Source organism: Microchirus variegatus, assembly GCF_963457635.1.
Source record: "Microchirus variegatus genome assembly, chromosome: 1".
In the NCBI taxonomy this organism is placed as follows: Eukaryota; Metazoa; Chordata; class Actinopteri; order Pleuronectiformes; family Soleidae; genus Microchirus; species Microchirus variegatus.
The window spans coordinates 4,508,611-4,580,699 of NC_139802.1; the positions used below are offsets into that span (position 1 = coordinate 4,508,611).

At 39.1% G+C, this 72,089-nt stretch overlaps 2 protein-coding genes across 2 annotated transcripts; both read left to right on the forward strand.

Annotated features, from left to right (window-relative positions):
- Positions 1–296: 296 nt before the first annotated feature.
- On the forward strand, positions 297–30,225 carry atp8b2 (ATPase phospholipid transporting 8B2; the record flags this gene model as incomplete). Its single annotated transcript, XM_083895248.1, has 29 exons — positions 297–321; positions 7,512–7,570; positions 7,688–7,801; positions 9,074–9,172; positions 9,289–9,350; positions 9,494–9,566; positions 10,602–10,672; positions 10,762–10,841; positions 12,339–12,497; positions 12,582–12,670; positions 12,844–13,040; positions 13,784–13,904; positions 14,815–14,902; positions 15,127–15,161; positions 15,261–15,420; positions 15,518–15,706; positions 17,168–17,283; positions 18,486–18,650; positions 18,905–19,016; positions 19,355–19,460; positions 20,831–21,128; positions 21,367–21,550; positions 23,665–23,888; positions 23,991–24,074; positions 25,009–25,254; positions 25,364–25,506; positions 26,614–26,740; positions 29,422–30,030; positions 30,127–30,225. The coding sequence occupies 29 exons, from the start codon at positions 297–299 to the stop codon at positions 30,223–30,225; spliced, it is 4,134 nt and encodes a 1,377-aa protein (XP_083751374.1).
- Positions 30,226–33,288: 3,063 nt separating this feature from the next.
- Positions 33,289–43,273, forward strand: il6r (interleukin 6 receptor; the record flags this gene model as incomplete). Its single annotated transcript, XM_083895259.1, has 10 exons — positions 33,289–33,373; positions 34,330–34,923; positions 35,803–35,926; positions 36,740–36,918; positions 38,821–38,990; positions 39,082–39,229; positions 41,609–41,643; positions 41,733–41,784; positions 42,811–42,913; positions 43,019–43,273. The coding sequence occupies 10 exons, from the start codon at positions 33,289–33,291 to the stop codon at positions 43,263–43,265; spliced, it is 1,737 nt and encodes a 578-aa protein (XP_083751385.1). The 3' UTR covers positions 43,266–43,273.
- Between the last annotated feature and the right edge of the window lie 28,816 nt (positions 43,274–72,089).

Genomic DNA, 72,089 nt, shown 5'->3' on the forward strand with positions numbered 1-72,089 from the left:
AAGTACACGGAAAGCTTAATATGCTGTTTTATTTTCATTTCATTTGTCAAATGGCTTTAGTGGCTCCAGATGGAGTTTATGTGGTGAGTTAAACACACAGTTGTGTTCATGGTTTAGTTTTAAACAAAATGAAATGCTTGTTGTGTATAAAACCCTGTGTGTCCGCTGATTAAGCGACTTTCACGGGGTTGTTCTCACCTCAGCACGTGTGTCCTCCTCGCCGCTCAATGGCTTCTCTTCTTTCCCTGTGTAGACAGTCTAATGGGCCAGAGCCGAAGCAAGCCGGCAGAGCGGAGATGTTCAGAAAGAGGCTTCCTCCAGGTCAGTGTACGACATTAAAACGCATTCATTACCTTTTAAACTATAGTGTCACGGTGGCTTCATGGAATATATATGAGGATATCTTTTTATATACGATTCCACACCTAAAGTGTCAAGTTGCATTAACTCAGTGCTGGCTGAAATGCTTTTACACATTTCACATCACAGTTGTTGTGGAGCAGCCTCTCATGTCGGTTGTATTGTGTTAATGTCTACAGCACATTCAGTCCTCACACATCACCCATTAATAATGTAAACACTGAACTGGTTCAACTTAACACGGAAAGGTCAAATCAGAGCACAGTGTGGACAGTAGACAAACACCAATGTCAGGTGTATGTCAGTGACGTTTGTTCCTCTAAAACAGGGCTCTCAAACTGGCGGCCCCCCCCCCCAATCGATTACATGTGCCCCCCCCCCCCCCCCCCCCCACTTAATATCATGTGATAATGAAAACGTGGCCCACGACCTCACCGGCTTTTAAACACAGTGTGTAGCTGAGCTGCCAGCGAGGTGATAGAATATAATATATTTCGTTTGCTAGCAATCTTTTTTATAACAGTAATAATAAGACATTTGGTCATAATTATCCCATTATTAAATGTATCATATACAACATTCAGTTACATATATAAATACGCTTGTACGCTCCTCTCTATGGGACGACCATGGACGTAAACATATTTAAAGGTGCCATATGTAAGAATGTGGCCAAAAACGGTTACTACATTCAAATTCAAAACACCGAGGTCTTTTAGGTTTCGTTTTCTGACGTAACTGGCAACCCGTGGTTGCTCGGCAGCTGAGACTCTACTGACGGCAATGATTGGTAGACGGCGGTAGGTGGCGCCACATGCCAAAACATGATTTCAAAACATAAACATGATTTGCAGTCTGCAAAATATTTTTTTTAATGCAAATATTTTGACTGTACTGTTATTGTTGGTGTTCATCGCAATAATATCGTAAATCGCAATTTTGGTAAGGATAATCAAGCCTTAAATTGTTTTAAATCGTCCCATGCCTTTGCACAAGTGACTTAATCATGTGGTGCTTGATTGAGGATTTTATTTCTGATCTTTGAAATGTGTAACTAGCCTGACTTTTGACTGATAACTGTGTGAAGGTTGTTGGTGTAGTGGCTAGCACTCTTGCCTTTGCAGCAAGACGATGACTCGGCTCATGACCAGGTTGGAACGTGAAGTGTCTTTCTGCATGGAGTTTGCATGTTCTCCATGTGTGTGTGTGTGTTCTCCAGTTTCCTCCCACAGTCCAAAAACATGCAGATTTGGGGAATTAGGCAAATTGGACACTACATTGGCTGTAAGTGTGAGGCTGAGTGATTGATTTGGTGATGATTTGTCTCTCTATGTGACCCTGTGATGGACTGGTGACCTGTGCAGGGGTGTACCCGCCCTTTCGTCCTATGTCAGCTGGGATTTGCACCAGCACCCCATCATGTGACCATCATGTGGACGATAAAGCAGTTGAAGGTGAATGAATGAGAGTGAAGGATTTTTTTTTGTTCAGTCATCCACCATCTTCTCTTCAATTCATACGTCAGGGAGTTTCATCATGTGAACTACCTTAAAATATAGCTGAATATTGATATGATATTACAGTACAGTGACATGTCTGTTTCTGGTTAATTATATACAGTAAATAATCCTAAATGTGTGGGAAATCTAAACTAAAATCACCTGAAAGTTTGCTAGTGGTCATTTTCTTCACCATATAAGATGAGGTAAGTGAACGAGTTGGTGTCCAGTCATTATTGGCACGAGGCTTTTGCGAGAGCTGCACGTGCACAAGCCCAAGCCCCTCCCATTGCAGTGCATCTCAGGGGAAAACGGATGAAACTCGAGTACTGCTCGGGCCATTTTGGCTCCGGCCGCTACCATCGCCTCATATGTGTGTGTTAGATCCAAAATGGCGCGCGGTTTCCTCATCACTCAGCGACGCGCTTAGCCGCGGGAGCTCTGCAGATGCGGTCGCCATGGTAACGTCCATCAAATGCAGAACCTATAATGGGGGTTACGTCATGTGTTTATGTTGTGGTGGAGACTTACGTAGCTTGCGCAGATTCGGCACGTGGGTGCGTCAGTTAATTCAAGTAGCTGCTGGAAAAACTGGGCTGTGTGTGCGTGCGTGCGTGCGCGTGCGTGTACGTGTGTGTGTGTGTGTGTGAAAGAGAGAGAGAGGCAGAGATGGGATAGCGCTGTTAGTCCAACTCCAGCAGAAGTTGGGAGCGGAGCTTCATCACCGGCCGCGTCCTTGCAGAGACTATGTTGCGGTCACTCTGTCTTTGCAACATCGCATATTTAGCGCACAATTCTCGCAGTGACTGTTTAAAGTAAAATTACAAAAAAAAAAGATGACAGTAATCCCGGAGAAATGGTTTCCCATCGTTCTCCCCCTGCACAGACAGAAACAGAAAGGACTTGATGGAGGCAAATCGAGAAAGGGGAGGAGGACAGGTACAGTATAGGGATGTGGAAGGATGCGGTTGGACATTGATGTTATTCATTTGATTCGTTCGTCTCTGTTGTGTTCTCTCATACGTTTGCATCATCAGGTGTTGCCGCCCGTGCAACACGCACCTGACATCTCATTGTTAAAATCATCATAATAATATGAATTAATTCCCTCATTCTCATCCCAAAATAAGCCCACGTCTCATCCCCACTCACTCATCTCCACACAAGCCATGAGAAAACGTCATCTCACGTCAGTGATGCAACACTTCATGTCTCACTGCCCTTCAGTCACTGTCCTCTACGTCATCACTGGTAAACATCAACTAAGATGTGTGTGTGTGTGTGTGGGCTGCAACGATTATTTGATTCATCAGTAAATTAATGATCAACTATTCTCTATTATTATTATTATTATTATTATTATTTTAATAATTAAAACAAGCTTTCTGATTTTTTTTTTTTAAATTTTGAATATTTTCTGGTTTCATTGCTCCATTTGACAAAGAAATCCTGAAAACTGAAAAACTTTGATTTGGGACAAAACGAGAAGTCTGAGAACATCATTGTCGAGGTTTATATACGTATACGTGTGTGTGTGTGTGTGTGTGTGTGTGTGTGTGTGTGTGTGTGTGTGTGTGTGTGTGTGTGTGTGTGTGTGTATAGGCAAACTTGCCTGAATACATTTCACCTCTCATCCGTGAGGCTTCTTCTGTTCATGTAACTAAACTCATGCATGTCCAGTTGCCTACACTGCTGAAGCTTCCTGTCATTTCAGACTTTGCTGCTTAGTTTTTCTCTTGCATTTTTTGTTTTGTTTTCAATGCTTCACCCTATAATTGATAACCTGTTAGTGATTGGATTCAAATTTTAGCTTCAAGCCTGAGTTTTAATGCTTGGAGGAAAAAAAAAATCAATCTGAATCTGAATTTATTGTCCTTATGCGAACGACGTCCTGTGTTTCTGCTGCCCTGAGACTCTGATCAATCCTCCGGGCGCCGTGCAGCCTGTGCTGTCGGCCGCTACACTGCCTCAGCTGTATCCCCTGTTCCTTAACCATCACAAATCATGATGATGATGATGATGATGATGATGATGATGATGATGATGTGCACGTTCATTTGACCTCCAGCTCATCAGTCTGCCACTGGGCCACTTGCATCGTTTCCCAGCAAATTAGATCAGTGTGTGCGTGTGTGTGTGTGTGTGCGTGTGTGTGTGCGTGTGATGGGAGACAGCTCTCCTATTCTGTGTATACGTTATTAAATCATCCACAGTGAGTGATAATCACTTCCCCTCCGAGTCTGATGCCGACTTACAGTAGCTTTTATCATGATGGGGACAATAACATCTTTCCCTCGGCTCAGACTGATGATGCCGTTTTGGTCATTGTTGTTATGACTTCAGTCTGCTTTCACCGCGAGTGCAGGTGAGAGTGCGACGTCCCACCATGAAGAGAAGAGCATTAAAGAGGCAGGAGGTGGATGAAAGAATATGATGCTGCAGTTATTCATTCTGTGTAAGATAGTGCGACATTAAGTATTTTACGTTGAATCGATATTCGTTTACTCTTTTGCGTCTCAGTTGTTTGTGTATAGACCGGATGTTTGCTGCGCGCAACTCAAAGTTCCCCAGTAATGGATCTTTATAGATCTATACAGACCTGCTGCGCAGCAGTTAGTCTGTCAGCGTCAGGGCCTTCTAATGCCCTTGAAGCTGTCGGAGACATTAAACACTTAATGTGCAGTTTGCTAAAAGATGCTCGTCCGTTCAGGTTTGGTTGGTCAGCTTGAACTCAGGAATGACAGGCAGACGAGGCCTGCTCCTGACGTCAGCTGCTGGGAATCTTTGGCTGTGCTTACCTGGCTCACTCATGGAGACTCAGTGATGCAGCCGTTGCAGTTGGCAGAGCCGTCTACTCCAGAGAGTGACATCATGACCTTCAGATAGACTGGAGAAGTGCCAGAGGGAGAAGAGAAGAGCAGTCAGTGGACGGGAAGTGTTCGAATAGATTTTGGACCGAGTGCATTGATGTGAGCAGATAGTGTGATATTGTTATGCTAATCCAAGTTGAAAGACACAACGTAAACATTAGCTTTCAAGGTGCATTATGTAATAAATCTAAAGCAACTGGTCGTAAAATCCTCCTAATATGTCACAGAGACTCAGGAATAATGTTCATATAATAAACTGAACTCACCAACAACAACAGTACAGACAAAAATTTGCATTAAAAAAAAATATTTTGCAGACTGCAAATCATGTTTATGTTTTGAAATCATGTTTTGGCATGTGGCGCCACCTACCGCCGTCTACCAATCATTGCAGTGAGTAGAGTCTCAGCTGCCGAGCAACCACGGGTTGCCAGTTACGTCAGAAAACGAGACCTAAAAGATCTCGGTAATTAGAATTTGAGTTAATTAAAAGTATTAAAAGTAACCGTTTTTGGCCACATTCTTACATTCTTTAACTCAACAATTGTCCAGAAAACATGCTGAATTACAATATTAACATTAGCATAATAACACAATCTGTTATCATCATTTGCTGCAAACATAACGAAGTTGGACATTTGAGAGTAGTTTGTATTTTTAAATTAACTCATTAAACAAATCTATCTGTAACGACAAAGGGAAGCTCGTCGAGTGACCCTTGTGTATTTGGTGAAGCTGAACACAACAGTGACAGAGATCTAAGATATAAACTGTGAGATGAGAGAAGGTGTCAAGCTGCTGCAGAAGCACAGGAAACCACAGTGTCATTGTTTGTTTGTGCGAGTTTTATTCCGAGGTGATGTCTTCTGTTGTCCCTTCCTGTGGCACCAATAGTTTCAGGTCCTCCGTGCCTCTGTGCACAAAACAAAACTGATTTTTAACCTGTGCATGCATGTGTGCATATACACTGAGCTGTGCACGGCCTTGTGCAAAAACAGGTCTGTCATTTCATTTAAAAAGCAGTCTCATTAATATTAGAGGAGAGCGGCCGGGTGGAGGAGGAAGAGGAGGAGGAGGAGGAGGAGGAGGGGATCTCCCAAATTACTGTGCATCAGCATAAACAGAAACTGAAAAACAGCTTCAAGGTAAAGAGCAGGGTCAGGAGTGAAGAGCTAGACATGCCACTGTTTAACTTCACAGTATCTCTGACACAACTGGGGTCTGAATAACACATTGTGTGCTGATGCATTTACCGATTAGCCACAAGTTCAAAAGTGTTACTACTTTACATTTAGCATACAAATCCAAAAAAAAAGTATGCAGTGACTACTGCACTGCACTGAAGAGTACAAGTACTGAGTTTCTCCGGATTTATTTTTGAAATATTCAGAGCAACACGATGATTGTGACTGTGTGTTGTAGGCGTTGGTGGCAGATTCTGAGGCCTTCAGGACGGGGGTTAGGGGGCTGACATCTTCGAAAAAGACAAATGCAACGATAAATGTTTGCATGGCCCGAATATAAAATCTAAAAATTCAATACTACAACTAAAAGTAGCCTCCTCACTAAAATGGACTATGCAGCGATGAAACTGTATTTACTGCAACTGCACTGCAAACTGTTATTTCAAAAAGAAAAGAAACACCATCAAACACAGATGATGGAAATATAACTACACTAGTGTAAGGACAAGAAATTATAACATAATAAGCCACGCCCCTTCCTGTATGTTTTTCAAGTTATTTAATTTCAAATGTTAAGAGGTTATAATGTCCAAAAATAATAGTGTCTGTGCTCCAGTTTCTGTGATGAGAAGTAGCTCATACACAGAGGTGTGGTTTCTCCTTTTGGCCACAAGGTGGAGAATCCAATCCAAAGCACATGTGTATGAGAACAGTTTCCTCACGGTTCTATAGCGATAGCTGCGCTAAAGAAATGTATATTATAATTTTCTTTCAGCGCGAGAAACACAATGTGTGGCAGGAGTGCGTGGCAAAAGCCTGAAACGCGTCACAGAATTGAGCAAAGGTGGAAAAAGTACTAAAATATTGTACTCAAGTAAAAGTACCAATACTTTGATGAAATGTTACTCAAGTAGAAGTAAAAGTAGTCATCTGAAAATGTACTCAAGTAAAAGTAGTTCATTTGAAATGTACTTTAAGTAAAAGTTACTTAGTTACTTTGCGTGGGGTGTGAGGGTAGTAGAAATATGACAAGGGGTCAGAAATCTATTTTGGAGCTCACACGTCCGGCGCGACACAGGATATTACGTCACTTTGCGTAATAGTGCTGGTTCTGGTGTATATTTTCCCCCTGTAGGTCTTCATTGTGCTGAATTTTTATTTTTACTCGGTAACGGATAGGATTTATAAAGTAACATAGTACAATACTTGAGTCAATATGTACTCAAGTAAAATACAAAATCCTGATTTTAAATTGTACTTAAAAAATACAAAATACTCAAAAAAAGTATTCAATACAGTAACTTGAGTAAATGTATTTAGTTACTTACCACCTTATATAAATATTTTATATGTAAAAATAGGAATAAACCTGCAGATGGACAGCACAACTGGGTAGCAACGTTTTTTTTTGGCATCCAGCAACAACCAGAAAATATCTCCCCTGGTGCTCAAAGAATATTAAAATATACAGATTTGTATGTGTTTATTTATTTATCTATTTCCAAGTTTGCAGTAACACACAGACTCAGCGGTTTTGGGCGCTTGTTTCCGTACTGTATCGTCCTTTATGACTCATTTAATGTCTTGTGTTTCTGCAGAGGAGGAGAGACGGGTCAGAGCCAACAACAGAGAGTACAACGAGAAGTTCCAGTATGCGGTGAGCCTATCTGGTTTTCTCTTTTTCTAAATTTAGGTCACCAAAATATATCCTCTGAGGCAGGATCTTTAAAAGAATTCACTTTCAATGTTCTTTTTGTCCCGTCCTGTCATCTAGAGAAACTACATCATGACATCCAAGTACAACATCATCACCTTTCTGCCCGTCAACTTGTTTGAGCAGTTCCAGGAAGTAGCCAACACCTACTTCCTGTTCCTGCTCATACTGCAGGTGAGGACACGGGGAGAAGGAGGGATGGAAAAAGAGTCTGGTAATGAAAGATGGAGAGAGGAACATCTGTGAGTCTGTGTGATGGCGCAGTTGGAGTGTACACAGGTTACATCATTAGTTATATTTAGAAGGGTTGATCATAGATGATTTTATTGATTTATTTGTACTTGTGTTATAAGATAAGATAAGATAAGATAGTACTTTATTAGTCCCAAAGTGGGGGAATTTCCAGTGTTACAGCAGCAAGACAATAAAGAGAAGGATAATAAATAATAAACATGCATTACCAAAAAGAAATACAATTTATAAAGTACAATATATAAAGATATTAACACTGACTATAAAAATAGGTTTAAAAATAGAATGTAGAACCGGTCTGCAGAATATACACAGTATTCACATGGTATTTACAGTATAAGGAAACAAGGTTGAGCTATTAAATAAGGATATTAAATAAGGATATGGATATTGCACTGATGAGAAAAACTACAGTATAAAAAAATTGACATTATGAAAAATATACACTGAATAATAATACACTATTTCACTGATATGAAAGTGCACAACCATGCAATATGAAATTGAAACATGAATTCATAATACATATTTCAATTAGACACTTTTCATGATTGGAAAGGAGCAGTGAGAAGAATACAATTCTTAAGGAGGATGGAGGTATTCAAGATTCAAATAAGTGCTCACTTCAAGAGGAATTTATGTATTCATTTCTATATCAGTGCTTATGGCGGTGGAAGTCTTTTCTTACATGAAAAGTTTTATATTTGTTCATTATTTTGAACTATGAACTTCAGTGCAGACACACCACCAGCAGGACAACATTTAATTGTTTGTTCTGCCAATTAGATATTGTTACTATACCATTACACTGGCATTGAGTGTAAATGGTTGAATGAAATAGTGTACTGTAAAGCCCTTTCAGTGTTTGGCAGTGCTACCTAAATACAGACCATTTACTTAATTATGATCAAAATAAATGAAAATATTGCCATTGTAAGCCGGTTAGCCTGCAGAAGTACAGCCTCAAATATCCACCAATGGCTTCTTAATTAATGATTAGCATCTACTCCTCAAAAGACTGTGGGTATTGTACTTTACAGCTGTCTGTGATTCTTGTGTCCACATAGAATTTACGTGGTAGTCAGAGTAAAAATGAGCTCAGGTTCAGATGCATCTGTCTCTGTGTCACACACACAGACTCTGCGTCACTGTTCAAACGATTCTGAAGATCACACCCTCTCTGTCTCTGTTCAGTTGATACCTCAGATCTCCTCCCTCTCCTGCTTCACCACCATCGTGCCTTTAGCTCTGGTGCTGAGCATTACTGCAGTAAAAGATGCCATGGACGACTATGTGAGCATCACCGCACTCATGGACTTACACACTGAATATGTGCACAAATAAGCTTCTGTTTAACATGGTGACCTCCAGGTCCTGAGAAGCTCACCGTAAACTTTGTCTCCCTGCAGTTTCGTCACAAGAGCGACAACCATGTAAACAACAGACAGTCTCAGGTCCTAATCCGTGGCCTGTGAGTCTGTCTTTATAAGTAATAACTTTAATGTGTGTCTTAAAATTGATCTTATAACGTAGTATTATTCTGGTTCTAATGACATTTTTCAAAGTTTCCTTGAAGAGTTCATGTTACTGTTTCTCTGGTTTTTGCTGGCACAGTCTTCAGAGTGAAAAGTGGATGAATGTTCGAGTGGGTGACATCATTAAACTGGAGAACAACCAGTTTGTGGCAGTAAGTGACACAAACATACATCGTCATCATTTAACCCTATGTGAGTTCTTGAGCCCTCCACATGACCAGTGTGACAATGTTTAAAATAAAATGATGGGAATCCCAACAGGGAAACCAGACAGAGATGCAAGTGCTGCGTTGGCCACTTTGCCCATGTGTACTGTGAGACATGCAGAGTGCATCTTTGTCTGAACAACTGTTTTCAGGCATACCATCACTAAAAAATATAAAGGTTGTGAACCGCAAAATGAAAAATAACTGAAATGTTACGTCTTCCAGACTTTCACCCTGCCAGTTCCATTGCTGCATTGTTTTTGTTGGGTTTGTTTGTGTATTTTTTGCTCAAGAAAAAAAAGAATCTTTGAGCATTGTGACCCGATGTATCAAATATGATACAAATTAAAACTCCTTTAGGTGCATTATGTAATAAATCTAAAGCAACTGGTCATAAAATCCTCCTAATATGTCACAGAGACTCAGGAATAATGTTCATATAACAAACTGAACTCACCAACAACAACAGTACAGACAAAATATTTGCATTAAAAAAAAATTATATTTTGCGGACTGCAAATAATGTTTATGTTTTGAAATCATGTTTTGGCATGTGGCGCCACCTACCGCCGTTTACCAATCATTGCAGTCAGTAGAGTCTCAGCTGCCGGGCAACCACGGGTTGCCAGTTACGTCAGAAAACGAAAACCTAAAAGACCTCGCTATTTTGAATTTGAATGTAGTAACCGTTTTTGGCCACATTCTTACATATGGCACCTTTAATGGTTTGGGCTTTACATGGTTAAAGGACAGCCTTAACAAAACTAACCCATAACCAGTTGGTGCCTAACCCTAACCCTAGCCACAATTCAAAACTTGGCCCTAAACTTAACCAGTTGCTCAAAAATTCTGCTTTGCCTCGTCAGGAGCAGGTTTTGGTCTCCATGAGGACGACAGTACACATTTGCTTCCTTAGAACTGATTTGCTGTCACCTGTGCTGTGCAGCGGATGCTAACCTCAGCTGTCGTATCTATTTCCAGGCTGACCTGCTCCTGTTGTCCAGCAGCGAACCTCACGGACTCTGTTACATTGAGACAGCCGAGCTGGACGGGTCAGAAAACACACCACACCTCGTCATCGCTGACTCACAATCTGCCGCAAATCTGCATCTAAATCGCTGCATGTCGTGTTATCTTGCAGAGAGACCAACATGAAGGTGCGTCAGTCTGTATCGGTGACATCCGAACTTGGAGACCCAAACAACCTTTCCTCATTCGACGGTGAGATTTGAAAAAAAAACAAAAAAACAATGCGCCGTCATCTTCTTGTCTCGATTTGATTCAACTTTCTGTTTTGCTAATGTGAAGGTCAGTGGTTTACCGTCTGCCACCTTGTGTGTTTAACACAGATCTTATCCACCCTCACACAGAAATCACACTCACACTTTGAGCATTTCCCTGCCTGCGTTAAACGACAGCTTCATCGCCCGTCCGCCCACCAGCTCACAAACCAGAGACTTTCATGTCAGCACATCCCACACACACACACACACACACACACACACACACACACACACTCTTGTTTTTGCTGCATACTGAGGACTGGGTTGCTGACAAAGTGAGGACCAGCATTTCCACTTTATAAATCAACACAATTACAAATATCTACTTCATGAATGACATCTACAAAGAACTACTGGTTGCAGTACCTTAAAATGTCTGCAGGTGATGCCCCAGAGCAAAAAGGGCTGGAAAACTTTTTCGATGTTTTTTTTTGTTTTGTTATTTTTGGTCCAAAATTTGACAAAAACGTCATACTATACTATGTCGTCCAAAATTTTGAAAAAAAAATTTGACCCAAAATTTTTGGCTCAAAATTTGAGTCCAAAATTTGAAAAAAAAATTTCACCCAAAATCTTTGGTCCAAAATTTGACAAAAACGTCATACTATACTATGTCGTTCAAAATGTGAAAAAAAAAATTTGGTCCAAAATTAAAAAAAAAAAATTTGGTCCAAAATTTGACATAAAAGTCATACTATACTATGTCGTCCAAAATTTGAAAAAAAAATTTCACCCAAAATTTTTGGTCCAAACTTGACAAAAACGCCATACTATACTGTCGTCGAAAAAAAAAAAAAAAAAATTTCACCCAAAATTTTTGGTTCAAAATTTGACAAAAACGTTGTCCAAAATGTGAAAAAAAAAATTTGGTCCAAAAAAAAAAAAAAAAAATTTGGTCCAAAATTTGACAAAAAAGTCATACTATACTATGTCGTCCAGAATTAGATTTTTTGTTTTGGACAAATTGAGTATAGCATGTTATAGCAACCTAAGGAAGTGATTTCAATGAAAACAAAGTGAGGACCGGCCAAAATGTCCTCACTCCGTAAAAATGACCTCACTTTGTTGGTTAAAAACCCTCACTGGTCCTCAGTATGTTGCAAGTACAAGAACACACACACACACACACACACACACACACACACACACACACACACACACACACACACACACCTGAGCAAATCCATTACTGCAGCAAGACAAATGCAAACTCACACTTTGCCTCATATTAGCTTACAAAAGGTGGGTGTTTCAGCATTTTGTGTGTGTGTGACACTATGATGACAGGAGGGTTGATAAATTCAACAATGCATCATGGAACCTGAACAGTATGCCTAGCGCTGTAATTACATTTGGTGTATATCTATGATATAGTGTTCAATATGCTGTTTGTGTGTATTTTGTTGTGTTGTATTGTGTTGTGTTGTGTGTGTAGGTGAAGTGGTGTGTGAGCCCCCCAACAACAAGCTGGATCGTTTCTGTGGAACTCTGTACTGGAGGGACAAGAAGTACACTCTCAACAACCAGAACATGCTGCTACGAGGATGCGTCCTCCGCAATACCGAAGCCTGCTATGGCCTCGTCATCTTCGCAGGTTGTTGTGTCTGTTGTGTCGTATTAGGGAGTGACGCGCGACACGCGACGTCCGACTCTAAAGGAATGTGTTTTCCGCCCTCAGGCCCGGACACCAAGCTCATGCAGAACAGCGGTCGCACTAAGTTTAAGCGGACGAGCATCGATCGTCTGATGAACACTCTGGTCCTCTGGGTAGGACATCCCAAACTTCTCACTTTCATCGCTCATAACTATTTCAGGACACGATCCCAGAGACTTCAGTCGAGTTTCATGTAATGTAGGAAGTCCTAATGTGAGCTCCACCGATCCAAAGGACCTCCCTGAGCTTCCCCCTCAATGTTTCTATATCTGTGTGTCCCTGACAGATCTTTGGCTTCCTCGTGTGCATGTGTGTGATCTTGGCCGTTGGTAATGCAGTGTGGGAGCGAGAGGTGGGCTCCCTGTTTCAGAGCTACCTGCCCTGGGACCCGCCGGTGGACAACTTCCTGTTTAATGCTTTCCTCTCCTTCTGGTCCTACGTCATCATCCTCAACACCGTGGTGCCTATTTCTCTGTATGTCAGGTGAGGAGACGTCCACGATCGAGATGTTTATCTGGCATCGGATGGAATTATATTGTGACCGACTACATACAAATGTGCCAAAAAATGCAGAGAAGATTATGTCTTAACTCATTATTATTATTATTGTGCATATTGGAGAGGCAATTTGTTTCTACGGGGCATAAAACATTGACAATTCCTGTGTTTCATCACACGTTTAAAGGTGACATATGTAAGAATGTGGCCAAAAACGGTTACTACATTCACATTCAAAATACCGAGGTCTTTTTGGTTTCATTTTCTGACATAACTGGCAACCCGTGGTTGCTCAGCAGCTGAGACTCTACTGACTGCAATGATTGGTAGACGGCGGTAGGTGGCGCCACATGCCAAAACATGATTTGCAGTCTGCAAAAGATTTTTTTTAATGTAAACATTTTGTCTGTACTGTTGTTGTTGGTGAGTTCAGTTTGTTATATGAACATTATTCCTATTCTCTGTGACATATTAGGAGGATTTTATCATTTATTACATAATGCACCTTTAAGTTGTGCTATTTAGCAATTAAAAGCAGTTCATTTTGTTCATGTAGTTGTTATCAGACATAAACATCAGAGGATTCTGGGTTATATGCAGATAATGAATGATAATATTTTGAAAACAAAATATAGTATATGCTTATAAATATATAAATATATAAATATACATAATGCACCTTTAACTTCTGTGACCTTGTCTCCTTTCCTCGTCTGTTTGTGTATCAGTGTGGAGGTGATCCGGCTCGGTCACAGCTACTTCATTAACTGGGACCAGCAGATGTTCTGCTCTCAGTGTAACACAGCAGCCGAGGCCAGGACCACCACTCTAAACGAGGAGCTGGGTCAGGTGAGCAAATACAGTCTGTGTGTGTATTATGTGACCTGCATGTTCCTCCTCTCTTGTCTGGCCTCTGTTGATTTCAGTGCTTTCTTAATCAGTTTACTATTTGCATAAATAATAATTTTAAAAAAAAGCCTTTTACCTGCATTTCTTCCAAGGAAGAAGATACATTTCGGTTCAGAGATGATGAGATTAAGCTAAGAAATGTATCTCTTATCCAGACTAAAATTAATACAACTCAGAAATAATCCATGATCCTCCACATGAAGCCAAACCCAGTTGACATAGGGTGAAAGGTGGAGTTCACCCTGGACAGACCAACAATCATTCACTCTTACACCAACAGAACATTTAGAGTGCTCATCATACTTCCTTTGTAAGGATTTTTAAAAACTCCTTTTTAACTTTTAAATTAGCCTTTTATAATCTAGTTTGAAACTTGTTTTTACATATATATATATATAATATATGTTATGGCTCAGATTGTTTTACTTAAAGGTGCATTATGTAATAAATCTGAAGCAACTGGTCATAAAATCCTCCTAATATGTCACAGAGACTCAGGAATAATGTTCATATAACAAACTGAACTCACCAACAACAACAGTACAGACAAAATATTTGCATTAAAAAAAAATATTTTGCAGACTGCAAATCATGTTTACGTTTTGAAATCATGTTTTGGCATGTGGCGCCACCTACCGCCGTCTACCAATCATTGCAGTCAGTAGAGTCTCAGCTGCCGAGCAACCACGGGTTGCCAGTTACGTCATAAAAAAACGAAACCTAAAAGATTTTGAATTTGAATGTAGTAACCGTTTTTGGCCACATTCTTACATATGGCACCTTTAAGATTTTCTTTAGTTGTAATAGTCATGTTGCAGTTGCTGTTGTTATTGTTTTTTTTTTTTTTTAGGTTGAATACATCTTCAGTGACAAGACAGGAACTCTTACTCAGAACATCATGACCTTCAACAAGTGCTCCATCGATGGAAGAACTTACGGTTAGTGCACAAATAAACACACACATACACTTGTGAACATACATGTAATATTTAAGTTGCCCAAACAGGGCACAGGGAATTAGTTGTAGCAACTTCATTTATCCTCACAATTAGTATCAAACTGTGTGGAGTTGTCATCAGGTGATTTTAATGAGTGTTAGCTGAGGGATATGAGACCTGTGGATTATGAAGAATAATGAAAAATGCATATGTGTTGCTCTCAGGTGAAGTTACAGACCCACTTGGACCTCAGCCAAAGGTACGTGGCCTTAAATATCCTTTAAAACAGAACTGCATAGGGAGATACCATTAATTTATGGCATTTCTTTTGAGGTCATGACACTGTGTTTATCTTTAGAGACTGGACTTTACTCACTTCAACCCTCTGGCAGACCTGGACTTCTGTTTCTATGATGACACGCTACTGGAATCAGTGAAAGTGGGAGACCCACACGCTCAGGAGTTTTTCCGCCTGCTCTCCCTCTGCCACACTGTCATGAGCGAAGAGAAGAGTGAGGGTGAGAGCGATGAAGACCGACTAAAAGACGGTGAATAACCACACAGACGTGATGTGTCCATTGTTAATCTTGCAGTATTTGTTATCCGTCTGCCCAGGAGAGCTGCTTTATAAGGCTCAGTCTCCAGATGAGGGCGCTTTAGTGACGGCAGCGCGAAACTTTGGCTTCGTGTTCCGCTCCCGAACGCCCGACACCATCACTACCACGGAGATGGGACGACCCGTCACCTACTCTCTGCTTGGCATTCTGGACTTCAACAACATACGCAAAAGGATGTCTGTCATAGGTGTGTCCCTCCGCTCTTGCTTTAGCTTGTTTTTATTTTCACACATCTCTAAGTGCAGGCCCTCATTTTCCTCACCACCGGTCTGGACATTGTTGAGAGGGGTAATGAGTCTGTTTTTAGATTTCAATGCTAGCAGCTCTCTGCTCCCTCTGCTTGCATCACATGTGCTGAAGTGCGATTAGCCGCATTGTTGGGTGAACAGATAAATAAGAGTTTGCACCCTGCAAATTGTGCATAATCTCTTAAAGCTCACATAGAGTGCTCCTGTTGCACATATATGTTAGTTATGGAGGTCTACTTACATACAATAACTCGTTTTTATGGTCAAAAACCTCCTAGTTGCTGCGATAGAAATATATCTTTTCTGACACTGTGCTGAGCCGCGATATTTCAGACATAAATCTCACCCCCAGAAGACAGAGTGTGTTGTGATTGGCCAGCCAGCGTAGAGCCTTCCCAACTCTCTTGTGATTGGCCGGAAGTGACATATTCAGCACACACCCTCTCAGAAGCGCAGCTCCCCCCTCTGGAACGGTGGATGCACTGCTGCTCATTATCAAAACATTGTTTTAACAGTGTTTAAAAATAGCTTCGTCACGACTCCCCGCCGCAGTCCCTTTTATGACTTTGACCCAGAGTCAGAAGACACTGTCGCTCGTGAAACACCTCCACAACGGACGTTATTCTTCTTCTGCGGTTCAATGTACGCAACCGGATGTGCCCGGACTAGTGCCCGGAGCAGGAGGTGAAATGCTGTTTACGTAACCGGACCGGGTTTTTTCAGAGATCTCGCTGAGCCCGAGATTACAATAAAACACAGCGTTCTCAGCAGTGGCTGAACTGTTTGTTTTCGAAACTTCAGTGCTTCATAAACAAGGTAATGACGCAGATACACACTAAAAAAAACAGCGTTAATTGGAACTTCCGGTCTAGGTCCGCTTTAATATAATGGATTTTTCACATATTGCACCTTTATATACTATCTGCAGCATTTGTACTCTGCAATTTCAACAGTTTTCCTCTGCATTCCTCTCACTTATTGTCATCGAGGTGCTCCGTGAATCTGCATTAGCTGATGAAGAGTTACTCATGTTTAAATTAACATTAATATGTATTTAAATGATGATGCACACATGCTGACATGAGTCGTGTTTGCGTGCTATCTCTGCACGAGACATTACTCTCTGTTCCTGTGATTTGTCTCCTTGCCCAGAAAAAGCTCCGGTCATAAATTACTTCTCCCTTGGCAACAAGTTTTGGTGTAGCAACAGAACTGTGAGACCGGCAGGGTGTGAGCACACGCTCATATATCAACAATATTCAGACTGACAGACCATGGGACCCACTGTATATAGGAATGCCATTAATTTAAGCAGCTGGAAAATGAAATGGAGTTTGGTAATTTTTTAAAAAATGACAACCACATGTTCTTGATCACTATCACCTGTTATTTGTTTACAGTGCGAAACCCAGAGGGCAGGATCCGCCTGTACTGTAAAGGAGCTGACACTGTGCTTCTGGAGAGACTCCACCCCTGTAACCAGGAACTGATGAATATCACCTCAGAACATCTCAATGTAAGCGGACAGAGGAGTTCTTCAATTTGTAAACACAGCTGTACTGCCATCTAGTGTCTGCTCGCTCCACAAGCAGCTGGGACGTTTCAGTCTTTTGTATTGTCTTGTCAATGCCAGTTATAATGTTATAGAATATCATGGCGGGTCTTTTTTGCTCCGCATTTGTATCTCCATCCATCCATAGTCCACTCCACTCACAGATCACTGGAGCTGCAGGTTCAACAGACAACCATTCACTCTCACATTCACATGTATGAGAGTGTTCAGTTAGCCTCTGCATATGTGAACCCGGAAAAAACCCATACACACACACACACAGGGAGAAAAACGTTTTTTTGCTGCAAGGCAATAGCACTAACCACTACCCCGCCGTGTGGTGGTATTGTATCATTTGTATCTTTGGGCCAATTCCAATTCCTATCTTAAACCTCAAGCTCAACCCTTAATCTTAACTGGCCCTCAAAACCACGTGTTGAGGGTTATTTTGTCACTTAGAAATGGGACACCCCTTAAATGCAGATACGTCTTCAGACTGCAGGGGGCAGAATAACGCAAAAGCTGCGTCCAGTCTGTCAACTCCAAAAAAGAAGAAGAAGAAGAACACATTTACGTCACGATTATTTATTACGATCCGTTTGTCAGTCAAGTTATTAGGTTGTCAGTTAGTTATAAGATGATACTCGTACAAATACCACAACCACGGACATATTCAGCTGACAGTTACCACACACCACGACTTATTGAAAAGTAAACCATAGCAAACAATCGCTTGTCCGCACCGGCCGGATATTGACAAAATATCGTAAAATAAAAATAAATGTTACGTAACAATGACGTCAGTAATCCATAATATGGGCCTAAACTAAGATAATACAATGGTTTTCATCATTTTTATATCTCTATTCACAAAGAAAATACTTAATTTGTAGCGTGCTCGTTTCGCTGCTTTCGGCGCCATCATTGTTTTGTCAAAACACGCAATGCATTCTGGGTAGCCCTTGCTCCCCAAGGGTGGTCTCGGAAAATCTCAATATTGAGGGCGATACAGCCCTTAAACTTGCCCCTCAACTTAATTTTTCTGAGAATCAGGACAGCACTTGCACTAGAGGGAGCGCACATTTTTGAGACTGAGGGTTAAGCAAGGAATTGGAATTCACCCTTAGAGTAGGTTGTTCATGTCCCTGTTTGTACATGCATGTCAGGAATATGCGGCTGATGGTCTGCGGACATTGGCACTGGCCTACAGAGACCTGTCGGAGGACGAGTGGGAGGCTTGGTCAGAGAGCCACCGCTGTGCTGGCAAGGCCGCCGACTGCAGAGAAGACCACCTGGCAGTTACTTATGAGCAGATAGAGCAAGACATGATGGTCAGTCACACTCTTTTTTACTTTTACATTCTCTGTATGAAGCATTAAACCATTGCCTTTCAGAAAACATGTAACAAAATCAAGTTGAGAGAGTTTCAAGAATTTCTGCAATCCCTATCTCAAAACATTGCATGAGTGTGGTTCAAGTATAGCCACATTTGACAAATTACTTCAATCAGATGCTGCACTTATACCCGGCGTATATGCACAAACACATCCAATGTTCATAACTGTCCGTCTGTGTCTGTGTCCAGCTCCTGGGTGCAACAGCCATCGAGGACAAGCTGCAGGAAGGTGTACCAGAGACCATCGCTGTTCTTTCTCTGGCCAACATTAAAATCTGGGTTCTCACTGGAGACAAGCAGGGTGAGAGGGAGGCACGTTTACAACACATTTCAGGGGCAGTTTGTGTGCTGTTGTTTTAAGTAACGTTTATAAAAGTTTGAGTTTCCTTGTACTCGGAGAGAGCTCAGTTTTCAAGAACAAACAATATTGTTGGTTAAAGCTCGATAAAACGGACGATCGCACAGAGCAATTATCACCAAAGAACTGCAGTGCCAGTGGAAGTGAAACTGAAGAGACTCTAATTATAGAAGTTTGTGGTTTCAAGAACATTTAATGGACCTGAACTATAAACCACCATGTTCAACTGTAAAAAAAAAGCCACCGACAGTGAAGTAACCTGCTCTCACTCCTTTACACAGAGACAGCCGTCAACATAGGCTACTCGTGCAAGATGCTGACAGATGATATGACTGAGGTGTTCATCATCAGTGGTCATACTGTCCAGAGCGTGCGGCAGGAGCTGAGGTCAGTGTTTTCATAGTAGTTTTCACACTGGGAGTTCAAATAACATAAACATATCCTCCAACGTAACATAACGTAACATCCATGTTTTATTTAAAGGGGACATATTATGCAAAAGCAACTTTTTAATCATTTAAATCCTTATATTTGGAACTCTGGAGGCCCTATCAGTCGACAAAGTGTGAAAAAAAGATGACTCGCTCATGTTTTTGTGGTCCTCCTCAGTCTAAGTACAGGAGATCAAACACACGATGTTGACTTCCGCACTCACTGGGACGTCACAATGTGCCAAATTCCTGGAATTGTTGTCTCGCTGGAGCTCCGCTTTGTCCGCAAAACACGCGAGAGTGCTGGCGAGGGCAACAGTATCCAAAAACCGAAAGTCCGCGAAAAAGTTCTATTGTTGGCTCCACAGTGCAGCACAGAGTTCTACACAAACGTCCAGCCTCAGAGGATTTATCTGTCCAGCGGATACATGTTATATATGACGGCAATGTGCCTGCTAGAGCCTGTAAATGATCACTTTTCCAAATGCTAGCTGCTGTTAGCTCCCAGTAGCCTCTGTGGCTGATGTCATTTCCTGTCCCTTAAGTTTTGTTGTACTTTTTTTTTAAGGTGGACCTTTAAGGTGGACCTAAAGAGATACTACTAAACCAAGCGTTCTGAACAGGGCTGTTTTGCCAGGGTGATTGAACTGCTGTGGTGCTTCTTTCTTGATGTGGTAATGGTATTTTGACCAAAGCATGTCACAGACAGGACACCAGGGAACTGGGTTAACTTGGAGAAATAGGGCATAATATGTCCCCTTTAAGAATTTCAGATTTTATGACTGAAATTTAACAAATACAATTTTTCTTTGCTAAAAATCTTTATGAAAATATTCTTTTTGACTGATGGTGTCATTGGTTTCATTAGCGTTGTGTTGCTGGGACATGCCTCGTGTTTTGAGCTCACACTGCATTGCCCTAATGTGTGGTTCTCCAAAGTTTGCATGGTTTAAAGATCGCACGCAACCGTTTTCATAACTCAAATTGCAAAATGAGCAGCTCAAATAGTTGACAGTGTCACTCATGTTGTTAGGGACGTGCTGTGAGTGAGCCCATAGGAAGCATAATACAAAAAAAAAAACACAGTGTGTTGATACAACCTTAAAACAAAATAGGGAAGGTATAAACATAGTCTCTTTGCTGACCTGCTCTTTTTTAATTTTGACCCTTCCTGTTTTTATTTCTACTTGCTCGCCTGCATCTGCTTTTCTTCTCTTCCATCCTCATTCCATCTGTTCTGTTGAGCTCTTCATTTGGTCAGCTGTGTTGTTTTTGTCACACAGACGAGCCCCCGTTAACGTGGAGTGTGTTTATCTTCTTTCTCAGGAGGGCGAAGGAAAGGATGATAGAGCTGTCTCGATCCACAGATGGAGGGAAGGAGACAGGGATGGAGGGATGGGGAGAGGCACGCTTCACTGGTAATGGAGTCAGTGAAGGACAAGAGGAAGGAGGAGGAGGAGGAGGAGGAGGAGAAAAGCAGCTGCAGTGCTCCTCTCCCCCTCCCCCTCCTCCTCCTCCTCCTCCTCCTCCACCACCTCTTCCTCTACCTCCTCCTCCACCTTCCTCCAATGTCATGGACAACATCTCTGGAGAGTTTGCCCTCATAATCAACGGTCACAGTCTGGTATGAATAACACTACACTTATGTACAATACCATACTACACACACACACACACACACACACACACACAAAACCAGCACAGGCCGTGAAGAAATAAACTGCCAACTGTCAGGAAATGAGAACTCGCCAGAAAGGTGTTATCTTTAAAGCAAACATTTAAAAAAAAAAATGTCACGGCAGGAACTCTGACCCCTTTGCTTTACAGTTAACCTTAAACATTTGACTGTATTTCTTTCACAGGCCCACGCTCTCGAAGCAGACATGGAGACTGAGTTTGTGTCGACAGCGTGCGCGTGCAAAGCAGTGATCTGCTGCAGAGTCACACCGCTGCAGAAAGCTCAGGTGGTGGAGCTCATCAAGAAACACAAGAGGGCCGTCACTCTGGCCATAGGAGACGGCGCCAACGACGTTAGCATGATTAAAAGTGAGTTACGCAGACTGGATCAATGCACGAAGTGTTTTGCGCGAGAAGAAAGGAGGAAATGTAAGTGGATTATTTTTCAGACTGGAGAGAGAGAGAAGTCGGGCCTTTGCAATGTCGTTAAAGCTCGGCCAACGGAAGTTCTTTCACAGACGCTTGTTTGTCTAGTTTATCAGAAGTGGCGGATGCTCTGTGGAAATGTGTGTTGCAGTGGTTGTGATGTGCTGAGAGTCGATTACTGGTCTCTAAGCATTTTCAGTAATCTTTAACCTCACTGTCATGCAGTGGCCATCCCAAGGTTTCCAAGTATAAATATAGCCAAATATTGGCTTAAGAGATATAATGTGATACACTAAGACAGGCAGAGTAAAGTGAGACAGCAGAAGAATTCTACTAGGATGTGAATCTTTGGTTGGCTCAAGATTCGATTCGATTTTGATTCTTAGGGTCACGATTCGGTTCAAATTTTATTCTCGATTCAACAGATTCGATTCATACGATTCTCGATTCAAACGATTCTCGATTAAAACTTGTATACAATTTGTGTTTATGCAAATTATGGCATCAAAACAAGAGAGTTTGTATAAGATAATGTGATAATGTGATCACACAAAGGCAAACTTAAGACAAAAGTAAAAATTTATTCATTCAAAACAAATAAAAACTTACTTACTGTACAAAACAATTACTTGAATAAATAAAAGCTTAGGCTAGCTGTCTTTTTCTCCCAGAAGTTACAAAAATAAACTGTACACACATTTCTGTGTGGTTTTTCAAAATGGAAACTTAAAAAAAAAATATATATATATATATATATTTTTATTTAATTTTTTTCAGAAATCGATTTTTGAAGTTTATGAATTGATTCAGAATCATGGATGATTAGAACAGCGATTCCTATGTGAATCGGGTTTTTTCCCCCACCCCTAAATTCTACTGCTCAAAAAAACCTACTAGTTTGGGTTGTTTAATGCTTCTTGTCCCCACCGGCCCCTACACTGTCGCTGCATACACACAAATGCTCCCCCGGGCAGGTCTGATAGTATTTCTTATCAGAGCCCGTTCAATTTAATGGCAGCATACAAATAATATACATTCTTTCTGTTCACAGACTCATAATAACAGCAAAAACGAAATCCTCAAAAGTTACGCACTGCAGCTTTATGTTTGATTTAGGGGAAACAAAAATGAAGTCACCAAATGTTACGATAACCACTTGTTTTCTTTGTCTCAGTGCGTTTGCAATGTTGTGTCTTTTGTAAGCGTTGCATCATTTAATGACTGCACACGTACATCACGAAATGCACTGTGGTTTGCCTTGTTTTTACGTCCTGTGACGTGTGATCTGAAAATGTGTGATCTGGATTAATAGATATATTAATATTGGGGCAGCTGTGGCTTAATGGTTAGGGCTTCGAGCTCGAGACCGGAAGGTAGCTGGTTCAATCCCCGACCAGTCCGCAGCTGAAGTGCTGTTGAGCAAGGCACCTAACCCCCTCACTGCTCCCCGAGCGCCGCTCACTGACATGTTCTACACCTCACTGTGTGCTGTGTGTGTTCACTAACTCACTGCAGAATTGAATTTCCCCTTGCGGGACTTAAAGGGTTCTTAATCTTAATCTTAATCTTAATCTTAAAGGTGCCATATGTAAGAATGTGGCCAAAAACGGTTACTACATTCAAATTCAAAATACCGAGATCTTTTATGTTTCGTTTTCTGACGTAACTGGCAACCCGTGGTTGCTCGGCAGCTGAGACTCTACTGGTTGCAATGATTGGTAGACGGCGGTAGGTGGCGCCACATGCCAAAACATGATTTCAAAACATAAACATGATTTGCAGTCTGCAAAATATTTTTTTTAATGTAAATATTTTGTCTATACTGTTGTTGTTGGTGAGTTCAGTTTGTTATATGAACATTATTCATGAGTCTCTGTGACATATTAGGAGGATTTTATGGCCAGTTGCTTTAGATTTATTACATAATATAGCCTTAAATAAGAACATCAGAAAAAAATCGGTCAGAATCCATGAAACACTATGAACTCTTCACTAATGACTTCAATAAAGACAAAAAGTATTATTTCCTATATGACCTTATTTCTTTTTCACTCCAGGCGCTCATATTGGAGTTGGCATCTCAGGTCAGGAGGGGATTCAGGCCGTGCTGTCCAGTGACTACTCTTTCTCCCAGTTCCGCTTCCTGCAGCGCCTCCTGCTGGTCCACGGCCGCTGGTCCTACCTGCGCATGTGCCGCTTCCTCTGCTACTTCTTCTACAAGAACTTTGCCTTCACCATGGTGCACTTCTGGTTCGGCTTCTTTTGCGGCTTCTCCGCTCAGGTCAGAGGTCGTGACAACGACATAGAACGTAGAAAGTCACAGCCGTGATGTTAACAGTGTGTGTTTATGTGCATCTCCTCTCTCTCTCTCTCTCTCTCATAGACGGTTTATGATCAATACTTCATCACCCTCTTCAACATCGTCTACACCTCCCTCCCTGTGCTGGCCATGGGGATATTTGACCAGGTCTGTTCTATTTATGAATCTCCCTGCATCAGTAATTCTCTGTATCAGGGATTGCTGCATCATTTTCTAGGGGTCTATTTTGTCTTTCCTGTACACAGAGGCGATTCTAGAGCCTGTAGGGGCCCTAAGCAAACATTCCCAGGGGGCTCTTCCAACCAGTGTTCATCACTATTATGTTATAAATAATCTGACACCAACGAAAAATGTATGAGTTCAAAATAAAAATTTTTTCGAAATGAATGAAATAACATGGAAAAACCTTGTAATTAAAAAGTATGTGCAAATATAAATGTAAAGAACAATAAAATACTGTAAATAGCTTTTAAAAAACGAAATAAACTTAGTAAAAAAAATTACATTACACTGTAAAGAACCCACATTATAAAACAATATAAATATATAGAACAATAAAATACTGTAAATAACTGAAAAAATATATAAATTAAGTTTAAAAAAAGATGCATTACACTGTAAATAATCCTCTTCATTTTCCAACTTGCAGAACAATAACTTCACACAGGTTAAAGTGAGGTGGGGCCCCTTTAGGGAGGTTTCCTACTGAGATGTCATTGCAAATCGCCCATTGTTTTTTAAGGGGGACGGGGAGGCGGCTGCTCACTGCACATTTCAGTAAAAACAGCCCTCAGGCTCCGAGTGTCGGGGGCCCCCTATCAGCTCGGGGCCCCAAGCAGTTGCCTGCCTTGCCTGTTCACAAGCTGCGCCTCTGCCTGTACATGAACGTTACACTTCTGATGTTTATCAGCCATGACAAAAGAAGAGTAAATTTATATTATAAGTGATGCAGGTTCATGTGGAGCATCAGTCAGTCCACAGTATATGTTCCAGCTACTTGAAGTGTGTGTTTAGTGTTAGTATGTCTTGTAGCATTTTGTGCATTAACATTAGCTCAAAGCTAAATTCTGTCTTATCACAGGACGTTCCTGACCACAGGAGCCTGGAGTATCCTAAGCTGTACGAGCCCGGGCAGCTCAACCTCCTTTTCAACAAAAAAGAGTTCTTCATCTGCATCACCCAGGGTATTTACACATCAGTGGTGCTGTTTTTTGTCACCTACGCTGTCCTGTCCGATGCCACCCAGAGCAACGGAGTGCCCCTCGCCGACTACCAGACCTTCGCTGTCACCACGGCAACAGCTCTGGTCATTGTGGTCAGCGTGCAGGTGCTTGTGCCCACAGTGGTTTTAGCTTTCAGTCGTTCCGTCATGTTGTTCTCTAGGTTTTTTTTTTTTTTTTTTTTTTTTTTTTTAAACACATGCTTTTGTGTTACAGATCACTCTCGACACCGGCTTCTGGACAGTCATCAACCATGTGTTTGTGTGGGGCTCGCTCGGCTCTTTCTTCACCATCATGTTTGCGCTCCACAGTCAGGCCCTCTTTAGGATCTTTCCCAGTCAGTTCCACTTTGTAGGTCAGTTCTCTTCTTTACACACACACACACACACACACACACACACACTGTATCTCACTCCTGGATTTTTGTGGCTGATGAAATCATGCATATTCTAGAGATAACGATAAAAAAAAAAAAAAAAAAACAAGCCAACAATTTCACATTTTCTGTCTTTTAGTAGCATATCTCAAAAAGTAGAAGTCTGTTGTGGATATATGAGGTTATGACTCATCCAATCCAATCCAACTTTATTTATAAAGCACTTTAAAAACAACAACAGCTGAAACAAAGTGCTGTACATTCATCAGAGATGAATAAATAAAACAAATAAAACATATAATAAAGCAATTAAAATACTGTAGAAAATATAAAAACAACACAAATAAGCAGGTCATACAATAAAACTCTAAACTCATGGAAGAAATGATGAGATCTTGGCAGATATGGATGCAGAATATGGGAATCAGAGTGACCTTGGTGGATGTTTGGGCTTTTTCAGTTATATTTTAATGCATTTTTAAAAGTAAGCCTTAAATTATGTTAGATTATTACTGTGTAAAACAAAAAGGAATGAATAAGAAGGTCAGATATACGTGCAGAGTCCAGTATTATACGTGTAATAAGCCCATGTCTGTAGCATTTTCGCTCCCTCCTCCCCACGTCACCACATATGTTTTGGAGGTGGACAAACATTTGGATTAGTATTGTCACATACTGGAAATGTTTCTCCACGACTTAGAGCAAACACTCACAGATCAGTGATAATACAGAGCTGATGAAAACATATTTTAACAAAGAAAATAGAGTATAATAGAACTTTATTATCCACCAAGGTGTAAATTTGGCTTTGGCTCACTGACATAAAATCATAAAAAGAAACATCACTTGTAACATCCAGTGAAATTTACACAGACGGAGTTAAATTACATCAAAAACAGCTGTCAGCTCAATGTGTTCATGATATTAGATACCCAATATATCGGTCATACTATATAGCTTTCTAAATATATAAGAATATGATAATCACTGTAGTCATTTCACTCCACCAGTAATTGTCTAATTTTGAACGTTGTGTCCTATGACTTTGTTATGCTTTGTTATTGATGTTTGTCTCTTTGAGTCCAGGTAGCGCACAGAGCACATTATTGCAGCCAGTCGTGTGGTTAACTATTGCAATGGCCACAGCGATATGCATAGTTCCAGTTTTGGCATTCCGCTTCCTCAAGCTGGACCTGAAACCTCAGCTCTCCGACACGGTGAGAAAAAAAAAAAAAAAACGCTCGCTGATGTCTCCATCGTTTTCGTCTCTCGCTACGCATGTCGGTGTCTTATCTTTCAACATGTCAGGAAACTCTGGGCCTCTGCCAATGATTAACTGCACATGTACAAACTGTTCATCTGTGTGTGTGTGTGTGTGTGTGTGTGTGTGTGTGTGTGTGTGTGTGTGTGTGTGTGCGTGTGTGTGTAATTGTCACCTCCTTGGGACCTTTTCTGGCACAAACACTGACCTCATCAGGACCAGCAGTTCTCATGGAGACCAAAAACGGTTCAGTTAATAATACTTTGTCCAAATTAATGGAAGTCAACACAGTGTGTGTGTTTGCGTGTGTGTGTGTATGAATGTGATGACTGGTTACCATCAGTGTCCTCATGCACTTTAAATGCAGTGCAAATATTGACTTGAACAGTGGACCCTAATGGCACAAGCTGCTGATTTTAGTACATGCGGACTATTAGAGTCTTGAGCTACCCCCGGGGCATGCCAACCAAAGCAGCTGTAAGCATGTTATGGCAAAGTTATTTTAGTGTTGCTTTCCTGGAGTCACAACCAGAGGTTTGTGTGCAGAACACACAGTCAGTGGCAAGAAGTGTCAGGTAAAGGCCTGAGACACCACAGTGCTAGGCCTGTCGCGATATTCAATAAATCAATTAATCGCACGATAATTAAAATGATCGCGATAATTTTTCTGGCCGCGATAAATGCCATTTGCATGCTTTTTTGTTTTCCCCGTCTCTCTCGGGTCCTAAAGTGTGTGAAATTTGATGTAGTATGCATGCCAGGTGGCTAGGTGGTGCTGTGAAGCACTGCCAAAGAATAAAACGAGGAGCGCGCGCATGCGCTGAAACTTCCTTCTACTTCTCTCTAGTAGCGCTGAGTCGCCCACAGTCGAAAACCAAAACATTGACTCGGTGTAATTGCTGAAATGACTCCTGGATAGGTATCAGAGCAGCTAAGGCGACTTGAATGTGCGACTGATGGATTCTAATCCACATGTTTGTTGTTGTTTGTCTGTACTGCACATGGATCTGACGTCAGCGTACAGGAGGATAGCCAGCGTCGTGCCAACGTGAGCAGCTCAGAAAACACTTTAGCGTTTTCAACCCTTTAGACGGGAACGCGACAGCGGAGCGTTTTTAAGATTTCCACTCTGGAGGGTGGGTTCATTTTTTTGCGTTTTTAAGCCCCCAAAAACGCCGTCGCTGTCTAAAAGAAAAGGCACATCTGATAAAATATTTTGTCGGTTTCACCCTGGAGCGTTGCCGTGTAAAGCCAGAGTAACGATGAGTGAACCCTCATGTCAGTCACTTGTCAGTCGCATGGTGTGTGGGGAGGCGGGACTCCTGGCGTAGCCTAACCACAGCAGAGTGCAGCTAACCCATTTTATTTATTGCTTTTGCAATAATTTAATTTATTGTGTTCTAGTGTTAAGTATTCTTTAAAAAATAAAAGTTTATTTCTCTTTGAAAAGGTGTACCTGCATTATTATACCATTATCATTGTATTAGATGAAAATTATCTCAGAGCAAAAATATTATCGATTATCGCAATCATTTCTGAGACAATTTATCGTCCAGCAAAATTTGTTATCGTGACAGGCCTACACAGCGCTGCCTCAGATCGACACGTGCCAGGGAGAAAATGACTTTCTTACCAACGGATAGATGGAGGTCGTCTGACACAAAGGCTCCCAAAGTGTTTTGCGGTGTTATGCTAAACACTTTGGCACAGGTGTGCCTAATGGTTTCATCCAAGGCTAAACTAAGCTAAGCAGAGACAGATCAGATGGTTCTGGAGTTTTTTATCAGGGTTCCCGTTGGTCCTTGCAATCCTTGAAAGTTCACCCTAAAGTTCACCCTAATTAGACATGGGTCATTGAAGTTGATATTTAGGTAAATGTCTCCTGTCACTAACGTGCCCTTGTTTGTTATGACGCCATCTGCTGTGTCATGTTCCGTGCATTGCTTGATGTACAGTTCGTAGACCAGGCCTACGCAGAACGAACGTCGAGTTGTTATTACTAGCGGTGTTGTGTCTCACCAGTCCTTGAATTTGAGGGACTTGGTCCTCGAAAGGTTTTTGAATCACATTTTTTTTACCAACTGTTTACCATATGTAAATAATTATTAATGTTTATTTAAATACACTTATTACTATACGGAACCTTCCCCATTATTACTATATATACTGAATGTATTTGAGTTTAATCTTATACATCTGCAGCGGTCTGCAGACGTGACCTTGTTGACTTCCCGTCCATCCAGCCTAGATCCTTTGCACGCCACCATGCAGAGCATACCGTACTGGTGTATATTGTGGGCTGCCCTTAAACCTCTATGGCTCCTTGTTGGAGGGTCATCTTCTCAAAGTGACATCTTTTTGTAGGGTGCAGCACGCTACAAAAAGATGTCGCTTCTCGTGTTTCGATTGGCTCGAGCTTAACATCCAATCGCGCACGGACAACGGCGCAGTTTCGACTTGCTGAAAATGAGCTGATGCCTACAAGGGTCACACACCCTCATGTGTAACCTAGCAATTCCAAGGGGCCACTGCTGGTTTTGAAAGACCAATTGCCAACATGTCTCCCAGGCCTAAGAAATAACAACCAAGGAAGACAGTACTGATGCTCCCCATCCTTTTCATTTGTCCGTACTCCAGGTACGCTACACTCAGTTGGTGCGGCAGAAGAAGCGAAAGCCAATTGGTCGCAGTGTGGGAGATGCCTGGCGCGGCGCGGGCAGCGTGTCAGAGGGTCGTCTGGGTGCTCGGGGTGGTTCCAGGAGGTCGGGCTATGCCTTCGCCCACCAGGAGGGCTTCGGAGAGCTGATCACCTCAGGAAAGAACATGAGGCTCTCGTCTATGGCACTGGCCACCTTTGCCTCCAGACACAGCTCCAGCTGGATCGACACACTCCGCAGGAAGAAGCCCGCTCATGCGCACACTCCGCCCAGCACCTCAGGGGAGTGCAGTCCAGCGCCCAGTTGTGTCTCTGGGTCAGCTCCTCCACTTTCAAACTCCTCTTCCGTTCTGGGCGGCTCACAGGATACGCCCATCGAGGAGGAAACAGGCACGGCAGCAACCCAGCACACTCAGTCCGTTCCTACTTCATCCACTCATTCATCAGAATTTTTAACACCTGACTCAGAACCAGCAGCGCCTCAGGGTCAGGGTCAGGCCGTGAGCTCTGGCGTCTTAAGCTCCTCACCATTGAGATGCCATGGAGGAGACTCACCTGGAGGCTGGATGCTCACTCTCAGTGCAGTGCAGGTGAGCTGCTCCGGTTCATGTTGCAATCCACAGTTGAAATAATAATAAAAAAAAAAAACAATCATACTTACTTACAATAAAATATCTCTTTTGCAGGAAGCTCTGTTTGGTTGGAAGAGTATTTCAGCTCGCACCACTGCATCAAGTAGCCAGGGCCTACCCTCTGTCGCCAAGGAAACCAGCCACGTTGACTAAAGCGTTCCTAATAAATGGAGGAGCGACTTGTTTTCTAATGTCCATCAGAGTTTTTGCACAAACGTACAGGATAATGCTCTCTGCTGAGCACACGGACGCAGCATTGTCCAAGGTTTCCCAGCTGATATGCCTCAAAATAAATCATTTGAATGGACTATTGGGATTTAATGGCGATATTTTGTCCACGTTCCCACGATGTGCAGGTACTGATAGAACACCCTGTGATACCTTATAAGGTAACGTATTATGGTGTTTCCTTTTTTAGACAAGTATTTGTCTCCTTCACAGTAAAAAAAATTCTAATTCAGCAGTGACTTGAATAAGTCCTTTAACGTTCAGCCAGTGAAGTGCAGACGTTGCTACCGTGTGTTTTGTGTCTCTGCCTTCACTATAGTTCTCAGTGAGAACGGTGCCTTCATTTGCACGACTTTGCAAGACTCTTGCGAGACTTTTGTTTTTGCGTTTCTCTCATTGATTTACCTTCCTATTTATTTGCCCTCTCCGCCTCGTGGTTTTCTTTGTTGCATCATATTGATGTGTTTTAGTTGTAAGTGCTTAGTTTTTTTTTCCAGCTAGTTGCAAGCTAGGCCTTTTTTGGTGTGGCCCAGATCATGTTTTTGTACATCTAATGTAATGGTCCGAGTTGAGTCTGACTTGGGTCTGACCACAGTGCAAAGAGCTCAATCATACATTTGTATATACATTCGTACTTTTAGTGAACAGTAACGCAGACACATACTGTATACATAATCCTCAGAAAAGTCTTATTTTTTAAAATGTATATTTGATTTCAACGCAGAAAAAATGTTAAGGAATTTTCAAAATTGTAGGCTTTTTATGCTCTCATCAAATACAGAGGCCTGACTGAGAGTGGGGGTGACATCAGATATATGTGGGGGGAATTATGCAAATCTGCTCTCATCAGAAACAGAATCAGAATGAGCACATGGGTCTGAAAAACAAGTGTGGAAATGAATGTACTGTAACGTCTTTGGCCCCCATGAGCTGTCAAAACGTGGGAAAGGTGATCAATAAAAGCTCTTCTTTTCACACCAGAGAAGCAAAACTGTGTCCATGCAAATGTCAATAAATATAGCAAGTGGAGTGTGGCGAAATGTGTGGTGAGGTAACGCGAAGAGGAACTCGACAGCATGAGAATGTTTTTTGGCGTTTAACCACAACAAGTGTTCCGTGATGCTCTTTGTGGTCGGAGCAGAAACGACTTTTAAATCCACTGCTTTATCTTGGGGACGCAGCCGCCACTTTCTATAGGCTGAGGTGAAAATGTAAACAGAGAGTCGAGTTATTATGTCACGCAGGAGGGAGTCATTTGCAAATCAAGAGGGAAGCTTTGACGAGGTGTGACTCACATGAAGTTGGTAAGAGGTGCTCCCCTGGTAAAGGAAAACTTAAAGCACGCTCTTTTAAACACTTAAAGTGTCTTAAAGAGGAAACAAATGAAACAAATGTTTCTTTAAAAAAAGACTACAAAGATATAACAGCAATAAAAAGTTACATAAAAGGTGTAGAGGTCTCATCTCAGTAAAAGGACAACATACACTGGTTACATCCTTTAGAAAGAGGAAATCATTTGTATTCAAACATGACATAAAGCATGACTTTTCTAATGCAGACTTTTGAAAAGCGGGTGAAAGCTTGATGTTAGTTTAGCTTTAAAACAAAGCGAGAAGGAGAATAAAACAATTCCGAAAGTGTAGCTTCCTGCGTGTCACAAACTGAGTGGACCTTGCACAGAGGAAAGGATGTGTGTAAATATTGTGTCTCTGTGCATATGGTGAAAGAAGAATATCAAGCGTTCATTAGGTAGGATAATTATTATTATTTTTTTTTAATCACCGTAATAGGAAGTGACATCAGATTTTTTTTTTGAAATCTCGAGTTTCAAAGTCGAGATCTTGCGTTTCCCAAAAAAATATGAAAAAAAAGAAATAGAGAAAAAAAAAAATTTCTCAAAAATTGAGAAAAATTTTTTTTTTGCAGACTCGAGATCTCGACTTTGAAAGTGTTTTGATTAAAACCACAAATTTTTTTTCATCATTTTTTGGAAACTCGACTTTGAAAAAAAAAAAATGTAGAAAAAAAAATTTTCTCAAGAATTTAGAAAAAAAATTTTTTTTGAGACTCGAGATCTCGACTTTGAAAGTGTTTTGAAAAAAACAACATTTTTTTCATAATTTTTTGGAAACTCGACTTTGAAAAAAAAAAAATGTAGAAAAAAAAATTTTCTCAAGAATTTAGAAAAAAAAATTTTTTCTCAAGAATTTAGAAAAAAATTTTTTTTGAGACTCGAGATCTCGACTTTGAAAGTGTTTTGAAAAAAACAACAACATTTTTTTCATCATTTTTTGGAAACTCCACTTTGAAACTCGAGATTTCAATGTTTTCCTCATGTCACGTCGGGGGATCAGTACAGATACAATAATGAATCAGTGGATTATAAAATGTCTGCTTCACCATTATGACAATTTTAAAAAGTATATATATATAAGAAAGGGCACCATTGCATTATTTTTAATGGTTTATGTGACTATAACTTAGGAAATAATTGAATAAAATTGAATTGAATTGAACATTTTTACTATTTTTACAACAATGTTTAATAGCTTTTCTTATTCCAATTGATAGGCTACACATCCTATATATAATTGGTCCAGTTTATTTAATGATCAACAGTAAAACAAAGCACAGTGTTTTAAAATGACTCGCGCACTTGCTGACTGTGGCATATTAAAAATAATATTCTAATTGCAGGACTACATTACAGCAGCTCTGTGGGGCTTGTTTTGAACCCTGAAGAGGATTTCCTCTGCGTAACGGCGCTGCGCTGCGCAAAGGGAGAGTTGGGATTTCACAATAACAGCAAAGTTCACTGAGCAGAGGAACCAGCTGTCCGTGTGTGGCGGGTGGAGGACAGACTGTGCCATGACTGTGAGTTAAGCTGTAGGTTTGGCTGAAGTTTGAAGTCTGTGTCACTGTGTCACTCCATCAACACAGTGTCCGTGCGGTGGAGCGCGCGCGTATGTGACGGATTGGTGCGCAAAAATGCTGATGCTTCTTCTTCCTTTACTGACAGTCGTGTGCGCCGCACAGGTTCACAACTTTTTCGACGCAACCTGCCCCAAAAAAGGTAAGAACATCCACTCTATTTGTTTGTTTGTTTGTTTGTTTGTTTGTTCGACTGAATTTTGAATACGATAAATTAGTATTAAAACAAGGATTCAACAGAACCGTTTTCATTTCTTTTCACATCATGGTTTTTTGAGACGTCGAATTTTAATGTTTTCTGTCTTTGAATAATCAAAATTGTATCATATAATAATAATAATAATAATAATTATGATATTGTATTTTCAACATCTATTGTGTGTTTTCAATGTGCCATGTAATGATAAGAAGAATTGGAATAAGAAAGAATGTTTGTTGGGATAAAACTGTAGGAGTGGATATTATGCTTTGAAGTCAAATCCTTTGCTTTAGATATAAAAATGTGAACTTAAATGAATCTTTTCTTTGACCAGGATCAGGCAATAAATACATTTTTTATTAAAATACATTTTTTAAAGCATGAAAATAGATTCCAGTTGGAAACGACAAGTAGAAAGCAAACATTGGGAAGGGGGAAAAGTGTGTTTGAACCATATGAAGACTTCACTTTAAGCTCAAGATACAAAAATCCATGAGTTTTCGGGTATGTTCAGGCCTTTAAATAAGCGATTTACTTTTGGGAAAAATAATAATAAGAAGAATAATAAGAATAACTCCTTCAGTTTCAATAGGTTTCTTGCACAGTCGTGCTCGAACCCTAACTAGCCGAGCACATAGATAATCAGTGGAACATCTGAACATTTTAAGCAATACAGGGACATTAAAATACAGAACAGAAAAAGAAAGAGTACAAACTTGATAAAAGAGGAAGTTCAGAAGCAGCGTGTCATTTTGGTTATGCAATGTTGCATCTTTCCTGTCCTGTGTCCTGTCAACCGAGACTCGCACTCAAAGAAAAAAAAAAAAAAAAGAGCATAAAATCATGAAACAAGGATTGTGTTACTTCAGAATGATGGGTTTTTTTGTGTGTTTTTACAGACCCCCCGGCTGGTGTGCTGGTGTTATCACCGGGCAGTAACCTGGTTCTCACTTGCAAAGGTCATGTCATGGTGGACGGAGTAAAGGTCAATGTTGAAAACGACTCAATCGCCACCGGGAAAGAGAGCTCGTCAGTTACATCCACGGCCTCTGGAAACGCGATAAACAAACGACAGGTCGCGTACGGTTCTGAAAAAGAAAGATTTCACACGAACCCTGCGGCGGAAAACACAAGTCTCAGATTGACAGAAACGGCACACACGGCTTCTCCCGCCGCTCACACGGTCCGGCCGACCAGTGCAGGCAGACTCCTGAAGAGCGAGTCCGACTGGGAGGTAGATGATTATGAGGAGGAGGACGAGGAGGAGGAAGAATTGGGCGAAGGGGGGAGAGTAACAAGAGGTATCAAATCGAAGCTTCAGTGGAAGTGGAACAGGAAGACGGTGGAGACGGGAGGCAGGAACTGGAGTGAAATCACGCTCGAGAGAAGAGGCCCTTCACTGTCTCTGTCAGCAGTGAGAGAGTCAGACACTGGGAGATACTCCTGTCACCACAAAGGCAGAGAGAGGTTCTCCCTGAAGGTGCTTGTTTCAGGTCAGTCACGCTCATCACATGTGAGACAAACACACATTTCCTTCATTTCTTTTACTGCAACATAAAGCAGATAACAATCCAATACCATTAAGGCCATTAAAACTCTAGCAGAGGTTTGTCAGAGCGTTGCCATTGTGCTGTTGCCGTGAGAAATGTTAAATAAAGCAACATAAAAGGTAAAAAGATGAAAATGACTTCATTTTACCTTCAATTCCTTTTACATTCTTCAAGGTATTAACGTTAACATTTTACATAACTTCACGTAGGACGTTTCTATATGTAAATGTAAGCACCGTGACAGTAGTAATGCAATTTAGAAAATGTACTCTTGTACTCTTGATACTCAAGTACTTTTAAAAACAAGTACTTCAGTACTTTTACTTAAGTAGACATCTGACTGTAGTATTTTTACTTGTACTTGAGTAAAATTAAGCAAGGGGTATCTGTACTTTTACTCAAGTAATGAAGCTGTGTACTCTGTCCACCTCTGACAGTATGTAGAAGCGCTTTCACCTAAATGATGTGTGTAATGGTAAAATATTATTATTATTATTATTAGTTAGAGTTTATTATTAGAAATTAGTTTTTCAAACAATTGTTTTTTCGAGATTGGAGAGTTTTCTGAATTTTGGATAATAACTCAGTGGAAACAAAATTCAGTATTTCTGAATATGTATGTCTGAGTTACTGTATAGTTTGGTTGAAATCTGTATCTTGATCTGTGCTAACACTGTGGGACACTGAGCTGCCTTGAGGGAGCTTTGCACTCTGAGTGCTTATTTAATGACTGTTTAGTCGGCAACATTAACAAAAAAAGATTTAGTTTCAGCCTTAAGACGAACAAATGATTGACTGAACGAACACGGTCTCATCTGTCAGACCCTCCTGAGCGACCCTCTCTGTCCTGCTACAAGAAAACACCAACCAGTAAGATCCGCTGTGAGTGGAAGCCTCAGCGACCCGTGACCAGACAGATGAGCTCTTACCTCATGCTGAAGAAAAGGTAATAATAATAATAACATGCTCTGACTGAATATTATATAATCTGAGTCTTAATACTTAATACCATCAGGTAATTTATAACACCATATTCTGAGGGACACTGTCAAGTTTGGTCACTAGGGGGCAAAAGGTCAAGTGAGAAGAAGTCGTCGAAATAATAATAAGTATGGTGATATTTCTCATCATTTCAAAATAAAAGTGTTTGTTTTGCTATGGAATGATAAATAGTGTATATTATATAAATAGATAACATACAAAAATAACTCATAACTTCATATTAAGTGGCAGGCCGCATGAAATTGATTGGGGGGCCGTATGTGGCCCGTGGGCCGCCAGTTTGAGACCTCTGTACCTACATCTACAGAGGTGACCATTTCAGCGTGTTATTACATTAGTATTAACTCTAATCTTGAGTTTAAAGTGTATAAATGGAACATACGCAAAATGTGTTTCTCACAGAATCAGAAGGTCAAGAAGTTTTTAATAAACACATTAGAATTCGTGAGCCATTTCTAAGCCAGAAACATGTTGTTTTTTTTTGTTTACTGTACTCTTGTTTCTTGATAGAATAACACAATTCCAGCATTAGCGGATTTTATTGGAAAATTCATTTAAAAATATGTTTTATCCTTCAAGAGAACATGTCTGAAATGCTTAAATGTGCCAGTTGAAAGACAGGAAAGGTGAGAGGTGTCTATTTAAGTGTATAGATATGTGATGAACCGTTCTGAAAGTTTCAGGAGCGATAACTGTCTTTGTATCATGACACGTCTCAGTGAGGGACTTTCCTCTCCGTCCTTTCACCCTCTCACAGCCCGACAGAGCCGTTCCATCAGTCGCGGTGCTCGTACTCGTCGCGGCTCGCCCGCTATTGGTGCGCCGAGGACCAGGACGAGGACAAGCTGCGGGCGCTGTACACGGCCTACCTGTGTGTTTCCAATATCAAAGGCAGAGTCGCCAGCCCCCTGCTGCCTTTCACACCTATGGAAATTGGTACATGTGCATGTCCATGATCAGAGCCGGACAGTAACGGAGTGCATTTACTTGAGTATGGTACTTAAAGGTGCATTAGGTAATAAATCTAAATCCACTGGGCATAAAACCCTCCTAATATGTCACAGAGACTCAGGAATAATGTTCATATAACAAACTGAACTCACCAACAACAACAGTACAGACAAAATATTTGCATTATTATGCATTATTAATAAACATCCTGTGTACGTTTTGGCATGTGGAGCCACCTACCGCCGTCTACCAATTATTGCAGTCAGTAGAGTCTCAGCTACCGCGCAACCAAGGGTTGCCAGTTACGTCAGAAAACGAAAACCTAAAAGACCTCGCTATTTTGAATTTGAACGTAGTAACCGTTTTTGTACTCATGACTTTACTCAAGCCCATTTGAGAGGCAAATATTATACTCTTTACTCACAATACCGAAACAATAGATGAAACAATGGATGATGAAGACGCAGCAGGTCCATCCCGAAGAATGTTCCAACCCGTGGCCCCACCTCGCCAGAATATTTCAATTTTCTGAACACATTAATGATAGTGTTCGCTTCAAGTGTTTGCTGTGTTTACCTCAACTCGACTCAACTTTATTTATAGAGCGCTTTAAGCAGCCATAGCTGGGACCAAGTGTTTACCAAAACAAAACGTCATCACCGCCTACAAAAAAATCATCTTCCTACTTGCCGAAGGATGTCAAGGTACTGACATTGAAATAAAACGTCCTTACATTTCTAAGCAGAGGTGGAAAGTAACGAAATACATTTACTCAAGTTACTGTATGTAATACTTTTTTGTGTGTATTTTGTATTTTTTAAGTACAATTTAAAATCAGGATTTTGTATTTTACTTGAGTACGTATTGACTCAAGTATTGTACTTAGTTACTTTATAAATCCTATCCGTTACTGAGTAAAAATAAAAATCCAGCACAATGAAGACCTACAGGGGGAAAATATACACCAGAACCAGACGAACGATGATGTGTTTAGCACCAGCACTGGCGCGTGAACATAGAGGGCGCGCGCCAAAAGTGACGTAATATCCTGTGTCGCGCCGGCCGAGTGAGCTCCAAAATAGTTTTGGATTTCTGACCCCTTGTCATATTTCTACTACCCTCACACCCCACGCAAAGTAACTAAGTAACTTTTACTTAAAGTACATTTCAAATGAACTACTTTTTACTTCCACTTGAGTACATTTTCAGATGACTGCTTTTACTTCTACTTGAGTAATATTTCATCAAAGTATTGGTACTTTTACTTGAGTACAATATTTCAGTACTTTTTCCACCTCTGTTTCTAAGCCAGATTCTAGCTACAGAGAATTGCGCAAAATGATTGGCTAGCTGCGATAATGCAGCTTTTTACATTCTCGGTTACGTTTGAGGAGTCGATGCCACATGCACCTGCCAATTTGTCGGCTGTCGCTTGCAATATTTAGAAAATTTACTCTTGTGAAACAAGTACTTCAGTACTTTTACTTAAGTAGACATCTGACTGTAGTACTTTTAACTTGTACTTGAGTAAAATTTAACGGGACCGTACCTATGTTCCCCGGGTCCTATGTTCCCCGCTTTGTATGTGACCGGGGAACATAGGACCCTTTCTCTAACCCTAACCCTAACCCTACCCTTTTTCAAAAAAGGGTCCTATGTTCCCCTGTCACATACAAAGTGGGGAACATAGGACCTTTTTTGGAAAAACGGGGAACATAGGACCCGGGGAACATAGGTACGACCCCAAATTTAACAAGGGGCATCAGTACTTTTACTCAAGTAATGAAGCTGTGTACTCTGTCCGCCTCTCTGTCCATGATGTGAGTGTGCATTTGTAATGTGATGTTAAAAAGGCTGTGCTCACTCTTCCCCTCGCTGCCCTCACAGTGAAGCCAGACCCTCCGTCAGATGTGACAGTCACACAGGAGGAAGGACACGAGATGAGGATAAAGGTCGCATGGAATTTTCCGACCTCCTGGAAGCTTCAGGACAGGTTTTATAAGCTAATCTATGAGGTCAAATACAGGCTGCTCAAGTCGTCATTTACCCACGACCAGGTGTGTACCGTCAATTAAACACATTTCTGAACGCATGTGCTGTACGTATACATTTTTCGACGCGTGTTTTACTTTTCAATTGTTTATCCAGATAAAAAGCATTAAGGCAGATCTGCATTCGTTCACCATCACCGACGCAATTCCCGGTGCTCAGTACCTGATCTGGCTCAGAACTAAGGAAGAATACGAAGGTCAGTGGAGTGACTGGACTTCACCTCTCACTGTCAGCAGCTGGACAGGTAAACACACACATGCACACGTGAATTAACCATAGAGGTAACACTTTATAATAAGTACACACTATTAGCATTAGTTAATCATTAATAAATATTGAATTTATCATTTATAATGCATGAACACTCATTATAAACACAGTTCTAAATGTTTTACTCATGTGCTGAAGTGTTGACATGTACTGAGCGACTGCTGGACACACAGAGAGGTGGCTGCTTGAGTACAGCAGCTATTTGGACACTGTTCCTCAGCTGATGGGATGAGTAAAACATGTATAACTGTGTTTATAAACTACATACTAATGAGTATTCATGCGTTACTCATGATGAATTCAATATTTATTAATGCTGATAGTGTGTACTAAAGCAGGGGTCTCAAACTGGCGGCCCCAGGGGCCACATGCGGCCCCTCCACTTAATATCATGTTATTAAGACTTCACCCTCTTTTAAACACAGTGTGTAGCCGAGGTACAGCTGCCAGCGAGGTGTTAGACTATCATATGTTTGCTAGCAATGTTTTTATTACAGTAATAATAAGACAGTTTGTCATAATTATCCCATTAATAAATGTATCATATAAAACATTCAATTACATATATATAAATATGGTTGTCAGGGCCTGAGCCACGAATGGCAGTAGCCGTAACGGCTCCTGGTACGAATTTTAATTACAGTTGTCCACACTAAATTATTTATGTAATTTAAAATAAATGTCTATTTTTGATATTAATACATACAATTTTGCATCATAAATAGTATTATTAAGTATACGTGTGATATTGTGAACAGTTTTTCCCACTTTTTGTTCTCAAGGCCCGGCCCCCTCTTGACCACAATAGATGCACATTAGCCCCCAGGTCATTTGAGTTTGAGACGCCTGTACTAAAGTGATACCAAAATAGGGTTCAAATCAAGCTACTTAAAGCTGTAGTTCATCCCGTTTAAAATATGAACAGATATCTGTTATATTGAAATCAATGTCTAATGAATCAGCTCCGCACAACTCTCCATGTTTCTCTGTATAGCAAACAAAAAAATGCCAGTGAAAAAGTGCCAGAAGTGAATTCTACTGCTCGTTTGACTGGATAAATACTTCCTGTCCCCACCCACCACTGCACTGCTGCTGTATGCACACAAGCGCTCCCTCTGTCAGGTCTGATAGTATTGCTTGACAGAGTCTGTTTTCAGATGAACGATGCAGCGTACAGACATAGTGTTACGTAATTTAGATTCTCAAACACAAAACAGAGGTGGAAAAATAACCCTGTGTTTGGTGGAGAAAACTAATAAGACCGATTATTACAATCATGGATGTGTCAAAAATGAAGTGGACCTGTAAATCCTTCAACTTTTTTCGACAAGTAATCCAGTAATTCATTTTCCACCTGACACAGACAAAGGTTGCCGTGACAACCTGAGGGAGCAGGGCTCCTGTTTCCTCTCCGTGTGAATGGGTTTCCCGAAAGAGTCGTGCAAGTACATACAGACGTTTACCTCTTCCAGTTGTCTTTCCTCTCCTCTTTGAATTGACTTCCTGTGTTGAACAAATGTAGGAAATGTTTATTACATTTAAAAAAGAAAGTGACACGTGGCCTTGTTGGGATTGAAGTGAAAACTCGTTCTCTAAATAGTTTTTCCTCCTCATCTCCTTTTGTGTCATCTCTCTGTTCTCCTAATAAAGCAGCCAAAAGACAAAAATCATACTATTTAACAAAGAGAACGTCAGTAGAGAAGGTCTTCTCGTTACCAAAGCATTAATCAACCGGTGAATGTGAGTCCTCTGCTGGTTACTGCTTGCAAAACCATATTGCATATCGTATTTGATTTTTAAAGGCTTGTATATGTCATAATGTAAAGACAACATCATTTTTGGGATTATTGTTGATGTTATTAGTATTATATTATATTATTATTATGTTATTTCTGCCTCTGTTTGCTAACAAAAACAATATTATTTGAATTATGTGTCTTTCATATACGGACAGAGGGAGCATGTGTGTGTGTACAGCAGCAGAGCAGTGACGTCACACAGCTGAATGACTGTGATTTTTGAGCAGTGAAATCAACTTCAAGGTTGCTGTTGTCATGTGGAGTGTTAAAGGGAAATTCTGGTATTTTCTCGACCTGGGCAGTTCTCTAAAGGTTGTATAAAGGTTATGACAAAGTAACTGGGAACTTTGTTCTGGGAACCAAATGTGCAACCACAAACTAATGTTGAGTAATATTTACATACACACCCACATTTCTAAACATAGGGGCCCAGAGTCAAAAAATAATACCAGAATTCCCCCTTTAACTTTTCACCAGCGTCTACATGATAAATGACGTCTTTTTTCCTGACAATGATAACCTGTTATCTGTGTTTATGTTTGTTTCCTCTTTAGCTCCGAAGATCAGTGACGATCTGATGACCACGATGGTGAGCGTTTGAAGAGTCCGTCATTAAGAAAATCATTCACGCTCTCTTTCGTTTTTCCTGTGTAAACTCATACTGTCTCTAAACCACAGTTCCCAGAATCCATAGAGGAAGGGTCTGCAACAGACGACGACATGTCTGATGGTATGAACGCTCACAGTTAAAAAAAACAAAAAAAAAACATTTCTGTGTATGTGTGTGTGTGAGAGAGAAATGATAGGAGAAGAGAAACCCCTCTGCCCCACTGGGCTTTAACAGGAAACCATATCAATAATAATAATCGAGGCATAATAACGAAACAAACTACAGGAAACATGGCTCAGTGCACTTTAAGCTCACATAGAGTGGTCCTGTTGCACATATATGTGAGTTATGGAGGTCTACTTACATACCTTAACTTGTTTTTATGGTCAAAAACCTCCTAGTTGCTGTAAATGAGCCGATAAAAATCTCTCCTCACTGACGCTCTCCTCGGCCGCGCTGTTTCAGACTGAAATCTCACACCCAGAAGACAGACTGTGTTGTGATTGGCCAGCCAGCGTAGAGCCTTCCCAACTGTCTTGTGATTGGCCAATACCCGGAAGTGACATAATTAGCACACCAGCTCTCAGAAGCGCAGCTCCCCCCTCTGGAGCGGTGGATGCACTGCTACTCATTATCAAAACATTGTTTTAACAGTGTTTAAAAATAGCTTCTTCACGACTCCCCGCCGCAGTCCCTTTTATGACTTTGACCCGGAGTCAGACCCAGAGTCAGAAGACACTGTCGCTCGTGAAACACCTCCACAACGGACGTTATTCTTCTTCTGCGGTTCAATGTACGCAACCGAATGTGCCCGGACTAGTGCCCGGAGCAGGAGGATCTGCTGTTCAGGAAAAATGCTGTTTACGTAACCAGAAGGGTTTTTTTCAGAGATCTCGCTGAGCCCGAGATTACAATAAAACACAGCGTTCTCAGCAGTGGCTGAACTGTTTGTTTTGAACCTTCAGGGCTTCGTAAAACAAGGTAATGTCGCAGATACACACTAAAAAAAACAGCGTTAATCAGAACTTCCGGTCTAGGTCCGCTTTAACTCTCTCACTCTCTCTTTCACACAATCACATGTATAGTTTTTGTATGAACATTGTTGTGGACATTCTTTTTCACAGTGTCCAACTCTTGTCCTAACAGATCCCGGACATGGCGTTAGTGGAGTGGAGGTGTCGCACCACGTCCTGTGGATCTGTGGCTCATTTCTTCTCTTGTCAGTCATTTTGGCCGCGTTGATGTTCAGGTAGTGAGATTAGTTCACAAACTTCCCTGCACTCGACAAAAGTCAAAAAAACGTTTACACCATCGCGAATTTGCACCCTGAGTGAATTCTTTGTTTGAATTTCAGACTCAAAGACAGGTTCATACCTCGTGCCGTCCTCCAGTCTGGTGACTCGTGTCAACCTGCAGCTTCCACCCCATCGGCACCAGAGGGACGGGCCCTGGTGACCTTTACCCCGCCGTGTCACAAAGAGCCCCCACCTACTGAAACAGAAGAAGAGGAAGAAGAAAATGAGGAAGACGAAGAAAGAGAGGAGAGAACAGGAGCTATGCATTTCAACAACACAAGTTATTTCTGGATCCTGAGGGAGTAATGACACAAAAAGGGTCCAAAACATGCAAGAACGTTCTTTTTTTCTTCTTGTATGTTTGGATTATTATTCATTTTCTTTCACTTCAGAACGACTGTCTTTGTCGGGAAAAAGGAAACCGTACTGAGAATCCTTATGGTTCGTCGTGAACTATTGGAAACAAACTCAGGGACAACTTGTAAAATCTGCTTCTCTCTATCGCTCTAACTCTCTCTCATCATTCCCAGAGAGTGGAAACGGAGCCACGGGTGATTTTCAGATAAAAATGTATATCTTGAAATAGCAGTAAAACAAAAAAACAACAATCAGAAACATGACACGAGGCACACATTTGCATTTGTTGTGATCTGTCTTTATAAAGTGAGTCCCTTTATATAAAATATATCAAACACTCTATCTCATACATAAAATACCTCTGAAAATACTTGTATGTATGTGTTTTGTCTGAACTATTCTTTCTCCTGTGTCCTAACTGAAAATGTGTTGATAAACAACGACACTTGGATGCAGCTGTGAAGTTCTGCCATCTGCCTGCCTCAGTATTTACTTATGTCATGAGTTATATCACTCACACTCTGTCCTAAGTTAGCAAAAATACTTCACTGTGTTTAATTTGTATTACCCTACTATTGTATATTGTTTTACTCGCTTATGTTGCTTGTTGTATTGTTGATGTATCTATGAGGTGACCTTCAGTATCCTGCAAAGCTCAGGTAAATAATTATAATAATAATTATAATAAAATGTATTAGATCAACACTTCAGCTGCCCTAAATGAACAGTATTGAGAATTTTAAAAACATTTTGGTTTATGTTTTTGTAATGATTAATATGCCAATTTGTAGAAGCTCTTTAACTGAATTGATTATATATTTTTAATGCTAAAATATAATTATTATTGTTATTCATGAACTTTCAATTTTAAAGGTGGCTCAAATTTATGTGTCAAAAGGTAAAACCAGTTTGTTATTTGCCAAACAAATAGCAATAACATTTTTTAGATCCAAACAAGTGTCAGGTGGTCTAATAATGTATTAAGCACTGTATATGTGTTTATATTTTAAATAGGGATTCATTGTTTATAAATGGCTGTTTTACCCATTCAAAAATAATGTTGTTGATGTTACAGAAACGACAGTAAAAGAAATATTTGGACATTATTGCACAAACTTACTATTTTATTACTTTTCCTAATGTGAATTGGGTCATAAAAACAACACACTTGGGGAAACTCTGGTGTTTGCTGCCCTCTAGCGGAAGTAGCTGTGACTCGCCTGTGCCCGTTGCTATAGAAACGGTTGCTGCCAAGCCCTTCGAAAGCACGGTGTCAGTGGCAGGTGTCCGCTCGGTGTTCACAGCCGTGTTCAGTGCAACATTTGTGGGTAACAATGGCAGGAAAAGACGGCGAGTACAAACTGGACCTCGGTGTTCTGAGTCGTGAGCAGCAGGAGATGCTGCGACGCTTCAAGGTGTAAAACAGCAAGTTTACCGCAGCTGCAGTGGTTTTTACGACACACCGTGTGTGGAAGTTTAGTCTCAAAGTTTGATACAATGTCAATTCCTTTGATTCCAGATCAAGACGAGAATCGCCAACGAGTCATATCTGATGTCGCACCCAGAGGTGGATGTGATGGTTGGAGACTTTGTCAGGTGAGTTGACTTTCACTGTCAGGGGGTCAGAGGTCAACACAGCAGTGCATAAGTTAGCAGGAGGTTTGATATTTGCTGGATATTTGTTTTCGAAAGACATTTTCCCATTCTGATTGCTGTAGTAGTTGCCAATGGTAGACAGCTACTTACTACAGGTGAAGTTTTGTTGATATTTGCCATTATTGTGAAACAGTATGAAATTAAATATTTAAAAAATTCACCAAAAATCAACAAAAATATATTTTCCCATTTTGATTGCTGTAGTACTTGCCAATGGTAGACAGCTACTTACTACAGGTGACGTTTTGTTGATATTTGCCATTATTGTGAAACAGTATCAAATTAAATATTTAAAAAATTCACCAAAAATCAACAACAATATATTTTCTCATTCTGATTGCTTTAGTAGTTGCCAATGGTAGGCAGCTATTCAACGAAATAACATTGTTTGCCGTAGCCGATGGTAGGCGGCTACTTACTACAGGTGACGTTTTGTTGATATTTGCCATTATTGTGAAACAGCATGAAATTAAATATTTAAAATATTCACCAAAAATCAACAAATAGACATTTTCTCATTCTGATTGCTGTAGTAGTTGCCACAGCTATTCAACGAAATTACATTTCCATTGTCTGTTTGCCGTAGCCGGGTTGTCGCCAAATGGTAGGCTGCTACTTAAAGGGACAATGTGTAGTATTTATGGGTTTATATAACCCAAAATCCACTTTTTTTATACATATTATGTGCTCCTGCATTGTCTAGTCGCTGTATAATAATTGTTGTTTCATTTTTGTAGTGTTTCAAAAAGTCATGTAAAATAACATGGTCGCGGGCCGCGGTTGCATTGCCATGTTTCTACCGGAGCCTGTAAGGACAAACGCGAGAGAACAAATCAAGCGTCTCTTTACTTGTAGAGGAAGTCCCGCCTCCTCTCTCTCCGCTTCGTCTGCTACGGCCGCGGTAGCTCCGCCCTCTCCCTCGCCTCACGAACCTCATCTGCTGACACGGAGAAAGACGACGAGGACGACATTTGACCGGCTGAGGACACCGTAGCACTCAGGGAAGGGAGGGGGTGAGAAGAGGAGTAGTTCTTTGTTGTAAATTTCAGCCTCTCCTCTAGATGGCACTATAAACTACTTACTTCACCTTTAAGGTGACTTTCGGGGTAACAGGGTGGGAATAATTCTGAAAAACACACCAAAGGCATCAAGTTGGCAACTACTACAGCAATCAGAATGGGAACATGTCTTTTTGTTGATTTTTGGTGATTTTTTTTAAATATTTAATTTCCCTACTGTTTCACAATAATGGCAGATATCCACAAAAAACGACACCTGTAGTAAGTAGCTGTCCACCATTGGAAACTACTACAGCAATCAGAATGGGGAAAATGGGGAAAATGTCTATTTATTTATTTAAAAGCGTTACACAAATGCACCCGAGTCTTTCACGCGACATTTACGTTTGATTTGAATCCAGAATAAACTCAAACAAATCCCACAGAGTAAAAGCACCAAGACCAACCTTCATATTTGCATGTGCATTCGTTTATTTCTCTGCAATAATAATAAAAAAAAATAGATTCAATGCTTATCAAACTAGAACATGTAATAGAGTGACTCACAATAACTTGGATTAATTTGTTTATTGAAGAAAAGAAGAGCAGAATGTGCACTTTAAAATCTACACAAAATAAACACAACTTTGTTTATTCAAAGGTTGTGACTGTACTTTTGTGTGTTTTCAATAGCCTTTATAGGTGCACTTAACCCTAGAACACTATCGCTCACATTCAAAACACCATCACTAACGCCGGGTGATTTTTACCCGAGATAATAAATACACCCAATAAAAAGTACTTGTCATCAAAAAATATTAAAACATGACAATACATGACAAATTTGAGTAGTGTTCTTTTATTTTAAACTGTGTCATGTCTAACAAAATGAAAAAAAAACAGCATCATGAGGGGACCATATAAAAATGCTCCAAAATGACTGGGAAATTAGGAATTTGGAAACAAAAAATGTCTAAAAATAAATAAATAATGAAGATGAAAACTTGGTTTTCATGAAAATAACATACATTTATTTGCTCCGGTGAAAACCACCCGGCACTGCTGTTCTAGGTTTAAGGACTTAAGGACTATTTAAAGGCCCAGTGTGTAACATTTAGGTAAAGTTATTAAGAAACTGTACTTATATATTCTCCCAGAATGAGCTTTTTATTTTTTTATGTCAGGAGCCAGCAGGTCGGCTCTATGCAGGCTTTTACAATAATAATACAAAACGTTTTTATTATTATTATGTAACCACAGGGAGATAACAGTTACAAAACAAACAAAGGTAAAGCAAGTTAACTGACACATGCAGTGCAGTGGTTAGGGTTGCATTAACAATTTCAGAACACAGGCACTGTTCAATGGATTCCCGTTGTCAGTCTACAATAATCAAAAAAAGCAGATACAACAATAAAACACAACACAGGGTGGAATGAAAAGTAAAACGTATATAAATTCAAAAAGTAAAAACCCTTATTAAAGGTGCATTATGTAATAAATCTAAAGCAACTGGCCATAAAATCCTCCTAATATGTCACAGAGACTCAGGAATAATGTTCATATAACAAACTGAACTCGCCAACAACAACAGTACAGACAAAATATTTGCATTAAAAAAAATATTTTGCAGCCTGCAAATCATGTTTTGGCATGTGGCGCCACCTACAGCCGTCTACCAATCATTGCAGTCAGTAGAGTCTCAGCTGCCGAGCAACCACGGGTTGCCAGTTACGTCAAACAAATGAAACCTAAAAGACCTCGGTATTTTGAATTCGAATGTAGTAACTGTTTTTGGCCACATTAGGTTAAAACCCTGTTTTAACTGTGAAATAAACTATAAACATGCATCTAAAACACAACACAGGGTGGAATAAAAAGGAACTAGTTGAAGGGTTTATCTAAGGGTAGTGTGTTCCAAAGTTTAAAGAAGTAAGTAACAAAGGCCCAGTTTACTTCAGAACTCTCTTCTGGTTAATAAAGTCTGTCAGTAAAAAGTACATTACAATAGTTAGTGGATAACTATTGTAATGTTAGATAAAGGCATTTATTTGTTTTTCAGCATCTTTCTGATTTATAAATGGTCGCACATTTAGCAAACAAGTTTCAGTTTACAGAGAGTACAGAGATTGTCATTATTGTGAACGTTATCTCCACAGAGTCATCATTTTAGCGCCTGCCTCGACATGAATATGTCAGAATATGTGCAGTCGATCACCTAATAATGTGAACATCTAATTCACTCATAAAGGCTTCCACTGTTAAGTTATCGCTTTTTTTACTTTTGTTTTTGTCTTCTTGTAGAAAAGTGCTTCTTAAAAGGCCCAGCGACATCTGTGAGTTCGCTGCAGGTTAGTCTCTCACACACACACACACACACACACACACACACACATTCTTGTACTTGCTGCATACTGAGGACTGGGTTGCTGACAAAGGGAGGACCAGCATTTCCACTTTATAAATAAACACAATTACAAATATCTACTTCATGAATGACATCTATAAAGAACTACTGGGTGCAGTACCATAAAATGTCTGCAGGTGGAGCCCCAGAGCAAAAAGGGCTGGAAAACTTTTTGATATTTTTTTTTTTGCTCCAACATTTGACAAAAATGTCACACTATTCTATGTCGTCCAAAATTTAAAAAAAAATGTTGGTCCAAAATTTGACAAAAACGTCATACTATACTATGTCGACCAAAATTTTTGGTCCCAAATTTTTGGTCCCAAATTTTTGGTCCCAAATTTTTGGTCCCAAATTTGACAAAAACGTCATACTATACTATGTCGACCAAAATTTTTGGTCCAAAATTTTTGGCCCAAAATTTTTGGTCCAAAATTTGACAAAAACGTCATACTATACTATGTTTACCAACATTTCCAAAAATTTGTGACCAAACATTTTTGGTCCCAAATTTGACAAAAATGTCATACTATGTCATCCAAAAGTTGAAAAAGAATTTGACCAAAAATTTTTGGTCCCAAATTTGTCAAAAAATCATACTATACTATGTCGTCCAATTTTTTTTTTTTTACAAATTGAGTATAGCATGTTAAAGCAACCTAAGGAAGTGATTTCAATGAAAACAAAGTGAGGACCGGCCAAAATGTCCTCACTCTGTAAAAAAAAATGACCTCACTTTGTTGGTTAAAAACCCTCACTGGTCCTCAGTATGACACAAGTACAAGAACACACACACACACACACACACACACACATTTTAGATACTTTATTCAGTTCAATTACAAGTAAATTCTCATTAGGAATCAAATATTTTGAATGATCAAATAGATTAAAACAAATCAGCACATTGTTATGTATTGACACAATTTCATGGCTACAGAAAACATCTCCTTTTCCAAATAAACATGCTTCTGATAATGGCTGATATTGAGCAGTACTAACTTATTCCTAACCATAACCATAATCTTAACCTAACTGCTTCACCTCATCAACCAGTTCATCAGAAACTTAAATTCTGCCTCAATATAGGACCAGGTTTTGGTCTCCATGAGGACTACACTGACCTGTGTCTATGATCTTTTTTCAGATTACTTCACCAACCCAAACCTTCACACAACTCTCGCCTCAAAAATGAAAGAAAGCAGTAACATGGAGTGAATCACACTGGTCATGTGTGTGTGTCTCTGCACGGAGCATGACACGTTTGAACCAACGCGACACCGTTGGTGTTTGTCGACTAAAGTCTAGACCAGGGGTCTCAAACTCAAATGACCTGGGGGCCAATGCACATCTATTGTGGTCAAGAGGGGGCCGGCCTAGAGAACAAAAAGTGGGGGGAAAAAAACTATTTTGCATCATGATATCACACGTATACTTAATAATACTATTTATGATGCAAAATTAATGTATTAATATAAAAAACTGACATTTATTTTAAATTACATAAATAATACTGTTAAAAAAACATTGCTAGCAAACATATATTATATTCTATCACCTCGCTTGCAGCTGTGCCTCAGCTACACACTGTGTTTAAAAGACGGTGAGGTCATGGGCCATGTTTTCATTATAACATGATATTAAGTGGGGGGCCGCCAGTTTGAGACCCCTGGTCTAGACTAAAGTCAGTGGATGGCTTTGTTTGATTGACTGTTGTCATACATAATGAGGGGAGTCGGTGAAAGGAGAACATAATGTCCTGTCTTAATGAGCGTGATGTGGAGTTAATGAGCAGCACAGTGTCCTGTGGGTATTACAGTGCATCACTCACATGATTAATTAGAGACATGAGTTCATTGTGAGCCCAGATTAGTGACTGTAATCTGATGATATGGATGGATGTTTCCACTCTTACAGACCCCAATCTACACAATGTGATAGTCACTTCAGTCATTTTCCCTTTTTATTTTCATTTATTTTTTATTTGTGTTTTCCTACTTTTTAAAAAAAATTATATTTCTGTTTTTCTTTTTGTGGAATCATAATATGGGTTACACATTTTTAGTGAGTGCAATAAATGTACAAATTGTTCAACAGCTACTTTAATTGATTTGATTTGATGGGATAAACACAGAGGTGGAAAGTAATGAATTGCTTTTCCTCGCTTAACTGTAATTGAGTAGGTTTTTTGTGTACTTGTACTTTTTATAGTAATTTGTATTGTACAAATTAAAATGTATAATTTTACTTTTACTGGAGTATGTTTTTTTTGGAATTGCCATACTTTGGCGGTAAATGATGAGGACAGGTGAATGATGAGGACAGGTAAATGACAAGACAGACAGGTGAATGATGAGGACAGGTGAACGACAAGGACAGACAGATGAATGATGAGGACAGGTGAACGCCAAGGACAGACAGGTGAATGATGAGGACAGTTAATAGATGAGGACAGGTGAATGACAAGGACGGACAGGTGAATGATGAGGACAGTTGAAAGATGAGGACAGGTGAACGACAAGGACTGACAGGTGAATGATGAGGACAGTTGAAAGATGAGGACAGGTGAACGACAAGGACTGACAGGTGAATGATGAGGACAGTTGAAAGATGAGGACAGGTGAACGACAAGGACGGACAGGTGAATGATGAGGACAGTTGAAAGGTGAGGACAGGTGAATGAAAAAGATTGACAGGTGAATGACAAGGACGGACAAGTGAATGATGAGGACAGTTGAAAGATGAGGACAGGTGAACGACAAAGATTGACAGGGGAGTGATGAGGACAGACAGGTGAATGACAAGGACAGACAGGTGAATGATGAGTACATGTGAATTGAATCTGTACATTTTTAGACCAGTACTTTTACTTGTATTTAAGTAAAATGTTTTCAAAGCTACGCTGAATCGCTGCGGTTTGAAGCATTTGAATTTGTACCAATTGATTGAAAACATGTACATTTGACGGCAGAATGAGCTGAAGCTACGCTGCGTTGCTGCCTTGAATCAGATGAAGTTTTATGAATTGTTTGAAAAGTACATGACACGTGTACATGTACATGAACTGACAGTAAAATTCTCACAGCATCATCATCATCATCATGATCTTGTGCAGCTGTAGTCTCTGCGTGCTCCATTTATTATAATATGTCCACAGGTGTGTTTGTGGTTTAAAGAGATGTAGGATAGATTTTAGAGGGAAAAACCTCATTGTATTGGGGACACTTATGAAACCTAATGCATGTTTGCTCTCTCTCTCTCTCTCTCTCTCTCTCTCTCCCTCCCTCTCTCTGTGAGGGTGTGGGTAGTCGGTGTCACACCTGCTTTAACTTAGTTAAGTTCAGTAGCCAGTGCACACCAGGAGAAGTGTGCACCAGTCTCTGTTTTAAACAGAAAAGAGTTTTTACTTTGTCTTTGATCGACGAGGAGCGAGACACAGACTGTGTGAGTACAAACGAAGGAAGGAAGGTATGTAAAGCAGTTTTCTCTTTCACTCTGTGACGTTTTTGGTAGCTTTGCATGTTAGAAAAAAATTGTATAAAAACGTGAACACTGTTTTAACACATATGATGCACACACTAAGGCTGTGGAGCATCAGTGGATTTATGTTTTTACTACTGTTGATTTTATAATTTTTTTTAAATTAGAGATTATTCCCCGTGATGTCAGATTAGTGCAGTATACACTCAACGAATATGGACTGTGATGCAGTAAAAACCTTGAGACCTCCGCGAGTCGTTTCCTTGTTTTTTTCCGTAATTGAACACAATAAAATAAAAGCAAACAAATTAAATTGCAAATATGCAAATGCTTACAGTGATTTGGATGGCAAATCCAAGGCTCACTGTTCAGTCGGTACATCGTTCTCACAGCATGTGAAGTCCACAGAGTCTCCTGCAGGAGAGGCAACAGAGATGGTAACCAGGACGGTGTGATCTCAAATCCTCAGAGGGGGATGTTTGTTCAAAAAACTGGACGCGGTTCACTAGGAGACGTGTTCTGTAACAAGTGGAAACATAATTAAGAAAACCCTTGCGTCCTATTACCTTTTCATGTCATGGGGGGAAAAAAAAAAAAAAGAGAGACGTCATTTAAAACAGGCGAAAAACTTTAAAAGCTGTGTGAGACTCACCTGTAATGTGTTGGCATTAATCATATCATCATATGATTCAACAGGAACAAAGGTGTTAGCACCATGGTTTCAAAAAGAGGAGCATTTTCCCTCCTACTCTGTGTGGCCTGTGTCGCCTCAGGTAAGAAGCTCATACACACTGTAAATGCTCACATTTGGCAAGTGTGTGTGTGTGTGTGTGTGTGTGTGTGTGTGTGTGTGTGTGTGTGTGTGTGTGTGTGTGTGTGTGTGTGTGTGTGTGTGTGTGTGTGTGTGTGTGTGTGTGTGTGTGTGTTCTTGTACTTGCAGCATACTGAGGACCAGTGAGGGTTTTTAACCAACAAAGTGAGGTCATTTTTACGGAGTGAGGACATTTTGGCCGGTACTCACTTTGTTTTCATTTAAATCACTTCCTTTGGTTGCTATAACATGCTATACTCAATTTGTAAAAAAATAAAGACGTCATAGTATGTTTGACGTTTTTGTAAAATTTTGGACCAAAAATTTTGGGTCAAATTTTTTTTTTCTAATTTTGGACAACATAGTACAGTAAGCCATTTTTGTCAAATTTTGGACCAAACATTTTGGGTAAAAAAATGTTTTCAAATTGTGGACGACATGACGTTAAAGTCATATTTTGGACCAAAAATTTTGGGTCAAATTTTCTTTTAAAATTTGGACGACATAGTATAGTGGGGCTCCACTTGCAGACATTTTATGGTGCTGCAACCAGTAGTTCTTTTTAGATGTCATTCATGAAGTAGATATTTGTGATTGTGTTGATTTATAAAGTGGAAATGCTGGTCCTCAGTATGCAGCAAGTACAAGAATGTGTGTGCGCGTGTGCGTGCGTGTGTGTGCGTGCGTGTGTGCTAGAGAAAGAGATGCAAAGTTAACCCCAGTCCTCAGTGTGTGCGATGAGAGCCTTTTGTAAAATGAGTCACAACGTATGTTTACCACAGTCATGCTTTAACTGTGCCGCATATAAATTATGGAGGGTTGCTATGTTACAGGGCTCAAGCTGCCGGAGACACAACAGCCTGGTGTGAACATCAGGTAATTCTGCACGTGTGTGTGTGTGTGTGTCCTGTATTTGGTTGATTTCATGAAGAGATCTCAAAAAATATATAAATAGTGAGGCAAAATGGGAAAAGAAAAGCAAAAATGCCTTTGTGAATAAAACAGCAAGTGATCTGTCGCCCAACGTTATTATAGTTTTTTTTTAAAACTAACATAATAACGGAAACTAGAATTGCAAAAACATCTTCCTTAACTGAAATAAAAGCAATATTTTTTGTTTTTAAAGAAAGAAAAGAAAAACGATAACTAACTGAAACTGAATTGTGTGTAAAAAAAATATATTTAAAATTCTAGCATCTTTAGCGTAAATTTATCCTTTTGGGTTGGGTTTATTCATTTTTTTTGCCGGCAGTTGCAGTTGTATTGTAGGATATTTTTAATTTTGTTTACAGTGTGGGACATAAGGCTATGCAAGTTAAACAAAGCATTTGGGTTGAGTTGGTTCATCTTAGACTCTAATGAACCGACTCAATATAGTAAATTAGTAGGCAAATTATGCTCTTTTGTCACATTTGGAATGGCCCCAAGAACACTCCCAAATAGGATTCAATCCCGTATTCCCTGACTTAGGAGGCCAGTGTGTTATCCGCTAGACCACTGGGGGTCCCTGTCTCTTTGACATGTTGTTTTTTTGTCACATCTTGGACATTGACAAGTTGGTCAAATTTTGGAAGACATGCTATAGTATGACTTTTTTGGCAAATTTTGGACAACATGCTATAGTATGAAGTTTTTGTCAAATTTTGGACCAATATTCTTTTTTCAAAAAATTGTCAAATTTTGGACGACATAGTACAGTATGACTTACTACATAGTATGGTATGACGTTTTTGTCAAGTTTTGGACCAAAACATTTTTTTTTTTTTTAAATGGTCAGATTTTGGACGACATGCTATAGTATGACTTTTGTGACAAATTTTTGACGGCATTCTATAGTATGACTTTTTTGTCAAATTTTGGACAACATACTATAAAGTATGATGTTTTTGGTGAAATTTTGGACCAAAATTCTATTTTCAAAAAATGGTCACATTTTCGAAGACATAGTACAGTATGACTAGTTAGTATGTCTATAGTATAGTATTACTATAGTATAGTACGTCATAGTATGGTATAGTATGTATGACGTACTTCATGGTATGGTATGACCTTTTTGTCAAGTTTTGGACCAAAAAAAGGTTTTCAAAAGTTTTTTCAGATTTTGGACGACATAGTATAGTATGTCGTTTTTGTCAAATTTTGGACCAAAAATTTTTTTCTCCAAAAATGGTGCCATTTTGGAGACATTGTATAGTATGACGTACTACATGGTATAGTATGTCGTTTTTGGCAAATTTTGGACCAAATTTTTTTCCCCAAAAATTGTCACATTTTGGAGATATAGTATAGTATGCGTACTACATAGTATAGTATGTCGTTTTTGTCAAGTTTTGGACCAAAAAAAGGTTTTTAAAAAAATTGTCAGATTTTGGACGACATAGTATAGTATGTCGTTTTTGTCAAATTTTGGACCAAAATTTTTTTCTCCAAAAATGGTGCCATTTTGGAGACGTTGTATGGTATGACGTACTACATAGTATAGTATGACGTTTTTGTCAAGTTTTGGACCAAAAAAATGGTTTTCAAAGAAATTGTCAAATTTTGGACGACATAGTATAGTATGACGTTTTTGTCAAATTTTGGCCCAATTTTTTTCTGGTCAAAAAAATTGTCACATTTTGGACGACATAGTATAGTATGTTGTTTTTGTCAAATTTTGGACCAAAACCTTTTTCTCCAAAAATGGTCACATTTTGGAGACATTGTATAGTATGACGTACTACATAGTATAGTATGACGTTTTTGTCAAGTTTTGGACCAAAAAAATGGTTTTCAAAAAAATTGTCAAATTTTGGACGACATAGTATAGTATGTCGTTTTTGGCAAATTTTGGACCAAATTTTTTTCTCCAAAAATGGTCACATTTTGGAGATATAGTATAGTATGACGTACTACATGGTATGGTATGACGTTTTTGTCAAGTTTTGGACCAAAAAAAGGTTTTCAAAAGTTTTTTCAGATTTTGGACGACATAGTATAGTATGTCGTTTTTGTCAAATTTTGGACCAAAATTTTTTTTCTCCAAAAATGGTGCCATTTTGGAGACATTGTATAGTATGACGTACTACATGGTATAGTATGACGTTTTTGTCAAGTTTTGGACCAAAAAAATGGTTTTCAAAAAATTTTCAGATTTTGGACGACATAGTATAGTATGTCGTTTTTGGCAAATTTTGGACCAAATTTTTTTCTCCAAAAATGGTGCCATTTTGGAGATATAGTATAGTATGGCGTACTACATGGTATGGTATTACGTTTTTGTCAAGTTTTGGACCAAAAAAAGGTTTTCAAAATTTTTTTCAGATTTTGGACGACATAGTATAGTATGTCGTTTTTGTCAAATTTTGGACCAAAATTTTTTTTCTCCAAAAATGGTCACATTTTGGAGACGTTGTATAGTATGACGTACTACATGGTATAGTTTGACGTTTTGGTCAAGTTTTGGACCAAAAAAAGGTTTTCAAAAAAAATTTCAGATTTTGGACGACATAGTATAGTATGTCGTTTTTGTCAAATTTTGGACCAAATTTTTTTTCTCCAAAAATGGTGCCATTTTGGAGACATTGTATAGTATGACGTACTACATAGTATAGTATGACGTTTTTGTCAAGTTTTGGACCAAAAAAATGGTTTTTAAAAAATTGTCACATTTTGGACGACATAGTATAGTATGTCGTTTTTGGCAAATTTTGGACCAAATTTTTTTCTCCAAAAATGGTCACATTTTGGAGATATAGTATAGTATGACGTACTTCATGGTATGGTATGACGTTTTTGTCAAGTTTTGGACCAAAGAAGGTTTTTAAAAAAATTGTCAGATTTTGGACGACATAGTATAGTATGTCGTTTTTGGCAAATTTTGGACCAAATTTTTTTCTCCAAAAATAGTCACATTTTGGAGATATAGTATAGTATGACGTACTACATAGTATAGTATGACGTACTACATAGTACAGTATGACGTTTATGTCAAGTTTTGGACCAAAAAAATGGTTTTCAAAAAAATTGTCAAATTTTGGACGACATAGTATAGTATGTAGTTTTTGGCAAATTTTGGACCAAATCTTTTTTCTCCAAAAATGGTCACATTTTGGAGATATAGTATAGTATGACGTACTACATGGTATGGTATGACAATTTTGTCAAGTTTTGGACCAAAAAAAGGTTTTCAAAAAAATTGTCAGATTTTGGACGACATAGTATAGTATGTCGTTTTTGTCAAATTTTGGACCAAATATTTTTTTCTCCAAAAATGGTGCCATTTTGGAGACATTGTATAGTATGACGTACTACATAGTATAGTATGACGTTTTTGTCAAGTTTTGGACCAAAAAAATGGTTTTCAAAAAAATTGTCAAATTTTGGACGACATGTCGTTTTTGGCAAATTTTGGACCAAATTTTTTTCTCCAAAAATGGTCACATTTTGGAGATATAGTATAGTATGACGTACTACATGGTATGGTATGACGTTTTTGTCAAGTTTTGGACCAAAAAAAGGTTTTTAAATTTTTTTTCAGATTTTGGACGACATAGTATAGTATGTCGTTTTTGTCAAATTTTGGACCAAAACTTTTTTTCTCCAAAAATGGTGCCATTTTGGAGACATTGTATAGTATGACGTACTACATAGTATAGTATGACGTTTTTGTCAAGTTTTGGACCAAAGAAATGGTTTTTAAAAAAATTGTCAAATTTTGAACGACATAGTATAGTATGTAGTTTTTGTCAAGTTTTGGACCAAAAAAATGGTTTTCAAAAAAATTGTCAAATTTTGGACGACATAGTGTAGTATGTCGTTTTTGGCAAATTTTGGACCAAATTTTTTTCTCCAAAAATGGTCACATTTTGGAGACATAGTATAGTATGACGTACTACATAGTATACTATGACGTTTTTGTCAAGTTTTGGACCAAAAAACTGATTTAAAAAAAATTGTCAGATTCTGGGCGACATAGTATAGTATGTCGTTTTTGTCAAATTTTGGACCAAATTTATTTACAAAAAATGGTCACACTTGAGGGGAAGTGGTGGCTAAGTTGGTAGAGCACCTGCCCCATATGCTGAGGCTGTATCTTGCTGCAGGTGACTCTGGTTCGAATCCTGCATCAAGCGGTCTTTTTGCGCGTCATTCCCCACCTCTCTTCCTCCTGTTTCCTGTCTCTCTCCATTATACTACCATCAAAGGCAAAAAAGCCCAAAAAATATATTTTTAAAAAATGGTCACATTTTGGACGACAAAGTACATTATGATGTACTGCATAGTATAGTATGACGTTTTTGTCAAGTTTTGGACCAAAAAACTGATTTCAAAAAAATTGTCAGATTTTGGACGACAGTATAGTATGTCGTTTTTGTCAAATTTTGGACCAAATTTTTTTTCTCCAAAAATGGTGCCATTTTGGAGATATAGTATAGTATGACGTACTACATAGTATAGTATGACGTTTTTGTCAAGTTTTGGACCAAAAAAATGGTTTTCAAAAAAATTGTCAAATTTTGGACGACATAGTATAGTATGTCGTTTTTGGCAAATTTTGGACCAAATTTTTTTCTCCAAAAATGTTCACATTTTGGAGATATAGTATAGTATGACGTACTACATGGTATAGTTTGACGTTTTTGTCAAGTTTTGGACCAAAAAAAGGTTTTTAAAATTTTTGTCAGATTTTGGACGACATAGTATAGTATGTCGTTTTTGGCAAATTTTGGACCAAATTTTTTTCTCCAAAAATGGTCACATTTTGGAGATATAGTATAGTATGACGTACTACATGGTATGGTATGACGTTTTTGTCAAGTTTTGGACCAAAAAAAGGTTTTTAAAAAAATTGTCAGATTCTTGACAACATAGTATAGTATGTCGTTTTTGTCAAATTTTGGACCAAATTTTTTTTCTCCAAAAATGGTGCCATTTTGGAGACGTAGTATAGTATGACGTACTACATAGTATAGTATGACGTTTTTGTCAAGTTTTGGACCAAAAAAATGGTTTTCAAAAAAATTGTCAAATTTTGGACGACATAGTATAGTATGTCGTTTTTGTCAAATTTTGGACCAAATTTTTTCTCCAAAAATGGTCACATTTTGGAGACATTGTATAGTATGACGTACTACATAGTATAGTATGACGTATTTGTCAAGTTTTGGACCAGAAAAATGGTTTTCAAAAAAATTGTCAAATTTTGGACGACATAGTATAGTATGTCGTTTTTGTCAAATTTTGGACCAAATTTTTTTCTCCAAAAATGGTCACATTTTGGAGATATAGTATAGTATGATGTACTACATGGTATGGTATGAAGTTTTTGTCAAGTTTTGGACCAGAAAAATGGTTTTCCAAAAAATTGTCACATTCAAAAAACTGATTTCAAAAAAATTGTCAGATTCTGGGCGACATAGTATAGTATGTCGTTTTTGTCAAATTTTGGACCAGATTTATTTACAAAAAATGGTCACACTTGAGGGGAAGTGGTGGCTAAGTCGGTAGAGCACCTGCCCCATATGCTGAGGCTGTATCTTGCTGCAGGTGACTCTGGTTCGAATCCTGCATCAAGCGGTCTTTTTGCGTGTCATTCCCCACCTCTCTTCCTCCTGTTTCCTGTCTCTCTCCATTATACTATCATCAAAGTCAAAAAGGCCCAAAAAATATATTTAAAAAAATGGTCACATTTTGGACGACAAAGTACATTATGATGTACTGCATAGTATAGTATGACGTTTTTGTCAAGTTTTGGACCAAAAAACTGATTTCAAAAAAATTGTCAGATTTTGGACGACACTATAGTATGTCGTTTTTGTCAAATTTTGGACCACATTTTTTTTCTCCAAAAATGGTGCCATTTTGGAGATATAGTATAGTATGACGTACTACATAGTATACTATGACGTTTTTGTCAAGTTTTGGACCAAAAAAATGGTTTTTAAAAAATTGTCAAATTTTGGACGACATAGTATAGTATGTCGTTTTTGGCAAATTTTGGACCAAATTTTTTTCTCCAAAAATGTTCACATTTTGGAGATATAGTATAGTATGACGTACTACATGGTATAGTTTGACGTTTTTGTCAAGTTTTGGACCAAAAAAAGGTTTTCAAAAAAATTGTCAGATTTTGGACGACATAGTATAGTATGTCGTTTTTGTCAAATTTTGGACCAAATTTTTTTTCTCCAAAAATGGTGCCATTTTGGAGACATTGTATTGTATGACTTACTACATAGTATAGTATGACGTTTTTGTCAAGTTTTGGACCAGAAAAATGGTTTTCAAAAAAATTGTCACATTTTGGACGACATAGTATAGTATGTCGTTTTTGGCAAATTTTGGACCAATTTTTTTTCTCCAAAAATGGTCACATTTTGGAGATATAGTATAGTATGACGTACTACATGGTATGGTATGACGTTTTTGTCAAGTTTTGGACCAAAAAAAGGTTTTTAAAAAAATTGTCAGATTTTGGACGACATAGTATAGTATGTCGTTTTTGTCAAATTTTGGACCAAAATTTTTTGCTCCAAAAATGGTGCCATTTTGGAGACATTGTATAGTATGACGTACTACATAGTATAGTATGTCGTTTTTGGCAAATTTTGGACCAAATTTTTTTCTCCAAAAATGGTCACATTTTGGAGATATAGTATAGTATGACGTACTACATGGTATGGTATGACGTTTTTGTCAAGTTTTGGACCAAAAAAAGGTTTTTAAAAAAATTGTCAGATTTTGGACGACATAGTATAGTATGTCGTTTTTGTCAAATTTTGGACCAAAATTTTTTGCTCCAAAAATGGTGCCATTTTGGAGACATTGTATAGTATGACGTACTACATAGTATAGTATGACGTTTTTGTCAAGTTTTGGACCAAAAAAATGGTTTTCAAAAAAATTGTCAAATTTTGGACGACATAGTATAGTATCTAGTTTTTGTCAAGTTTTTGACCAAAAAAATGGTTTTCAAAAAAATTGTCAAATTTTGGACGACATAGTATAGTATGTCGTTTTTGGCAAATTTTGGACCAAATTTTTTTCCCCAAAAATTGTCACATTTTGGAGATATAGTATAGTATGACATACTACATAGTATAGTATGACGTTTTTGTCAAGTTTTGGACCAAAAAAATGGTTTTCAAAAAAATTGTCAAATTTTGGACGACATAGTATAGTATGTCGTTTTTGTCAAATTTTGGACCAAAACTTTTTTTCTCCAAAAATGGTGCCATTTTGGAGACATTGTATAGTATGACGTACTACATTTTTTCAAAAAATTGTCACATTTTGGACGACATGGTATAGTATGTCGTTTTTGTCAAACTGTCAAACTTTGGCAAAAAAGTTATACTATAATATGTAGTCCAAAATTTGGCTAAAATTAAGGACATACTAACAACATAGTATTGACATACTATTGTATGACTTTTTGGTCAAGTTTTTGTACGACATACTATACTATGACTTTTTTACTAAATATTGGATGACACATTACACGATGACCTTTTGTCAAATTCAGGATGACATGGCTCATGGTTGGTGTAGTGGTTAGCACTCTTGCCTTTGCAACAAGAAGACCTGGGTTCAAACCCCGGTTAGAACAACGTTGAGCCCCGGTTGGAACAAGGGCCTTGTTGTGGGAGGACTACGGCTTTTGTACACCATATAGCGAATGATTAGTAGATGCATTAGTTAGCGGTTACTTAATACTTATTCATTCCAAATAAACACCATTAGTAAATGATTACTAGGGACATTATTAACACGGCTTACTAATATATGAACTAATGTGTTAGTTAGTAATACATAATAATGATTGTTAATATAGTATTAAACAGTTAATTAATGCTTAATAATGTACTAACTAACATTAATTATGGTACCTTTATTGTAAAGTGACCCTGCTGGCAGCCATATTTCCAGTGAGAGCTCGCTCCCATGTCTCAGGCTGGTTTCTAGCTGTGTGTTTGGCAACTTATCACTTTAACTTACCAACTCCTGTTTCCACTCTCATTTCTCTATCAGTGATGTTCCTCTTGGGGAGAAAAAATTCATCTTTCCCATTACCAACCTGTCCACTTTTTTTGATGTCCTGAAGTCAGTCACCAACAAAGATCCTCAATTCCCCATGGCTGACTTAGATGAAATGGTGGGGAGACACGTGAACCACACACACACACACACATTTGTTAAAAATAAATAAATAAATAAATAAACCACTGACTGAAACATGTCATCTATTGTCTTTGTGTATGTATACACTGGTGATTATTTAGATCACAACTTTAACATTAACCTGTTTTGTCTTTCTTTTTCTTACTTTAGATGTGTAATTGCACCTTTCTTATGGAAAAGCTCCAGCTGATGAGAAACTCCTCTGTCAGTAAACTGAAGACTGTATCCTGACAACAAAACAATATGGGCTTGAATGTGTGAACATGCTCGTTGATAACACCTGGCACCTTCTTAATAATGATCACAGTATTAATGTCACAGTGTCATTTCCAGATGAAAGTGTGTGTTTATTTATTTGTGTGTCATTCTATTTGCCTGTGAATATTAGTATCATTGAAAATGATAAATGATAAATGTGACGTTACCTTGCTGCAAATCCTGTCCCTGGCTTGGCCTGTGTGAAGTGCAGAAAGCCAAGATGGAAGTGATCCGACTTCATTAAGCCTGGCTTTCTGTGTAATATTGGATTTCTTATTTATCTTATAAAAGATTTCATATTTGCATATGTCTTTGAATGAGAAAACATTATTTCAGACACTCAATCAGAATAAAACACAACACCTTATGCCTCAGGTCTTAACCTCAGACACTCGGCACACGTGTTTGAATATAATCTAGATACACTTTGTCCTTTTATCCTTTCTTTGACTCAAGCTGAAGAATGCCATGACATCATTGTCCAGCATTGCTCATAAAATGTGTGAGCTGGGCACTGGAGTTCCTATGTTATCATCCAACCTGTCTGAGTACTCGGGCAAATCATCCATTCTCAGATATCTGCAATCCAATGACAGATTCGCAAAGCGCCCGCGGTGCCAACAGTTGATGGAAAAGCTGGGCGGCAAAAATGTGAGTCTGAAGGGTTAGCAGCTCGTCGCTCATGTGTTCCTCCTCTCTTTCGATTGCTTATCTGTAAATGTGCTTTTCCTTTAGTGCAAAAACATTTCCCATGTGGAGCTGAAGGACCTCAAGCCGTTTGCGAGATGTCTGCCACTGTGTGTGTTCAGGCGCCTCAAAGCCAAGGCAATCCTGGCCGACCAGACGACGCTGATGAACATCACCAAGTGCTTGCGAAAGGGGCAGTTGATGGCCATGATGCAGCGGGTGAGTGAAGAGAGAGCAAGTGGGAGCATGTAGTGATGTCACCCAGAAAGCAGGTGAACTCCTGTTTTTGAAGAAGTGAGAATGGCAATTTGACCGACAACATGTTGAAGTTTTACAACTGGTGTCCACGAATACAGTTGCTAAGTCTCTGAGGGGTTTGTTTTGATTTTTCGGCCTAATGGCGGCTTCCTTCACTGACAGTGACAGCTCCTTGGATCTCATATTGAGATTCCAATTGCAAATGTCACTCCTGCAATCAACTCCAGACCTTTTACCTGCTTAATTGAAGATGACACAATGAAGGAATAGCCCACACCTGTCCATGAAATAGCCTTTCAGTCAATTGTCCCATTACTTTTGTCCCTTTAAAAAGTGGGAGGCGCATATAAGGGTGTTCTAATTCCTACACTGTTCACTTGATTTGGATGTAAATACCCTCAAATTAAAGCTGAAAGTGTGCAGTTAAAGCACATCTAGTTCGTTTTATTTAGAATCCATTGTAGTGGTGTATAGAGCCAAAAAAGAAGAGAATTGTGTCCATGTCCCAATATTTATGTACCTGAATGTATGTCGTGTTTTCTCTAAATGAAACGAACATCATTTACAAAAGTCCCCAAGCCTCCATGGGGCCCTAAGCAAAATTTGATTTTGGTGCCCTCTGTTACTGCCAATAATAATGATTATTGATCATTCACACACCTACTATACTAAAGGTATTCTACTTATTCTACTCTGTCACAAATACAAATACACTTGTAAAACTAAATGTGAGAACTTTTTGTTGCATTGGAAGCAGACGCCAGATTTGCAAACTTACAGAAAAATCTTTCAATGAATATTTGGCAAAATCAGCAACTCCCCCTACTGGCGACACAGAGAATCAATACATAAAACCAAACAGTTTATAAATAAAATATAATATATAAGATATTAAGGTCTGAAAATCTAAAAATGTGCACCATCTTTGGGGGGGGATTCAAAATACACTCCTGTAATACAAATATTTGACTTTTATATGTAAAAAACACAGCATTAAATAAAATAAACAAAAAAAAAAATAATAATAATGTAAATCAATAGAGGCACCCAGAACAAGGTAATAAATATGGTTTAGAAATTTAAATATGGAGAAAAATTCTAAATAAACTATAGCAATCCAAACTTCCTTTTTTTTGTTGTTTTTTTGAGTTAATTGCTCTTGGGGGCCCTCTAGTGATTAGTTCGCTTATGCCTTGGGCCGGCCCTGGCATCATGTTCTATTAAAGAAGACCTGACACTAGCAATTTTAACACTAAGTTGCACCAATAAACAGAGAAGAAGACGTTTTACACATTACAGATATAATAACAGCGAAGTGAGCTCCATCTACCTGTATTTAGATCACACACAACAAAGTCACAACACACAGCGCACAGAAACAGAGTCACAGACAATAATGAGCTGTGGATGGTTTGGTTTATTCAAGTAAAAATAGGTTTTGTTTTCTCTTCTCTTTTTTTTTCGATTTAACACGTATTTTTCACCCCCGTGTGTGAAATCCCTAAAGACAGGACGTGTTCTAGTGATATCTAGCATCTTTTCGCACTGACTTAAGTTACTTAGTAGTTGGTGGTAACTATGTCTAACAATCTCCAGACACACAAGATCATGAATGACAGTGCAAAAGAGAGCTGGGAATACAATGTCATCCTTTTCCTAAAGTAGAGTATTTTCTGTCTACATAGAAACGTGAGGCCGGCATTTCGAGATTTTCCCACTGTCGGAGCCGTTTTTCAAAAAATAGAGTTTCAGGTCCTAAAACGCCGTCTCTGTGTGGAGGGAACTCCTCTTCGGCAAAAAAAAAACTATGTGTATTCACTTAAACCTGTTTCTATGTGTGTTAGAAGTAGGCTGATAAACGAGCAGTCGCCCCCTAGTGGCTATTCAATGTTTGTTTTTTTACTTCCGGGTTGGCCTCATTAGGCAAACAGTTAAGATTTCACGTGGAGTTCATGGGACAGAGTAGCAGAAAATAGCACTTGTTTTTTTGTTTTTTTACTGAATTCTGTCTTTTTGGAACATCTCAGAGATACACAAATCCAAAGGAAGCGACATAGATTTGAGATTGAATAATCTGTGTCAACATTACTGTAAACCGGGACTGAAGTGCATGTTTCTCCGTAGCTGAGAGAGAGTATGGATCCCTCAGAGATGGTGGAAAAGTTGCCGGACTCTTTGCTTTCGAAGATTCCTCAAAGCATCTTGAAAAAAGTCAATCTCACCGCTCTGAAGAACAAAAAGAAGATTCTGTTACAGGTAACGACTGTGAATACCTGCACATTCACTGACATACTGTAGATATATACTGTTGCTGGTTATTAACAACCGTCTCTTTTTCTGCAGTCAGTATGCGAGGCAAAAATGATGTTCAGTAGTCAGTTGAGGTAAGTGATGCAGCAGTGACAGACACAAGAAACAGACAATGGTGCAATAAAAGAACAAGGGTACATTTGAAATTGCACTTAAAAAACTTGGTTTTAAAGGTGCATTATGTAATAAATCTAAAGCATTGGTTCTCAAAGTGCGGCCCGGGGGCCAATGGCGGCCCGCAGAAACATTTCTGGCGGCCCGCAATGAATTACAGTTGATAGTTTTAATCCAGGAGCTACTAAGCTTGTTAAATGTTTATTAGACATTACTGGATACAGATCAATAAGTGTAAACACAAATACTGGGTATTTACATGGTTTCTATATGGTGAATTTTAGCATATTATTGTGTTATAAGCTGGTAATAAGCAGGTAGCTACAGCCCCCAATTACTAGCTATTTACCCCAGTAAATATATGGTAACAGAAATGTGTTACTTGGTATTAACCTGTAATTAGAAGGTAAGAACAATGGCCAAAATACTGGGTAATTACCCAGTAAATTATAAAGCGTTATTATATTAACGCTTATATTACTTAACGCTAAACTGTAGAACTGCAATCTGGTCATTAAAATTATTACAAATGGGATTTCTTTCTGGGTTTTTTTTCTGTTGGCGGCCCTCAGTCCAATATTGGGCCTGAGGGCTCCAAAAAAAGCAAAAAAAAAAATGGACAAAAACGACATACTATACTATGTCGTCCAAAATCTGACCATTTTTTAAAAAAAAATTTTTTTGGGTCCGAGACTTGACAAAAATGTCATACTATACTATGTAGTACGTCATACTATACCATGCCGTCCAAAATGTGAAATTTAAAAAAAAAAAAATTTGGTCCAAAATTTGACAAAAACGACATACTATACTATGTCGTCCAAAATCTGACAATTTTTTAAAAAACATTTTCTTTGTTTAAGAAAATGTTTTTTTGAACAATTTTTTTGAAAAGCTCATGTGTTGCACCAGGGCTCTATAGCACACACCCCAAGGTGAAACGTGGACATACCAAATGTATGTATATATATATATGTCCCTTTTTTAACAAATATTACAATTCATAATTTGTCAAACTCATTTCTGCATCAAAAATGTTTCATTAGGATCGTTTTGTGTAGATCTAGTAAGAATATAGTTATTTAAACAAGTATACCTCTAGTTTATTGAGACATTTGCCAGTAAATAATGAAGTATTCTCCTCAATCTTCTAAATTATTTGAATGTAATAACTTTTACTCGTTTTACCGTCAAAACTCAAGTGATTTTATGGACAAGAAGATGACTGACGGTGACAAACAGGACATGATGAAGGCCATAACCGAGAATCCACAACATCTCTCCAAACTACAGGTGCATACGCTCGCACACAGATGCACATCTATGTGTACATACGAAGTGTGTGGTGTATAACTGCTGCTAACAAATACATCTTTTCAGGCAGTGCGTGCTGTTCTGAGGTTTTTAGCTTCTGCAGAGAAAAGGAGGGGAGATTTTATCAAAAACATGACGGAGGAGAAAATGGATAAGATCCCTCTCATATTACTTCTTTTCATGCCGTAAGCAAACACCTTTTCTCTCTCTGATTTAAAGCATTTCTTTTTTTTAACTCTCTTTTAACCCCTTTGTCTCATTTACTCGTGCAGACCCCGCAAGTTAAAGGACTTGCCGTTCTCTGTGTGTCCCAGCTTCCTCAGGAAGATAAAAGCGGCCAACATGACACTATTACATCCTCGTGCACCGTCTCGCCCCGCACTCACCCAGAAGGCTCTGGACTGTCTGGCAAATGTACACACACACACACACACACACACACACACACACACACACACGGATACAGACATTTAGTGCTTTGGTGGTGATGATGCAGAAAGTAAAACACATACAACATTTATTCCCATTGAATTGCGAGCCTCTTTTTAAAGCTGACAAACAAAAAATTGCAGCCCAGTTTACAATACGTGTCTGATCACATTTTCTCTCCATTTCTGTACCACAAGTACAAACAGCTTTGTTGAAAAGATACATGTTTGATAAAATAATCACAACTTCACATGTGCATATGCACACGCACAAATCTGTTGGGAATATATTTTTTAAACACATTAAAGAAATCTATATATATATTTAGATACCTAAATAGTGTTGAGCTTAACTTATTTGGATAGATTTGGCCATTAAGTGCACATTTTGCACATCTATCCTATATCTATATCTATATATTCTAAGTTTCAAAAGCTAAAGTCATTCAACTGGTTTATTTGATTAATTCATGTTCAGCCACACTTGGCTGAAGCTCCACGTTTTGCTTCCCTGTCCAAGAGAAATAAGCTTCATATCTGTCTTTAACTACCTCTTTGAGGTCTTCTAGCTGAGACATTTTTGAGAGGGGTAATGAGGCTTTTTAAGTGCGGGGAACATTTGGCATTCAGCGACCCTTAGTTGCAAAATTGGGTTGCCAAAGTGCATTATTGGGGTAGCGTGTGTGGTACATTGGTACCAAACTATACATAAACAGTCTGTGGCCTGTTAATGAAAGTGCATAGACTGGCTGTAAGCTATAGTATTTAATTTAACATGTTTCCTTCATTTATCATGACACGTCATGGTCTTTTGATGAGTTACCATATTGTTTATAATTATATATATATATATATAGTCTCTTTAATTAAAAAATCTACAAAAAATTCTGCTCATTTATTTGGAAACCGGTCAGTGGATCCTGACCCTGACCCTGGGAATGGCTGCTCTATACCTTTAGAAACACACAAAATGTGTCCACTGTCATCACAAACAACTGCCTAAAGTGTGGACTTTTTACAGGGAAGGAATTTGTCAGCACTGACCCGTGAGGATATTTCCGAGCTTGGACAACTGGTGTGTGAGCTGCTTGCTTCCCAGCTGCGCCTCATGGCCCCCAACGTTGTCAACTCCAGCCTGCAGCTCATGGCTTCGTGCGAGCACATACCTCAAAGACACAGAGCAGATCTGAAAAAGCTGGTCGATGAGACTTATGGGTAGGACATTGTCCGTGTGGAAACTACACCCAGAGGAAGGCAGAAAGAGCTAATACACTATTTTATTTTTATTTATTTTTTTTAATCTCCTGCAGGGATTCATCTGATTGGTCCCCAGAGACAATGGAAGCACTGGGTCCTCTCCTTTTTTTGGATGAAAATGCCATATCGTCTCTGCCAAATAAGGTTCCAGATTCCCTTTTAATCAATGGATCATCACAGCTACTCATATCAACAAAGTCTTTATCTATCTATGAGCCACATATGTATCTTCATACATGTATCTTCTATATCTCTTTTTCTGTCAGCCTTGGATGAAGGACGTCCTCTTTTTTCTGATGCTGCGCAGGCCCAACGTCCCTCGAGCACTAAAAAAGAAATTATTCACTCTCGTCACCGCCACGTCAGCGCATGCAGTATGCAGAAGGAGAGCAGGTGAGTATAACATTTATTTCTATCCATGGACTCAGAGTGTGTTTATTCATCATTATGCTCCGTGTTCCTTTCCCACTGTTTCTCTCAGCTAACATCACCACGGACGACGATGACCAGACTCGAGGTGCACCCACTGAGATGACGATCAGAGTACTGGGAAAGAACAATGTCTTCTGGACGCCGGCACAGCTGGACAAAATGTCAAATGAAACCTTCCTCGCTGCTTTAGAAATATTTGGTTCCATCCCTGACTTCGATGAGGAACAACTAGCTGTGCTGAGAAAAAAAGCAATTCAGGTACAGGATGAATTTATGGTTCAGTTTTTAACAAAGCTTTTGTCCAACAAGGAGGTTGTGTTTTTGGTTATTGTTTGTTATGGCCTGTGTTGGGCTGAATATGTGCTCTCTGAGTGCTTTTTCCAGTTAAAAAGAAAGAAATGGCTCCTCTATAAAAAAATAATAATAATAATTTTCCCTTCTACTTTCAAATTTAAATTTTTCAGTAGTGCAGCTCGTTTAATTATACACAGAAAATGTATAATCAGGGCTCCAGACTGCAGCCACATCAGTGCAAATAAATAAAGTCATGTATTTTGGTATGTATGTTAAGTTTTCGGTGGTTTTTGGGAAGATTCTGTTAGAGAACTGTCAAATATGTTTGGCATCTCTGTTAATAAAAATCCATTCGTTTTATTACTTTCTGGAAAACTTCCAGAAAACATTAGGAAGAATGATGTTTATTTGTTTTTAATAATAAGAGTAGCATTAATTAAACAAATGACAAGAAATTGGTTAAAAGATGAAATGTAAGTAATCCCAAATGGAAGAGTATTGTAAATGCGATATACATAATGGAAAAAAATAACAATGAGAATTAGAAATCAAGTTTATATTTTTGAAAAAAGATGGGGAAAAATGGGTAAGATATATAACAAGTAATATCTCTAATGATTTGTAAAATATGTTTCACATAGATATTAAATATATGTGTGTTATGGAACCTATACATATATTTCTGAAAATGTATCCTCTGACTGAAACCTTATGTAATTATTTGAATTATTATTATTATTTATTTATTTATTTTTATTTATTATATGTTTTTCTCTGTTGTCTGTCTGAAGAAAAAGATAATTAATATTAAAAAAAAACACTAATGCAACATTTTAGTTTAATTTAGTAGAATAATGTTGCAATCCTAAATTTTCCAAACATCTACAGTAGGAATGTTCCATTTAGGCAAACAATGCATAACCTATACAACGCAATTACAGTCAAAATAGAGTAATATCTTTCAAATCATGACATTTTAACATTCGTATTATATATATTATATATAATACTATATTATTATAGCATGTGTCACTGTTGGAATTGTTCAGTTTTAGTTTTAATGCGTTAACTTATCACATGCTTCTGCAGACCTTTGGCCCAGTGTCACAGTGGACCGAGGATACAGTGGAGGAGATGGGATGCGTGATCAAGGCCTTCTCTGACGCAGACCTGGAGAGTTCTCCTTTGACTCTGGACTCTATCAAAGACGCTGTCGACTGCGGCTGGAATGCGTCACAGGTGAGGAACAGAAACAGCCTCGTATGCTGATTCATGACATTTGCACTGCTCTTGCTTTTTTGGGGGCCCTAATCACGCCGAGCTCTCTCCACAGCTGGTGTCGGTGTGGAAGGCTATTGCTAAAAATGACAACCTGACTGCTCAGCGGCTGGGCGTTACGGAGATCGTCTCACTGAACCAGTTCCTGTGTGGCCTCAACATCAGCGAGATCGGACAGCTTGACAAGGAAGCTTTCAGGTTTGTGATACTACACACAATACACGTACTGTATTCAATCACAGGTACTGGTTTATATCCAATGATTAAAATCATGATTTTAGATTTAGTATAGAAAATGGAGAAAAGTTATATATTCAAGCTCACATAGAGTGGTCCTGTTGCACATATATGTTAGTTATGGAGGTCTACTTACATACATTTACTTGTTTTTGTGGTCAAAAAACTCCTAGTTGCTGTAAACGAGCCGATAGAAATCTCTCCTACTGACGCTCTCCTCAGCCGCGAAATCTCACACCGAGATGACAAAGTGTTTTGTAATTGGCCAGCCAGCGTAGAGCCTTCACAACTGTCTTGTGATTGGCCAATATCTGGAAGTGACATAATCAGCACACCCGCTCTCAGAAGCACAGCTCCCCCCTCTGGAACGGTGGATGCACTGCTACTCATTATCAAAACATTGTTTTAACAATGTTTAAAAATAGCTTCTTCACCACTCCCCTCCGCAGTCCCTTTTATGACTTTGACCCAGAGTCAGAAGACACTGTCGCTCGTGAAACACCTCCACAACGGACGTTATTCTTCTTCTGCGGTTCAATGTACGCAACCGGATGTGCCCGGACTAGTGCCCGGAGCAGGACAATCTGCTGTTCAGGATAAATGCCGTTTACGTAAACCAGACCGGGTTTTTTCAGAGATCTCGCTGAGCCCGAGATTACAATAAAACACAGCGTTCTCAGCAGTGGCTGAACTGTTTGTTTAGAACCTTCAGGGTTTCGTAAACAAGGTAATGATGCAGATACACACTAAAAAACAGCGTTAATTGGAACTTCCGTTCTAGGACCTTGGAATGGAATGTTCACAGCATTATCAAATATTGTATATTATAACATAATAATAGCGTGTGTGTGTGTGTGTGTGTGTGTGTGTGTGTGTGTGTGTGTATGTGTATGTGTATGTGTGTGTGTGTGTGTGTGTGTGTGTGTGTGTGTGTGTGTGTGTGTGTGTGTGTGTGTGTGTGTGTGTGTGTGTGTGTGTGTGTCACAGGGATGCTGTGGGCTTGATTAATGACATTAAGTGTCCTTCCATGGTGGCAAAGCAGTTGAAACGTCGTCTGGTGTCTTTGTTCGGAACTCCCAAAAACTGGACTGAAGTGCAAGTGTGTGAGAGTGGCAACAATATTGGTGAGCTGCAGGAAATCAGAGTTGACTATAAAATTATATAATCTATAAAATCCTGTAAACGGGGCATCTTTGCTCAGTAGCCTCTTAGAATATGCTGACCTGTTGTTTTCTCCCACCCTCAGCTGGGTTAGATCCAGAGGAGTGGAAGTCTCTACGCCCGTCCGTCTTTTCATATCTCAAGGAAACCGCTATCCCACTCATTCCACCCCAAATCTTTGCTGTGAGTCAACTTTTGTTATCAGAGAAATGCTGCTCACTCCCAGAATGG